This window comes from Bacillus rossius, chromosome 1, assembly GCF_032445375.1.
Source record: "Bacillus rossius redtenbacheri isolate Brsri chromosome 1, Brsri_v3, whole genome shotgun sequence".
Taxonomy (NCBI): Eukaryota; Metazoa; Arthropoda; class Insecta; order Phasmatodea; family Bacillidae; genus Bacillus; species Bacillus rossius.
In genome coordinates, this window is record NC_086330.1 from 288344152 (window position 1) to 288416240 (window position 72089).

General features: G+C 36.1%; 1 long non-coding RNA gene and 1 pseudogene across 3 annotated transcripts; one reads left to right on the forward strand and one right to left on the reverse strand.

The window, feature by feature from the left end:
* Positions 1-5701: 5701 nt before the first annotated feature.
* LOC134527577 (putative nuclease HARBI1) lies at positions 5702-28297 on the forward strand (annotated as a pseudogene).
* Positions 28298-31651: 3354 nt separating this feature from the next.
* Positions 31652-37987, reverse strand: LOC134527705 (uncharacterized). 3 transcript variants are annotated; one of them, XR_010074251.1, is made up of 6 exons: positions 36827-37987; positions 36242-36403; positions 35391-36140; positions 34211-34388; positions 33348-33520; positions 31652-31898 (listed from the first exon to the last, which is right to left on the reverse strand). It is a non-coding gene; the product is annotated as an uncharacterized LOC134527705 (long non-coding RNA). The 3 variants fall into 3 exon arrangements; XR_010074250.1 differs by having other exon boundaries at positions 33352-33520; positions 36242-37987; XR_010074249.1 differs by having other exon boundaries at positions 36242-37987.
* Positions 37988-72089: the final 34102 nt, after the last annotated feature.

Consider the following 72089-nt stretch of genomic DNA (forward strand, 5'->3'; position numbering starts at 1 on the left):
ATTGATTTAACCGTCATCTCTCCTGACCTGGCAGGACTGCTACAATGGAATGTCTTTACAGATAATTGGGGTAGTGATCACTTCCCTATTCACATCCGTACCCAAACCACTTCTTGTGACAGAGCTCCTTTTCTAGAATATTACACTTTTATAACCTCACAAGCCGACTGGAATAAATATACAAAGATAATTAAAGAATTAACTGTTAACACATTATTAGAGGAGATAGGGGTTATTACAGAACTATATAAAAATTTTTATAATAATATAATTACAGCCACCTCAGCATCTATACCACTTAAGATGAAAGGTGTGACTTCTAAAAAGTATAAAGTCCCATGGTGGGATAATCATTGTCAAGAAATTAACACTCAGAGAATAATAGCCCTCACAGAATTTAGACGAGCTGCTACAACAGTAAATTTCATTTAACTTAAAAAAGCTCAAGCCTCTGCTAAATTAATTTGGAAACAACACAAGAGGGCCCACTGGCAGCAATTTTGTTCTATGTTGTCACGTACCACCCCATTGAAATTTATGTGGAAAAAATTTTCTTCCTTCAGAAATAGTATTAGTCAATCCCCTTCCACCAATATACCCAACACACTGTTACCAAACTTCATGAAAATGATTGCCCCAGATCACGCTCTTAATATTAATCCTTTTACACAGGCTGTACAGGTTTCAACCGGACGATTCATTCCTAATCCACATATGCTGTTAAATAAATCCTCTATTTCAGAATTACATAAATGCCTCTATACGGCCAGAGAATCGTCCCCTGGACCAGACCTAATAACTAATAATATAATCAAAAATTTACCATCTAATGCTACATGTCTTCTATTACATATTTTTAATATGATTTTCAACGCCGGTTATATTCCCCCTCCTTGGAAAGAGTTTTATGTCCTTCCGATTCGCAAACCAGGTAAACCGCCTCTCTTACCTTCGTCCTACTGTCCCATAGCCTTACAATCTAATATAGCAAAACTATTTGAGAAACTAATTAAGAATTGATTAGTCTGGTGGTTAGAACATACTCCCTAATCCGACAGAAACAATATGGTTTTAGATCTGGTGTTGGTACTGTGGACGCTATTAGTTATTTCTATTCACGTATTCGTCAAGTGCTCTAACAAAAAGAGATCCTAGGCTCACTCTTTATGGACATATCTTCTGCATTTGACAGTGTACAATTACATATATTACATCAGAAATTAACTATATTAGGCATACCATTTGAACTCAATAACATCATTCATGAATTATTCGTTCATCGCATCTATAAACCTCGAATGACAAATAACGATCCCTATACTCGACACTTTTTTCAAGGTTTAGTACAAGGAAGCACATTAAGTCCTATTCTATTTATTCTTTATACACAAGACTTAATCTTTCATATCGGACCCTATATCTACCTTACAGCATATGCAGATGACGTAGTACTATGGTACCAAAGCCCCACTTTTCAAGATGTCAAAGAAAAATTGACGGTTGCTATCCAATCTACCAGCAAATGGTTAACGGAACATGGAATGTCTTTATCACTATCGAAAACTCATCTTGTATATTTCACCAAGAAACGTTACAGATAACCGCTCCCTACTCCATCATTAGAAGGTTACGATTTTCCGGCAGTCCCTTGTACAAAATATTTAGGAGTATTTTTTGACAAAAAACTCACTGGTATTGAACACATAAATTATGTGATCAATAAATGCTACCGCAGACTTCAACTGCTTAAAGCTTTAACTGCCAAAAGATGGGGAGCGGATGTCCACACTGTAAATATGCCATATTCACAGCACTATGAAACTGAATAATTTTTATTTTGTCTTTGGACTCAAATAAACACTATTAGAAAAAGATTTTATTTTATGTGCTTTGTTTTTGCAAAGAAGTGCAATATCTTTGCTGGCTTGTAACAAAAAGATAAGTTTTAAAATGAAAATGGAAGTTTCGGATTGTTAATAGTGAGTTCTAAATAAAATGTTTTGCTGTATGAAATAATTAAAGAATTGTATGCCAAGAAATAGTTTCATCAAGTATGTGTGTACAAATAGGAATAAATTGCAACTAGATACTATCCCAGTGGTAGAGTACTAAAGAGCTCATGACTCTAACTGAGTGATAAATTAGCCGGCAAAAACTTTTAAATTTGATATTTTAAGAATTTTTGATACATGTTTTGCGCTCAACTATTAAAGGCAACGCTAGATAAGAATATTTAAATATTGCTATAATTAACTTCTGCAGTGATCATTTTTTATTTATTTACAAATCTATGACACTCTAGGTTACACTGGCAATATTTATATTTAAAATAAATATCAATCATACTGTGAGGGTTAGTTTCCCCGCATAACTGACACCATAACGTGGGGCCTTTCGAAAAATCTAGTCGTAATTTTTTTTTGTGATTACTATAATTAGTGTACAATGGAAACTCGTGGACGCAGCCGTACGAGCTCTGTACGTAATTCTAGGGATAACAGTGAAGAATCAGTTACCTATAGGTTGCAACCCATTGTAGCGTCTCCTGTACAAATAGATAGTGACGATGTAGAGGCAAGCCAGCATCTGGAGCGGCCAGAGCCTGCCATGTTAACTGAGCAGTCAGTTCCGTCAGGATCACCGACGGATTTGTCTTCCATGATGCAGATGGTCATGGAAAGTTTATCACAAATGAAAACTGACCTTAAAACTGATCTTAAAACTGAGCTTACGCAACAAACACAACACCTTGCGCAACAAACGCAACAAATGAAAACTGAGCTTACGCAACAAACACAACAAATGAAAACTGAGCTTACGCAAGAATTTAGGCAAGGACTGAATGAAGTAAATAGCAGTGTTGTAACAATCAGTAACAGATTGGAGACACATATAGAAAGTACAAAGCAACAGCTGATAGATGTACGGAAACGATGTGATGATTCAACTTATGCATTATCTCAGGAAATAACTGATCGTCATAACCAATTGGAAGGTCGTGTAGAACAAATAGCTGAACAGGCTGCACGAAATAGTAACAACATTAATGAAATAAACAGTGCATGTCATGCAATAGTTAACGAGGCAATAAACCAACACCATGCGGAAGTAGACGAACGCATTACACTCGTACAGGAAAAACATAATGAAACTAACGCACAGTTAGACGTACGTGTAGTACATCTGGAAGAAAAGGTGCTTCAATTACGTCTAGATAATATTATTGTACCATCAGCAGATGTAACGACCAATGCTGATAAGCACACACCCGTGCGTATTCGCACAGTTAACTACACGCACGACGAGGCACAAGACTCGCCTAGACCTAGGTCATGTAAGAGAGTATTAGACCAGGTAGCGGTTATGCATCACCCTATTCGTCAATGGTCTGAGTCGTTACCACAGTTCTCAGCTGGAGAAAACGAAAATCCAATGCAATTTATTAAAAAATTTGAAGACTATGCGTCCATGTTTAATTTGACAGACGAAGAATGTTTGAGATGCATGAATTCGGCACTTAAAAGATCACGCGTATTATTGGTGGGAGTTGAGCCAAGTCTCAACACACACTTACGCCGTATTCAAAGACAAATTCCGACAACAATTTTGGAATACACGAGTGCAGGGAAATGTGAGGTCACGCCTGCATGCAGAGAAATATTATCCAGGAAAATCCAAATCCTTGGAAAATCATTTCTCACAAATGTATGAGAAAACGAGATATTTAGATCTACAAATGGATCTTGAAGAATTTGTGTCTATGCTTATATCTCAGCTCCCAATTAGGTACCAAATACATTTTACCGGAAGACATTTCGACGGCATCACGGAATTTCGTGAACAGCTAGTAGCATTCGACCAATTGGAACAACTGTCACGGAACTCTACTGAAGTAGAGAAGCCAACACAGCAAAAACCAGCACCCTTGTACCAGCCATGGAAGGGAAATAATGAAACTAGGCACGTGAACCTTAACAGTTGGCAGTACTGTAAAGGTAGCTATCAAAACAAGTCATACAACCATTATAGAGGAGGAAAGAAAAGAAACAACTGGTGGGGAAAACACAACCGAGCTGACAGTGACGACGAAAATTATAGCCAAATACAACTACAAAAACAGCCGCGAAATAATAAGCGGGAGGAACAGTCGAGCAAACACAGCGGCCGCGAGGAGGAATCAGCTTCGCCTCGTCGGAAGTCAGACAGTGGGTCGTCACACCATCAGTACCGTCAGCCACAACAGCAGCTGACATCATCTGCAACGGTTCAGCAACGTCCCGATTTCAGCTGTCCACCACCGATATTCTCATATCCACCTCACGGATATTTTGATAGGCAGGCTCCTATACCGCCTAATGTCAATACATTACAGTCAGATCAACAACTTAGCAACATGACTGTTGACCTCACTGCTGTTATTAACGACAGGCAGCGGTCATCAACAAACTGTTAGTAATGTAACACTACCTACGAGGGAGGAAGTAGAATCACTTGTCCACGATCGTCTGGTGGCAGAAGCGAAAGGTCGCCAGAAGCGAAATAAAACCTCTCGCATTAGCAACTTTAAGGTTGGAGATCTAGTACTAAAAAGGACCGCACCAACAAGCAACAAGTGGTCACAAGTCACACGTAAACTATTCATGTTATACAGCGGACCATATCAGGTGGCAGGCATAATTAGACAAAATTGCTACACGCTACAAGATGTTACGACTGGACAACATATTGGTAATTTCAACATAAATCAATTAAGGCCATATCATACTCCTGTAATATGAAGAAACCAACAGCGCGGTATGAAGCTACTATTACGTTTTAACTACGTCAACCTGTATTATTGTGTCAGTATAAATATAAAAAAAAAAAAGAAGTTGAGGACATTTATATTAACCTCAATTTGTTCAACGGTGTGTATAAGGTCATTTTGTTTGGTTAAAAGGAAAACTGATGAATACAAGTGTCGGGTGAACTGGATTAGTGTACCATGTTTAGTGTTTATTGTTTAATGTTTTGTATTCGTTATCCAGTTTATTTAGTTTGGAGTCATGCGTAAGCTCCCAGGCTATTTTAGGTTCAGTACGAACTTTAATGTTCAAATTCCTAGGCGTTGACCTATTTGGGATGTACTGTTAGCCTAAATATTTATTGTAACATTGACCCGCACTTTGTTAATCAATAGTTTTTTTTTCTGCGATGAGCATTGTATACACACGCATAGAAAATGTATTTATACCCTACTAAGTATAAGTCTACCTATATTTAATGACACAATATTTGAGAATCATATAATAGTAGTGAATACAGCCTTTCTAAGTAGAGTATTGGCATCAGATAAAGTCCTACATCAGCATCACATACATGCGTTGCAGTGCAAACATGTCTAAACTAATCTATATTGATCCCAACAGTGTATTGCTTGATATAATTACGGTGTGATTCCTTAATTTTTTTGTGAGCATACTTCCTCGTCTCGCAGTAAAAAACAAACAAAACTCGTAATTGTAATCCCACAGGGTTACGTGACACTGAAGTGGACATCCCTTTCGTCCACATATCCTAAATACTTACAATTTAGTTTGTAACTAACGATTATAGTATATTATGTATAATTATCCAATATTTAATTTGCTATTGTTTAAGGTTAATGAAAAATGATCACTGAAGAAGTTTTTTTTTATAAATAAGTTTTATTAGGGTCGCAAGTGGTGAAGAGGTTCGATATAATATTTAAGGCGCAAACGAACAGTTCGAGTAATCATGAACGCTGAACGTTAAGTGCGCGAATGATTAAACATAATGACAAATACAGTGTGAGACGTGTGTTATAGAAGAATTTACGACGAGTAACTGTACGGATGTAGAATACATCAACATAGTGTTCATGTTTGACGATAATGGTAACAAAAGTACATACTATTGTTGATCATGCACGCTGGTCTGGTATCCCAAGTCTCCCAGCGATCCCGCAGCGGAACTGCTATCAGCAGTATTCCAGACATGGGATTGTCTGGAAATGCGACGACTCCTCGTTACGGCAACGATGTGTCAGTATTTGACATCGGACGAGGATACTCTCATCTAGGACCGGGGTACAACGATGGCACCATCACAACCGAAGATGAAAAACAAATTTATTTTGAGGCCACGAAAAAGTATTTTCATCAAGTGTTTCCTGACAACAGTGGCAAGGTAAGCTGAGACTTTGTTTACTACGTGCAACTGTGCTTGGAGCGGCGAGGAATCGGAACAGTTTACGACGTCTGCACACTCGGTGTTACCAACCCTCTGCAGTGATTCAGTTCCATAGTTTAATATAAACATACAAACTTTAACAAACTTATGTGTAAATTTAGTATGGAAGCGGCAATCTGTAAATATGCCATATTCACAGCACTATGAAACTGAATAATTTTTATTTTGTTTTTGGACTCAAATGAACACTATGAGAAAAGATTATTTTATTTTATGTGCTTTGTTTTTGCAAAGAATTGCAATATCTTTGCTGGCTTGTAACAAAAAGAGAAGTTTTAAAATGAAAATGGAAGTTTCGGATTGTTAATAGTGAGTTCTATAAAAAATGTTTTGCTGTATGAAATAATTAAAGAATTGTATACCAAGAAATAGTTTCATCAGGTATGTGTGTACAAATAGGAATAAATTGCAACTAGATACTATCCCAGTGGTAGAGTACTAAAGAGCTCATGACTCTAACTGAGTGATAAATTAGCCGGCAAAAACTTTTAAATTTGATATTTTAAGAACTTTTGATACGTGTTTTGCGCTCAACTATTAAAGGCAACTCTAGATACGAATATTCAAATATTGCTATAATTAACTTCTGCAGTGATCATTTTTTTTATTTACAAATCTATGACACTTTAGGTTACACTGGCAATATTTATATTTAAAATAAATATCAATCATACTGTGAGGGTTAGTTTCCCCGCAACACCCTACGTGCTATATTCCTCTCTACTATCAGGACTAATTTATTATATGGTAGTATTATTTTACAAAACGTATCTAAGACGCAAGCGTATCGATTGGAGAAAATACAGAATGAAGCCATGAGAATTATTTTAGGAGCTTTCAAATCTACCCCAATTACATATATATGCAAGTCGAATTAGGCCTTTTACCTTTAACGATGTACAGACAATTAGCTTACTGTAAACTTTGGAATCATCTACATATGTCAAGAATATCAGGCCTAAAAAGAATATTGGATACGATATATGATATTCCACAGTCCATTCAACGCAGTTCTTTGTTGATGTTGCCGGCTCAGATTCAATTAAAATTTTCCTTTGATTATGAATGTCACCATTATTATCCCACTGTACGCATTTTCAGACTCAAAGATCATTTGCCCATTGCTCTACTTAAGATAGCCACAGAAATACTAGCACAATACATGGACTCTACCCATATTTACACCGATGGTTCCAAAACTTATAACAGAACAAGAGCAGCCTGGTTTGATAAAACTAATGGCATAACTGGATTATATCAATTACCTTCTTTTACGTGACTATTTATCTTGCTGAAACATTTGCAATTTATCAAGCATTGAAATACGTGTTAACCTATCAGATCAAATCACCTATAACAATATCAGACTCGGCCAGTGTTTTAAACGCTTTACAATCTTTACATGATCCTTCCGAGATTCTTATTCTTGAAATCAAAAAATTATGCTTGAACATTCGTCAAAGCTCAAAAGAACCAATTTTTATATGGGTTCCCAGTCATATTGGCATACACGGCAACGTAATAGTCGATAGTCTTGCTAATATGGCAATTACACGGGGCGTCTCTATATATCCTCGATCCCCGCAACTTCTACACCCTATTATCAAGGCCCACTACCATAACCTCATGATTTCAGAATGGACAAAATTATCAACATCTCGCTCTACCTTATATCATGAATTACATGGCACCTCATTTAATGTCATATCCCTCTACCCCCATTCATCACATCACAATCGGGCTGTAATCTCTTTTCGTCTTCGCACAGACCATAATAGTTCACCAGCTCATCTTTACAAACTGGGGATTATTGACACAGCTGGTTGTGCTTGTGGAGAAACTTATGGCAACGTGAAACATATACTACTCGAATGTTCTCGGTATGTAGGTAGACAACAGATGTTACAAGAATTGATGAAATTAGGATTGTCGTTCCCCTTGTCGTACCCTTCAATGTTATTCGAACATACACAAGAAGTATGCAAGATATTAGTAGATTTCATTATACATAATAATATTCTAATACAACCCATGTTTAGTAAATATTCCGTGATGGCCGGTTACTAATCCTATCCTAATACTCCTCTCGTCCATGACCTTCAAATCATGTGGTAGATAGTCCTCTACCCAGAAGACTAGGCATCCATACCGTTATCCTTCATGTAGATACTGTATTAATATAAAATTTACGCTGCTTTGAGCCATGGCTGCTGGCTAACGCCGTAGGCCAACAAAGAAGAGAATAAAAAAGTGTTTGGTATTTGATTACGTTTTACAGAAGAATAAATTGTTTTATGTCATGTGTGTGTTGAAGCAGGTTTCAAAAGTATCATTATTATTTGGACCGTATTAAACAGAAATGAACCAAGCTACATAAAGCCCATTTCGAGAAAAATGAAGTGAAAGTTAACAGTAAGCTGTAAATCAAGGAAAATTCATAAATGTTTAATTTTTGTGCATATAATTACATACATTTATTATTTTTTTTTACAAATTAAAATCATTTTGGTACATTAAATATTTATTTAGTTATTGTCAAATATTGTGGGTTGGTTCCTTTATGCTTTAATTCAATAGAAAGTTACCAAGTTGTTGGTTCCTTTCTCTGAATTATTTACTAGCTAAGTAAGTGCCCAATGGGAGCCGAACAGAACATAAAACTCATTAATAAAATATAAGAAAATAATTTAAAAATCACTACAGATGATGTGAATTAAACATTAGTTAAAACACAAAATTTCTCATCATCATGCAAACACAGAAATTTTTCTACTCTATATCAGATTTACATTCGTTTCTAAATACAAAAGTAAACAAACACACATTAATAAGTTTTAAAATTCTATAATCAATTAGTTTCTTGTGTTTTGAAATTCAAATTTTTACAAAATCACACATTATGCAGTTCCGTAATCACAGTTTTAGTTTTTAATGACACATTTTATTCTGTTTTGAAATCCAAAGGTGCGCAGAAACCGTCTATATCGTCTTCCACAGACCTACTTCCAGTTAATGAACGATAAAACTCTTTGGCATCATTTGGGATTAGAGACATGATTGATTTTAAGTCCTTAAGCTTGGAGCAGCAATATCTTTACCACCTACCACATAGGTACAAGGCAACTCCTGTAACTAAACTGTTGAGCTTGTCTTCCTTTTGTTGGTTTCTTCTCGAGATCAACTACAGAATATGAAGACTGGAAATCAGTTTGAGTAAATATTTTCAGAGGCTCTTTCTTCATTATTTTTATTTCTTTGATGTTTAGCCAGTTAATTTCTCTTTCTCTTTGGTAACGACAACCACTGTTTCCACTTTTTCTGTATCAAAGAAATCACGAGACTGCATTTTGTTAACAATGAAAGGTTTCTTCCTTCTACACTTCTTCATGACTTCTATATATTCAGCAGGCAGATACAATCTTTGGACGTGCTTCAGAGCATATTAAATGTCACTGAAGTCTGCATCATTAGGCAAAAAAATTGTGGCCAGAAAGTAAAAATTTCAGAGTAACACTTTGTAATGAGGGATGGTCCTCGAAACAGGCTTTCAACATTAATACGATCTTTATGTTCCGGTTTTGTCCGCCAGCAGAATCGCTCCATAAAACTAGGTGTTTTATATTGTTTCCAACATGATTCTGTATATGTTTTATGAGACAAGATCTGATTTCTTGTGCTCCCCTTCCAGCTTGGTTTTCAATCCACACATAGCAGTATCCAGTTCCTTACTTACAAGAATGAACCCCAGCATTATAAACCCATGACTGTCTTTTATAGAATATAATATTTTCTGGTATTCTTGGAAGTGGTAAAGTTTTCTCTAAGTCAAATGTTAAGCATTCAGAAGAAATGTCTTGTTGTGCTTCTTCTGTGTCCTTTCTTAACTGAAGGCGTGCATTCATCCAAATATCTTTGTGGTTGTTGTGAGCATCTTCAATTTCTTTTTTCTCCTTCCCAGTTACAGTGCTTGATCTGGCAGAAAATGCATCACATGTCTTGCAAGTATCTTTTTTCAAACTCTTAAATTTAAAGTCAAACTTCATTAAGAATATTCTATTATATGTGGAGAAGCTGACTGCATCTATTTCTTTAATAATTTCTTTTTTCTTATCTTCATTAGCTTCATTCCATTCTATAACTTTCTCTTCATCTCCTCCCTCATTCACCCATTGCTCAGTTTTTTCTTGCAAGTAAAGATCGTACATTTTTTGTAATGTCATCTCTGGTGGAAGAAACTCAGCATCAGTATTCACTCTTCTATAATGGGATTTGTATCGAGGTATTTTGTTTAGCTGAGTCATAACCTCTTCCATTTTTTTATCACTGACTGTTTACACCACCTTGTTTTTTTCCTCGCTTGTCCAGCAAGTCATCTGGTCTTAGTTTGCATAATGCAGTGTTCACCCTTTTGCTGGAGATTTGAAATGTTTCTGTGAATGTTTCTCGGAACACAGGTATAGTTCTAGTAGTATACACTCTTGAGAAATTTATTTTGGATGTACTGCTTGTATATTGACGTTTCTTCCCAACTTCTTTTACACAAGCTCCAATGTACATGTTTTGTGAACTATAATCTCCCAGTTTCCAAAACTTGTTGAACTCTTCATTCCTGGTGGCTGTACTTACAAGGCTGTGACATTTCCGGATACATTTACCTTAAAAATCTCTGAAAAGTTTTTTTTGTACAAGTTGTCCCTTGTAGTTATAAAAATCTTCTTTTGTTTGGCAATTTCTTTGGTTTGATGTTAATTTTTTCTTTTTCTTCCTCTTCTTTTCTTCTGTGGTACATTTCCATCCGTATCACCATCTATCACGTCTGTGTTGTTTTGGTTGGTCCATTATTATCAACCATTTCTTCATGGACGATCGGCCAGTCAGGGTCATCGGGGCATTCAGGAGAAAGATTACTATTGGTTTTTTCTCTGTTGCCAATATATGATGCTTGATCAAATTCTATTTCTGCAATGTTAGGCCTACCTGGGCCGGAATTCTCTAACTTTTTGCTGTCTTTATTTAAAGATGGTTAACGTGTAACCCTCTTTACGAGACGAAATGGTATTCTTTACCGCAAAGCGTCACTCTGGCTGTCTTTGAGTGGACTCCTGACTATCTTTATATTAAGACAGGCTTCTGTTGAATCTTTATGAGCAGCAACGTAAATACAATGGCCGCCGTATTTATATTATGTTGTTGAAACACCACCAATAATATATGAAATTGCTGTTAATTAATTGTGTACATTTAATTTTTTTCCAGTGAAGTGTGTATACATAATAAAATGGCAGCGATATTGAGATGGTTGGACTTAATTGACGACATTGAGAGACAAGAGGGGCGTCAAAAGATTAAGCTGCTGCGATGGGGGATTCGGGACGTCCTAAATCCATTCACAGAAATGGAAGAAGAACAATTCAGGGTCACTTACAGGTTACCTCCTGTCTTAGCACTAGAACTAACACAGATTTTGAAGCTGCATTTAAGAAGGCCGATGCGAATAACGTGCATTTCGGAGGAAATAAAAGTAAGTAATTTAAGGTTAGTTTTATGGCAGTATTCAATTATTCGCAGTCGAGAGAAAATATTCTATTTGAACCTTATCCTTCATTGTGTTGTTATTATTTTTGTTGTGTAGCGTCAGATGTGTATGTGACTTTTGTGGACTCCAGCTAATATTAGAACATTATGAAAAAGATTGAATGTGCACTTGTGTATTCGAACAACATTAATGCTGTCAACACATAAAATCCAAATGTGAAGGTGGAGAGAAGAGCAGCAATATGGGTGATTAATGAACTGCAGATGTTATTCTTTTGCTTGTGATGCCGTTAGAAATCCTATTAAAAGTACAGTAACCAATATAATTATTTACAGGTACTCATTGCTCTTCGATTTTATGCAAGTGGCTCGTACCAGAAGTGTGTTGGTGATAGCGTGCTGACGTGTGTAAGCCAACCCTCAGTTAGTCGAGCCATCCGAAATGTCACAAGGGCAATCAATACTGCCATGTTGAACAACTGGGTTTACTTCCCAGAAAATGAAAACGAGTTGCAACTGAACAAACAAAGGTTAGTATTGTTTCATAACAAATCTTTTATGTTTTGGTTTTTCCTAACTTTAATAGCAGTAGTTTTGTTGAAACTGTAACATTTATTGGAACATGTAGCTTAATTTAAAAATTTCATACTTTAATCTTTTACTAACCTGTCTTTACTCTGTGTGTGTGTCCGTATGTGTGTGTGTACAAATAGCACACGGACTTGGCACTAAAATAATGAAATACAACATGAAAAGCTGGTTTACGAGTTAGGTAAAAATCGCCCCTTCCCCCACTTCCCCCTTCCAAAAGAATTGCTAGTGCATTGTACAAAAGGTTATTATAGTGGTAGTCTGCTGGATACACATAATACTTAAGTTTGTTGAGAGGAAAATAGTGACATTTGTTTTCCAAAACAGAATCTTTAGTGATAGATAACATAACAGTTTCGAATTCCAGCGATCATTTTAATATAACTGAAATAGTAGTTTTTACTTATGTATCTCTGGATAAGAAAGGCCTATGTCCTTAGTTACACAGGGCCGAGCTTAAAATATTAGTGACTTGAGCTTGCGCCAAAGAGTATTTGTGTTAATAGTGTTATTATTCTGTAAATCTTTCATTTATGTATTTTGTGGTGTTTTTGAATTGTCTTTTTTAATGTAGTCAAATTTAATATGATAAGCCACTGCACACTCATTGTAATTGCTTAGGTTCATGGAAACAACAGGCTTTCCAGGTGTAATGGGAGCAGTGGACTGCACACATGTTCTCATTATTTCTCCAACTGGCGATGAGGAAGCAGTATACGTGGACAGGAAACACAACCACTCCCTTAATGTTCAGCTTGTGAGTAGAATATTTTCAGTTATGTTTACTTCACGTGCTGTATTTTGTTACAGCTCAGTAAAAGGTCAATAGGTATATACTATTTAGAATTGTAGTTAAAAACATTTGTTTAATTTATATACATTACATTTTTTTTTTACATTTCCTAAATTTTACATGTATTTGTTGTGGTTCAGTTTGCTGTATTTGCATTAATAGTTCATTTTTTTCCTTTAATAAACTGTTTCAATCTTTTATAAAATCAGTTTTTAAATAACACTTCTCACATGTTGCTTGGTAGTAATATTCAGTGTTATAGACATTCATGCCTCAAATTATGATACTAAACTTCATCATTGCAAGGTACTTGTACTTACACACTTTCTATGTTAAATGTAATAAATTAATATGACCAACAGATCTGCAATTACGACATGCTTGTCATGGATGTCAACGCCAGATATCCTGGCAGTACACACGATGCAGCTATCTGGAGGCTGTGCAATGTGAAGAGGACTTTGATGAGGCACTACAGAAATGGAGACACCAATTCATGGATACTGGGTATGCCAACTTGAGGTGCAAATACGGGAATACAGAATGGTGAAAAAGTTAACAGTTTTGTTTTATATTTTGTAGGAACATACATGTCCTAAGTATGCCAGCAGTTTCAAACATTTTGGGGTGGCTGAAAGAAAGTTGTAACCAATTTCTAATAACAAATGCAGAATGATATTTTTAGATAGGGAATTTGCCAGCAGCTGGGGATTCAACTAACTAAACGTAACCAATGACAATCAGATGGTTGTAGGTACCCACAGAATAGTGCTTGTAGACAGAAATCACACAAGGATGGCACATTTTCACGCGGATGCACAACTCACAACGTTTCAATGGTTTAACCCATCTTCTAGTCAAAGTTCGTGTTTTGAAATGTGGCATGGGCAGCATCAGCATCTCATAACAAGAATTTTAACTCCTGCTACACCACAAGAGTAGTTAGGTCTTTACCTCCTTCCTACAATAGTGCAAAGCTAAGGCGCTGGGAAGTGGCCCATCAATACATTACCAAGTCCAGACAGTTACCAGCCTTAGTATTCAATCGTCGTGAATCGCGCACCGGCGTGAAATGTGCCATCCTCGTGTGTGTTTCTGTCTACAAGTGCTATTCTCTAGAGTACATGAAACCACCTGTCTTCTGTCTTATACAGTCAGTAGCGTAGCCGCCTTTAAGATATCTGTTTGTTCGATATCAATCAGGCATGCTATTATGACCATGCAAGCTTGGCAACATCATTTACATACTCAGTTGGCTCCAACTTGTAGGGGGTAACATTACTACATTTTATCTATGTTAGCAATAAAAATATCACACACGCTGAAATGTAACCTAATATTCTGGTATATAATTATATGTTTAACATATATAGTTGTAGTCAATCGTTCTAAATGCTAATTTATTTAGAAACATAATCAGCAAGAAAAGAGGGCTAGTTCAATAGCTTTAAAAATAATTATATTTTTGTTAGCCAATTAATAATTTGTCTAGATCTACCTGTTCTTGATTTTTTTAACATAAGTATGAGATATAAAAGCAAGTTTCATAAGTAGTATTTCTCCTTTGTATTGAATCAATATCTACGTTGTGTATATTATTTACATAAATAACAGTTAAAGTAACTTGGAAATTTATGTGTTGATATTACTGTGATATTAATTTAATTGTAAGTAATGTCTCCTTCAGAATTCCCTTCATGATTATTTATTTTTAGGTTTAAATTTGAAATTAAGGTTTTATATTGAGTGCTATGAAAGCTTACTGTTATATTTGTGACATACCCAAAATTAACAGTGATTTAAACATTTCTGTGGATGGCAAAATTGATTAACAAAAGGGTGAATAATTTTTTTTTAATTTTTTAATAGGTGATTCTGGATATCACTTGAACCGTGGTTACTGACACCAATTCTTCATGCTCCAGATGGAACGCCAGAAGCAAGATACACGACGGGTCATTGTAGTGCTCGATGTGCAATAGAGAGATGTAACAGGTTGCTCAAAAGTAGATTTCGATGTTTATTGAAAGCTAGGCAATTGAATTATGCACCACACACTGCAGCGCTAATAGTCAATGCATGTGTGGTACTGCACAACTTTTGTGTTAGAAACAAATTGCCTCTGTATCTCACTGTTGGTGAACAACCAGTGCCAGACATCGAAGGGATTTACCAGGATCAATATGAGGCAGATCATGAGATTGATATTCAAAATGATGGACGACAGACAGTTGATCTCCTTATCAGGAGATATTTTCAGTAATTTATTAAGTTAGCAAAACTATATAAGATATTTTTCAATAATGTGATTTTTAATGTACATACTAAACAATCCTGGGGGTCAAAATTTTCCATATTACCATTTTTAATAAGAAAAAAAAACAGTTATGTAATGTTTTGTGTGCTATGTACACATTGAATACAAAATGTTGCAATCAAATTTTGAAGGAATGTTCAATACTTTGCTAATTGTTTTAGTATCGGCAGTTTTCATTGTAGATCAAATAGATACAATACTTACCAACTTTTACAATCTCTAGAATAAAAAGTATGTACAGAAGTTTGGGCTTGTGTACACTTTTAAAAACAAGGTTTAATTTACTACTTTTGATAATGTAATGGAAGTTGTTACGGCAGCAGATTGTACATTTCTCATTTACCATGTGTGCACTCCGTAGGGTGTGCGATCACATTGGTCACGTGTCCCCTTAATACTGCAAACTTTTATTTACCTATTTTGTTACTCATTATGTTTGCAAATGTGCTACTAACAGTTTGCTTCACATCAGCAAGTGTTTTCACCATGCATTTATGACTAATTTTGTTACCAGTGAGGTTTATGGGTTTGCGGAAACTGTTTAATTAAATAAAACTACGAAGTTGTACTGTTTTCTTTTCATGTGTTTTGTGTAAGTAAAAGTGCAATAAATTATTTTTTATACTGCAAATGCAGTTCTTTTCAACTGATTGCCAGCACTGTAGTGAAAAGTAATACAGTAAAACTCTGTTAAGAAGTTTTTGGGACTGTAAAATGTAAACTTACTAACAGGAAAAACTTATTAAAATGGTACAATTTCTTGTAATACCAGATATGGTAAAAATTATGCAAACATATAACGTTGCTGTTCACAATATTTCATAATATTTATAGAGAAAGAGGTTTCACTGTATGCAGCACACTATTAATTATATTTGGGCAGTCATTCAACCCCTAATTCACTCAATATGTAGATCCAAGTAATAATCTACTGTCATGCGAGGGAGATTGTATCACAGTCAGATATCAAATTTAATTTAGCCATTAGTATAAGAAAAACTACAGTACTCATGCTAAGCAGTAACAATAAATAGCCACTGGTTTGAAGTATGTTGTAGTTGCTGTTTACGTGAGGCATGTACAATTTTTAGGTACAAATATAAATCAATTGTGATACGTGCTTCTGCGATTGTTCTATGTATGTGTGTATCTTTCAAATACCAACCTGTGAGTACTCATCTTTGGTATATCCTGATAGACTACTTGCATGTGTATTTAAATGAATTATCATTGTATGTGTTCTACATTCCGTTAAAATAATGCACACAGTTCAATTTGGATGCCAGTAGCATACTATGCAGACTGTTCCTTCGAACATCTGTTGCATAGTACTTTTGATAAATACTGATAGAAATACGACAATATACCTTTAATAAAGTACATACATGCATCAAAGTGACTAAATTGATAAACGTTTATAAAGAATTATTTTTATTACCGTATTGGCCCACATGTTAGGGGACCCCAAATATGTGAACTGCAGTTTCAGTAGGCCAAACAAATACAAAAAAATTGTTTGTAGAAATTGTGGAGGTGTAACATAAGATAGGGTGAGTAGAAAACGGTCTGTCTGAAGAATTGTTATATGTAAAATGTTTGGCATAAATAGATATACTTCTTTATGACATTTACCAGTATTATTTTAAGCTAATTTCATCAAAGTACTTTTAGTTGACTATTCTTTGAGTAGAATGTTTCTATTCACCCCGTTTTACAGTAGTAGACATACCTTTTGTGGTAATAAATATTTTCTGTATTTACTGATGTGCAGCAATTAAGGTAGGCCTACATACATTACTTGTTACTAGAAAACCAATTTAAATGACTCCCACTAGCCTTTAACCCAGGCCTCAGCATAGCTCGATATACTTAAAAAAAAATTGGCAAAGTTTAATACAGTATTTGATGGATTAAGTGCATTTCATACTTACGAAGGGAATCAAAATTTCATTTTTGTAGTAAGAAAGAAACTAGACCTCTTTGCATATTCTGCTATAGCTGGACATTTCAATACTCACAGAGTTAACTAACCACATACCATGAAAAATCACAAAATATTTTGCAGAGGAAGTTTTAAAATTTCAAAGTTGAAGGTATAAAAGAGAATGATCAAGCATTTATAACATTTGGCCGTAATGTCCAATACAAAGCCTCACAATGATTCCTGCTTAACTGTAAGTCAACTATGTTGACAAATGAACTATTTACATGTGTATTAAATATTTGCATGCCAGTATTGTAAGGAAAATATCAAGAACTGCAACATTTAGGCAGTGTTTGCTTTTTCATAATTGGGTATATAAATTCATAACATACAAGAAAATTAGTCCAAAGCCATGGGTTAATGATGGTAAATGCCTTACAAGCTATTAATACACCTGTGTATTATGTAGGAAATGTATGTATTGCATATTACAGTATAGGTAGGTGTATGTCACAACCAAGTTTTGAGATCCATGAAAAAAACTTGAATAATTAGATATATGGTGTTGGCAGCACTTATTACCATTACTCATGTAAATTCACCACGTATATTTTAATGATGTCTAAAGTTTGGTGTTACTTGACACAATATTAGGTTTTCCAATTGTTTATGCTTCACTAAGAAAAATATTCATTTTGCCATTATTGCAGAAATTGTGTGTACCTACAGCTACAGGACACGTCAACATTTAATTTTGGCACAATCACATAAGCAAATTTTATGAGCTCAACTATCTGAAGCAACTTTTTTGCTTGTACTGTAGTGTGAAGTATATTAAATTCATCCTCTAACTATATATGTAATATTATTCCTCACATTAGGAAAAATTAACAAACCTAATAATGCAAGTCAATGCTGAACACTTAATGTATGTGGTAATACCAATACTCATACCTGCCAACTTTTTAGTTTGGCCATCAAGAAAACTTTTAAATTGGGAAAATGTATCGTAAATCAAATGCGGCAATTTTTTACATGCTTTATGTGCAATTATTTTCTATTTTTCTATTCCATTTGGTTTCTGCTAATTTACTAATGACATGAAGGGCATATTGATGGCCTAGAATGAAAACCTCGTACAGTCAATATTGTAAATGTACTAGGAAACTAAACCTATCCAGAATGTGCCAATTTACACAGCATGCATATGAAAAGCAAAATGATCTAGTACAAAACAAAAGCAATAGTTTTCACTAAACAAGGTTACTTAAAGACATACCTTGCTATATCACATGTTTGTTACATATTTCAGTCATATCCTGATTATCATCCTTGATGCAATTTTAAGACTTAGAATGTGCAGCAGTTGCCTTCTTTGCTTTACCTAATACATCTGAGGTAAATCTTTGTTCATAACAAACACAATTCCTTGATTTCAACACAGAAATAGACTGCAAAGTTTTAGATGACATGGAGGACCTAAATTGGGTTCTGTTTATTTTACCATACTGAAAATGCGCTCACATTCTGAATTACTGTGGGGGATTGACAGAATTGATAGCATTTGACAGTCTGTTATACTTCAGGAAGCCATCTACTCCACGAACTCTTGATAATTCAGCCCACTTGACATCAACAGTGCCTGCTTTCGTCACTTCCAACCCCGTGTGTTCAGTACTGGTGAAAAAGCTATCAATCCTTTTATTTTCTTCCTCAGAAAGCACGTTTTTCCTATGCTTAGGACACTTAACGTGTGTAGTTATGTCGGACCTACCTCCATGAGTAAAGCTGGAATCACAATGCCCCCACGGCTGGTTATCTCTTATGGCTAAGCTGCTCACGGTAGAAATAGTTCGAGGTACAGCCACACGACCTTGAGCGGTAGTGTCGTTGTTTACACTTTTGAAAAAAATAACCTTACTAGTGTTTGGCAGACGTTATGAATTGTGTTCAGCTTCAACGTAGTGGTCATTTGTATGGATTTGAACAGTGGTTGTTGCTTGGTTTGGTGATCATGTAATTATTTCTTATCGAGTGACTTTTCCCTTGACGTGTACAAGTATGTATACCAAGAATTGCTGTGTGCCGGGATGCGAAAATAGGACTGAAAGTCGCCACAGATTTCCACGTGTTTCCGATGTAGAAAGGTTTGAAGTTTGGAAACGTGTTATTGCAGCACCAAGATTTGCCCAAATAACCAACGAGCATATATACAAAGTATACCGAATTTGTAATTGCCATTTTCGTGATGATTGCTTCAGTCCAGGAACAAAGAGGCTTAACGCCAATTCAATTCCAACACTGCTTTTGCCAGGTAAGAATTTAAAATAGTATTAAGAATGTCAGGTAGTCAAAAACAGTAGCTAGGCTTAGGTTATTTCTAAGACCATATCTTAAGAGGACTTCACTTTTCACTATTTGTACTTATATATCAAGAGCAATAAAGGAGTGAAATAAGTTGGGGAAGGACATGGTTAAGGATATTTTGACAATGGTTAGTAGGGTTGAGGGATTGAGAAGAGGTGGGTTAGGCTAATCGGTACTTTGGGATTAACGCCACCTGAGCCGCTAAACCATAAGTTTCCAATTTAAACAAGTATGTTGTGACTGACCTAACCTAACATAACCCTTCAATTTTTTTAATTTAAATTTTTAACTGTTAACGGGGTTTCAATTTATTTTTTATTTTTATGTATTTTCATCACTGATAATAAAGCCATGTAAATTTACAGTTACCAATGAAGAGATTTGTGAAAGACAAGCATCTTCTAGCATGGATTGTTCATCGCTTCCTGAGCAAGCTGAGGAAAATACTGTGGGCACACAACCTGCTACAGGTATGATTTAAGATAATAATAATAATAATAATAATAATAATAATTGATTCACTTGCAATTGGGCTTTCACCCGGTGGCAAGGTTCTCCCTCTCTTTTGTCTCTCCCTACTCATTTTGTGTTAAAGACACAGGGGTTGGGGGGGGGGGGGTAGTTTTAGTCTATCTCATGAAAAGTTTCCAGGTTTTGACATTTCTCTTCTGAGAAAGATGCCTGACAGTTCCATTGCTTTGGCCTTTAATACCTCACACTTTCCTGGAAAAACAAGACCTCTACAAATCTTTTACACACAATTTTCTCAAAAGAGAAATGCCAAAATCTGGGAACCTTACCCAAGATTGTTACCATGATGAAATTATTCACTTTCAACATTTGACTGAGTTTTTGCCATTCATATTACCAGTTATAGCATATTGTACATAGTTAAGGATATGTACTGAAACAGTGGTGAGTGAATTAATTTTGTTTTTGACCCCAGATAATGTTCTTAACTATCAAATAAATGTATCATACAGTGCATGCTACAAGGCTGTAGAGTATGCAAAAACAGTTAAGAACAAAGTAACAGTAGCTATGGTAACTGCACTTAACATTGTGCTACAACGAAAACTGTCCTTAAGCATGGCACGTTATAGTGGAATAGAAGTAACCTTGCAGCATTGATACATCAAACTACATATTTTACTACTTCTGTATTTATTTCTGACTAGAACTGAAATACATACTCAAAGTAAGCTACATTCCAAATTTTGTCCTTTAATTATAGTTCAATGTGTTGAAGCAGGGCAGTGATGAGCAAATCATTGGGAATGTTTTATTTTATGTTTATATTTTCCTATGTGTCTGTATTTTCACCACTCATAATAAAACAATGTAAATTTACAGTTACCAACGAAGAGATTTGTGAAAGACAAGCATCTTCAAGCATGGATTGTTCATTGCTTCCTGAGCAAGCTGAGGAAAATACTGTCGGCACACAACCTGCTACAGGTATGATTGAAGTTGATATTGTAGACTTAGGTGTTATATTCTCTGTAGATTGGTTTTAGCTTCAAATAGCCTGAAGAACTATAATTTTTATTGGTACTTTGTGATTAACGCCACCGTAGCCGTTGGTTACAGTAGTTGCGGCGGCGGCCATGTTGGTTATTGTTTACGTTCACATTTCTGATTTTTCGGTAAAATATTTCTGTCCTGCAAATATAAAATTGTGTTTTGTTCTGTTTTTGGCAAATCCCAAATTCACATTTTCTTAGTATTCAGAAATGGCATCATAAATCAGCAATATAGTGACTGACCAAAACAAACCTAACCCTTTGTCTCGGAACATAGATCTGTTTGAAATGTTTAATATTTAATGTTAAATCAAAACCCTGTTAACAGTCAAAAATTGAAATTAAAAAGATTGAAGGTTTAATGTTAAATAAAACCCCGTTAACAGTAAAAAATTAAAATTAAAAAAAAAATTGAAGGGTTATGTTAGGTTAGGTCAGTCACAGCATGCTTGTTTACATTGTAAACGTCTGGTTTAGCGGCTGCGGTGGCGTTAATCTCAAAGTACCTTTTTATTATTCAACATTAGGCTATTCCTTACTTACTGGCCACAGATCCTTCATTATCCTTTATTTAGTGTAACTAATTTTTTTCATGTAATGTGTGTGATTTGAAAAGGCATGTTGCCAAGCCCTTATTCTTAATACATATATAAAGGATGATTTTCTGAATGTCAGTTTGAAATGTAATTCCGCAATTCTTTTACCTAATAGGTTTCAGAAGCACACCTTCAGTGGACATCAGCAGAAAGAAAAGAAAATGCCTTTTTCCTTTATTAAAAGCAGTGGGTTCTCGTACTTCTGCTGAGTTGACACCCAAGGCAAAGACATTATATTTCACTGCACAGAAACTAAAAAGATTGGCCCGGTATCATTCGAAGAAAAAGTTAGATTTCAAGAAGTCCTTACAGAGAATGCAAGATTTAACAAGTACCAATCTGTTTGATGAAGTGAATATTAACCCTATTGCCAGGCAATTCATAATCTCTCAGTTGCAGAACAGTGGTTCTAAACCCAAAGGAAGAAGATTTACACTAGAGGATAAAATCTTGGCACTTGCATTGTACAAGAACAGTAGACGAGGTTATAGATTGTGGCGGAAGTTGTTTCATTTACCATCAAGAAGAGTATTACTAAACATTCTGAAAAGATTGCCTTTTCAGCCTGGCATAAATGATTCAGTCTTTTCTCAGTTGAAAAGTTCAGTCCATAAGCTGAAACCTTCAGAGAGAATGTGTGTTCTCATGTTCGACGAAATGGCAATAGAACCTGGCATTCGCTGGAATGAGGCCTCTGACACTATTGTAGGATTTGAAGACTATGGTCGCAGAAGGGAACCCCAATTTGCAGACCATGCGCTAGTCTTCATGGTCCGAGGGATCACAAAGAAGTGGAAGCAACCAGTGTCTTACATGTACTCCAAAGGGACTGTTAGTACTCCTGAACTTGTATTTAACATAAAAGAGGTGATAAGGCAACTGCATAAAGCAGGTCTAGAAGTTGTTGCAACAGTTTGCGATCAGGGGGCAACTAACATGGCTGCTATTAATTCCTTGAAGAATTCTACAAGAGAATCCTTCATTAAAAAAGGGGAAGAATGTCGTTCTGTAGGTTTCTTTGTTGATGGAGAAGAAATCATTCCTTTGTTTGACCCCCCACACTTGCTCAAAGGAATCCGAAACAATCTTCTCAAATACTGCCTGATGTTCATTGAAGACGGAATAAAAAAAGTAGCTAGTTGGAAACATGTTGAGCAGCTATATAATGTTGATTCAAGTCGACCCAGCCGACTCCGTGCGTGCCCGAAGCTAACAGAGCAACATGTCAACAAGGACAAACTGAGAAAAATGAAAGTGAGCACATGTGCTCAAGTTTTCAGTCACTCAGTTTCAACTGCCATGAGATACATTGCAGAAAGACGTGAGTATGGTCAATATTCTCCATATTTACAATATGGGGTGGCTGTCAGCCTTGTAAACATGGGGGAAAAGGGAAATATGCATGAATGGTCCTTGCCAAGGCCAAAAATGGAAATAATATTAGAATAGAATTCTTTAACTTATGGAATTATTTTTGGTTCCATTTCATTTCTTTAAAATAAATATGTACCTTGGAACATCTATCTGTCAGTTTTCAAGTGACTGGGAAAAAATTTAAGACATATGGACATTTCTTACATGCAGACTTGATATGTAGGTAAATGTACAATGGATGCTGTGAATTCACTAGCATTGCCTATTCTAATATTAAATGGGTTGAAAATTTTAGGGTGTTGTTAAATCATGAAAATAAACAGAAACATTCATGGGGAAGCAGTTATGTCAGTTTATACACAAATTAGGGCAGTTTAGCAACTTTATGCTGTAAACATAGCTCAATACATTCATTTATGTTTACAATATTTGTTTGTGCTTACATTTTTAATGAACATATTTTCAATAATTATACACAGCTTTAGTTTGGTTAGTTATTTGTCAACTACATTTCAAAATCCATATTTTATTAAGAGGGATGAACATTTAAGGTATGCATTTGAACTTTAGGAATTGATGTCAAATAAAAAATTGTTGTTATAGTACTTATATGTGTGTGTGCATTTTTTTGTTACCACGAATCTTACACAGATTGTACATTTACAGCTGTTCCAGGAATGCCTGGTGTTGATCCCGAAGCAACACAGACAGCAGATCTACTGCTTTTTTTTGACGAACTGTTTGACAGTCTGAATGGCGTTTCATTGACGAATAAAAGTGGCAAGATCTATAGAACAGCTATGACAAAAAAGTCTCATCATCTTCGTCTGTGGAGGAAATGTTTGCGAGTGTTAAGGACCATGAAGTTCTACGATAAAGAGAACAAACCATGTAACGTTCATTCCATCAAGAACTTCATCGCTACCTTAGAGGGTTTGATAGAATTGTGGAAAAAATTATGCACTACCAAAAATCTGAAACATTTACCAACTAAATGTTTTAACCAAGATCCAATTGAAAACTTTTTTGGTTCAATCAGAGCTCATGGAATTAGGAATGTAAACCCAAGTTGTACTGCATTTGCTAATTCATTCAAGTCACTGTTGATCAACAACTTTAACTCTGCACATTCAGTTTCTTCTAATTGTGAAGAGGATGATTGTGTTGGTGCACTTGACACACTGAAAAGCTTTGTGATGCAGGATGTGGAAACAAGTATGCAGAGTGATTTCATTCCAATTCAAGAAGAGGCTTTGCAGGAAGGTTTACAGCCTTATGACAAAACGGTAGTGATGTATGTTGCCGGATTTGTTGTGAAGAAAATGAAGAGTAAATTCCAATGTCACAAATGCCGCAAAAGTCTTTGTGCTGTAGAAATCATGCCAGAACATGCATTAATAATTTCACGTGAATATTCAACTGAGAAACAATCACTGCAATATCCTTCATCAATCATTTCAGAATTTTTTGAGAAGTCTGTCATGAAGGTATTTTCAATACTTCCAGAAATTTGTCACTATAGAGGATTTGGAAAATTCATCAAAAATATCTTACTTAAAGACATTCCAGAAGAAATATCATCATGTGAAAAGCATAATGCAGAATTCAAGGAAGCATTTGTAAATATAATTTGCAGAATAACAATAAATTTTTGGTGCAAGAGAGTGAATCATATACTGTCTGGTATACAAAAACCCCTGAAAGGTGACATTATCCAGGAAAAGGCGCACAGGAGATTTCTGAAATTCAAGAAAAAGTAAAAGATTGAACTCAACATATTCAGGAAATTATTACCGCTTCTGTCATTCGGAGTACAAATTGTATTACAAGAAATGATCTTACGCAAATGTTGACATTGGATATTTCTACCATGGTACTACCATTATTCTGCTTCACCACCCTGCTGGAGATTTTGCCACACCTGCCCCTGGACGTTTGCCGCTGGGCTTTACCACCAAGCCCTGGACGTTTGCTGCTGGGCTTTACCACCTGGCCCTGGACGTTTGCTGCTGGGCTTTACCACCTGGCCCTGGATGTTTGCTGCTGGGCTTCACCACCTGGCCCTGGACATTTGCCACTGGGCATTACCACCTGCCCCTGGACGTTTGCCGCTGGCCTTTACCACCAAGCCCTGGACGTTTGCTGCTGGGCTTTACCACCTGGCCCTGGACGTTTGCTGCTGGGCTTTACCACCTGGCCCTGGATGTTTGCTGCTGGGCTTCACCACCTGGCCCTGGACATTTGCCACTGGGCATTACCACCTGGCCCTGGACGTTTGCTGTTGGGCTTCACCACCTGGCCCTGGACGTTTGCTGCTGCGCTTTGGTATGAAATACCGGTAGTGAATTTTTAAGTCGGGATGAGGTAGAGATAACCTGAATGAGCTGAGCAGTGGGTAGATGGGAATGTAATCAGCTGCATGACTCAGGCTCTGTTATTATTTAGATCCTATGTATATATTATTTATATCCTATTGTGGTCCCTAGACCTATCCCTCCTTGCATAAGCTACTCCAATGTTGCATGTGATGCATCTCAGGGGGTTCGCGGCCAAGTGGCTAGGGATAGACTGGGTGGAATTACCACGTAAAGGTTGCTGATTACGAAGAATAGAGTTCAGGGTTTATTGCAGAAGGCTTTTATTGTTGAAAACATAGTCCGTTACATGGTGCTGCCGCCTTACGTAGTCTTTGCACGGACAAGGCCGGAAGCTGACCTTAATGACAAGTAACTGAGATATTTTGGGTACTAATTTTGAGGTTAAGCAATTTTTTCAAAATCTAAGAGTGAAGTCCACATCTATTGAATGTCCGCATCTACTGAATTTTTTTGCTGGTCCCCTGAAAAATGATAGATAGAGGTTTTACTGTATTGAGAATGATTTATATTCGCAGTTGTATCCCGTAGGTGGCGATGTGATCGAGTTCTGGGATTTTTATTTTTCGCATATCAAGACATAACCTTACATGGTAACAGTTGTTCAGTTAGGTTGCCCTGGTAACTGTGAAACTGTTTTCATCTTTATTAGTAAACATTATTATTATTGTATCAGAAAGATAATTACAAAATTAATTTAATCTATTATAAGTACTGAGTCACAGCAATGGGTGGCTAGATCAGCTAGTATTTAAATAACATACACATATATTTTCTACATTGATTGGTTACATAATTCTTGTTACTGAAATGTATATAATGTACATACATGTCCGTTAACTGAAGGTGCTGATCATGTACTATTAGGTTGTAGAATTTCTGACATCGGTAGCTGTATTCTTACATTAATGTTGTTTCTCATGGGACTGATGTAAAATATTTAAGTGAATGAGGAATTTATATTAATGCAGCCTTTAAATGCAGTAAAATAATGAAATGAGACCCTGAATGTGTTACATGTGTGCAGTGCTTCAACCTATCAGATTTAATTTTAGGGAATTTCTTGTACTATTCTAAATTAAGTTTTATAGTTCTTGTGAGTTTGCTGTGGTATTAATATTTGAATTATTCATTTGCTAGCAATGAAGCAAATTGAAGTAATTTTTTTGTTTAGACTTCAAATTTGTTATGTTGAAACAACAGTAACCTAGGTATATTCAAGCTTTTCGAGAAGAATTAGACGATTGTTTGTGTTTTGCCTTGTACATTGTCAATGATCTTTACAAAATTCGTTTTTTTAACAGTGGGTTCTTATACATAAATTATATACTACACAAATTACAACTAAAAACAAACATATGAGGTCACAATGCAATACTATTGAACATGGAAGAAAAGTTACAAGGTTAGCATGTTTTACAATATAAGTTCAACTAAAGTTGTTAAATATTGATTTTTTTTGCATTCAGAGAACAAATTCTTTGCATGTGTTTGATGACAGTCTGATTGGGTATTCTGGTCACGCACGTGGCTGGGACAACCTGGATAGCTCTTATCATATTGCATTTCATGAACATTTCATGGAATCCAGACTATTACAGGTGGCTGTATTAAGCAACAAGTTAGATTCGTGTAAGTTATGTCACATTATCAGAATACTGTATCATAGCTTCTTAGCCTGGTTGTTATGGTACACTTGCCAGCAATTATTTCTGTTCACTTTTTGTGTGCAAGCATTTAGGAATCTGATCACAAATGAAGTAATTTGAGTAGGGATGTTACGCTACTTAGCTAACTTAGTATGTCACTTCTTACAAAATGCTACTTTGTCTGCTTGTGTCAAGTGACACAAGTATCAAGTGACACAAGTGTCAAGTGTCAAGAGACACTTCTGATTAGTTGGTGAACTAGTACTAGAAGTTCCCCAACTTGCCTTCCGATAACAAGATTTTGTACATTAATTTTTATTTTTTATATTGATATGATTTTGTCTAAATATGTTCAGTATTTTTAGCTGTATATTGTAGAATGTGTAGGAAGAGTTGTTTTAGCAAAGTTCTGATTGTCACAAGAAGACTGCTGCATTCAGAAAAAATTTTTCTGTGTGCTCATGTATATGTTATATTACACTAATTTATATATACGTGTGTGTGTGTTTCTAACGATACCTCAATCTCACATGTAAAAGTTGTTTGAAACACATGTTTACAATGTTTCAACATTTATATTTTTGTAACACAAAAGTTTTGAGAAATATTGTCATGGTAGTCTTAAGTTGTAGGTAATCTGTAATGTATTATGCAGAAAATTTCTGTAAGTAAAGGATTTAAATTATCTCTGTGATTGTAAATGGTGTCATATAAAACATGACCCAGAATGACAGTACCTTTTTCACAGGGTGTACACCAACATGTAAAACAAGGAAAATTCAGGGAATTTCTAGCTGGTTCAGGGAAAAATTGTACAAATGTTGTAAGAAGAACAGCAAATTGATTTGTAGACACTGATAACACCTGGGAAAACTGGTTATATTTTTCAAATGTGTGCACCTGTTTCTATTAATTATAAATATGATTTTTTTTATTTCATTCACAATTTTGACTGTGACTTGGTGTGTATGGTTCGTAATTAAAATGTTTGAATCAAGTTACGTTAATGTTGTTTCATTACAGCGATTTATCTCATGTGCTAATCTATATTGATTTATGAATAAGGAATAAGGGTACCAATTCAGAGAGACTTTTCAGCCAAACCACACTAAAAAATCAACTCTAATTTTTCCATTTCAGCTTGGTTGTATTCATGCATTGGAGGTGAAAAAAATCATCATGGGCATGCAACAAACACCAATAAGCTGGCATACTATTTTTTTTATTTATTTAACGTTGTATCTAAAGATAAGCCAAGAAATTTAGTTAGTCTTATATTCTTAACATTCGCATGATTACCATCATTTACTGCAATGTGTTCATTTATCTGCTTATTATTATTTCCTAATAAAAACTCTAAATAATTTGTTTTACCATAATTCAAAGTCAATTTATTTATAGCAAACTACTCCAGGGTTCGTACGCCTCCTTAATATCCTTAAAAAGTCCTTAATTTTGTCCTTAATTGCATAAGGGCCCTTAAAAATCCTTAAATGTCACTAATAATCCTTAAAAACTACTTAATAAATACTTTTTTACAAATAATCCAAAAACGTATTTTAATATTCTTTTGTTTCCTTTTTGGCAACGAACAATACATTTACAATTTACAAATTTCGGCCCATGTGATTAGGTTGTTATGTAAAATTATTTTGATATTGTTTTTTCATAATTGGCATTTCACGTTTAAACAGAAATTTGTGTTTTGGTGTCATATTAATTATAAATAAGAAAATGTTAGAGGGCTTTAGATAGACACTATCCTTGGGTTAGATATGTGTTCCAAAGATAATTTTGGGTACTATGGGCTTATCTTTAAAAATTGAACCAACCAACAAAAATTGTTTGCTAACTATCAATTTGTCTTCTCTTAAATATATATTTTTTTAATATAAAAGTGGTTTTCTAGCTCTTGATAGTGGTAATGGGGTCCTTAAAAAGTCCTTAATTTTTGATTTTACAAGAGGGTACGAACCATGTACTCTTTTAAGTTGTAAGAATGTTCTTTATCTATTTTACAATAACTGATTATAAGAATTCATTTTAAATAAGATACTAGTATCATCAGCAAAAAAGGATAGGGCTAGTTCCAGGTCCAAGACTATAAGGAAGATCATTAATAAATACAAGGAACAGCAATTGTCCCAGAATAACAATAATGGGAAAAAAGTTTCGCAGCCAGCTTGATGTACATATTTACATCATCAGCATTCATTTTCCTCTTTTTTGGTAGGATTATTTAATCTGAATATATTTCTATTTTTACTCTAATTTGTTTCATTGTTTACTTGGTGATTAATAACACAACATTGCACTGCATGCCGGTCAAATTGAAGAAATGGTGATGAGTAGCTCGAAGTTTCGGGCTTAAAGATTAGAATATTTCCAGCCGAGCTGAAGATAAGTATTCGGCAGAGCTTGATTTTAGAGTACTTTACAGCCTTTTTAAGGATAGTGTAACATATATTATTTTCAATTTATGGCTAACCTATCAGTGGTCAAAATAAGTGAATTGATAATTAAAATTTAACTATTTAATATGCAATTCTATTTTATAGCTTTTTTAAAAGAATTATGTTTTGACATATATGCAGTAGGTTATGAATAATTACCATTTTGAATTTTATAAAATTTAAAAATTGTCCTATACAATTGTTCCACTAGTCAGTAACTGCCAGAACAGTTCAGTAATATTGCCTACTGTTTATAGTTTCAATAATTAACTCCAACAAAAGTTGTAAAAATAGTCCATTCCGAAGTGGTATAGGTCACATTTGAATTTCCCGCCTTGTCTTAGTTCAAATCTCCCGCCATCGCCGCCATTTTGAATTTAGTACGAGGTCCAGCCACCAGGAGCGCTGTATACTGTCAATGATTAATGTGAAAGAGATATCCATCTAAACTATCCTTTATCTATGAATGCCCCGACGGCCACGACACGACAGGCCCGACAAGTTCAACAGCCAATGAAATACAAGCTCGCCGTGACGTCAGCCCGACAAAATACGCACCCCGACGGCCTGCAAGGAATAAATTCTATTTCTAATTCCGTCGTGTCGGGGCCCGACAGAAAAGAAAATAGAAACGGAAAGGAAACAGCACAGAACTAAATTTCAAAAATATTTACCTACTTGGTAAATCTTTTTGCTGAAAAGTGAAATTTCGTTTTAAGTGTGGGTGAAATGAAAAATTTGTAGCTTGCCTTAGTCTGTTTGTATGAACATTAACAGATATCATCGTGTTTATGGTTAAAGACGTTATTTTAGAATCCATCTTTTAATTTTTCGTTTCTTTTTAATTCTTCGCACAGCTAACATCAGGAGTATTTTTCTGTCCCTCACTGACATATCTTTATCTTGTTTCCTTGTAACTATAATAAACTACTCTTTATTTTACAAATCAAATTAACCTTACTTCGTATCGCAGACGACTAATTTTTTTTTTTGCACTTCAACTGTCAATAATAAATAAAAGAGCTTACTTTGTTTTTAGCGCTTTCTATAATGCATTTTAATTGAAGTATTTAGCTTGGCACGATTTGCCGAAGGTCAAATTGAAAATCGTCGGGTTATTTTTGTCGTGGTATTGTGACCCTACGCTTTTAAATCTGTCGTGCTGAGATGCTGCACGACAGTTTGTCGGGCCTGTCGTGTCGGGGCCGTCGGGGCATTGTGATTCCAGCTTAATACTAAAATCACACCGGCACACTGTGCAAAACACAAAAGTTTCTCCTTTTTGCGATTTCAGAATACACGAGAATTTGTTGTTATACGCAGCACGGTAAGTCTGAATATATTTCTTGTTGGCTAGCTTACTCGTGGTTCCCATCACGTAAATACAAACGAAAAAAAACACGGTTGCGCAGCACTCCATTGGCACTACGAACAAAAACAATAGTCAGCCATTTTGAAAATAATATAAGGAACAAGGAACAGACCAAGGAGGTAGGGCTGACGTCACAATTGTGGTCCGTTCCTCCGTTTAAGGAAGCACTTTTTCGTTGCGTTAAGTGGAAAACAAACGTAGACAGTCCAAACCATATACAAGTAACTAACTATTTCTTGTTTTGTTTTCATTCCGCCTTCCGTCGGTGCGTCGGTAACATGGCCGGTACAGTAAAAGTTGGCAGGTATACATGGCCGGTACAGTGAACGGTAATAAACCACCACGCAAAAATAAATCCGTAAGATATTAAAGACGTCCGTAAAACCGTAAAATAGTATTAAAATCCGTAAAACTTACGGACAATCCGTAAAAGTTGGCAGGTATGAATACTGCATTACTTGCTATTAATTTCTTATGTTGTAGGCAGCACAAAGGAATGTCTGAAGCAAAGTATAAAAGAAAACCAACCATACTGGAGTGTTAATTTTATTAAATAAAATTATGAGTATAAACTTTCTTGCAAGGCAAGTTTCTTTTCTGCAACTTCTGCCCTGCGAAGTTGGGCATCAGCAATCTTCTCCTGTGCTGCTGCCAACCTTTCTAAAGCAACTCTCATTTGTCTTCTCTCTTCCAGGTTTGCCTTTTCAAGATTAACTATTTCCTCCCTAGCCAAATCTGATGCAGATTTATACATTGTTTTCTTGTCCTTTTGTTTACCTGAAATGTTATTTTGTTTATTAAACCACAAAACATTACAACTATAAAACAAATAATTTGAAAAACATTTATTCCCAAGTTGTTACATCAACAATGTCCTTAATTTCTTTCGAGAGAAGTTAGTGCTTCACAGCAAGGTTTTAGCAGTAATGGCTGACATGATAGGATTCAGTAACAAAAGATTGGTGAGCTGAGAGATGAATAAGAAAATTATGATTCAGCAAAATCTTGAATACCAAAATAATCACCAATGCAGTACTAATACACTAGAACCCAGATTTTGTGGATCCGGACAGGTGAGTCAATAATATTCGTAAAACAAAATTAATACCAACTAATTTTGACATTTCTGCCAGACAAAAAAAAAATAGCAAAAAAATTGAAGTTCTTTTCATTTATAAAAAAGTATAAAGTTTCATGTTTATAATAAAGAACACTCATGCAATATTCATGATATTCTTACATCACAAAAATTACTGTGGTGAAAGATTTCTTTCACCTCTGCCTATACAGTTCTGCAGCAGTGATCATCTGTGTTGTAGGTGAAAAAAATTAAACATCGTTACCATTATTCAATGTGCATTCCTTACAGACAAAATTACGTACTATAATTATAGGTTTATATGATGTCTTCTTGCCTAAATACATTTTACGTACGCTTTTTGTGACATGCAAAAAGTTGTACAAAATATTACAACAGTGCTTTCTATCTGTCACAGTATGATATAGAGTAAACTTCTTCACAGTACTCCAGTATTTATTCTTTCAAGGAGGGGGTACATAAATGTGAGTTTCACCAAACACGTCAAGGAGCACACATTTCATTTACTGACTGGTTAAAAGCACAAAATGCAAATTCTGACATAACTTGAAACCTGACTAAGAAAGTACCACTGTTAAAAACCATGCTAGAGTGGGATAATACATTTCATGAACAATTTCACAGATTACTTTCTTTCTCAATATGTTTATCAAAATGGGTACACATTTACACTAAAACTGTTGTCTTCAACAATTACATATTAAAAATTTATGATTTTGGAACTTTGTGAGGCAGTGGTATTTTAAATGCTAAGTGATAAATCATATACTGTATCTACTGCAACCAAATTTATTATGATGAATTAAAATTTTGGACAATAAAAACAAGTTTTATCAATTTTGAGGTCTGTCTCAGAGTTCGTGTCAAATATGACTGCAGAAAAATAGTTCCACGACTGAAGATAGTGCAGCTAAATATGTATTGACTGTTTACAAATAAAATTAAAACATGTCCAAGCATAAAATTATGATTGTTTGGACTTGTATATAGTGTTTGTGAAATCGAATTTGAACTTCCTGCGCTACGTCCTGCAGCTTCCAGGGACAGAGTGACTGTGATCGTTCGAGCATCATGCACCAGGAAGACCCCTTAATCATACAGCTGTTGAAACACAAGACAAAACTTACCTACCAGAAACATGCTTAGACCTTGTCGTCTGAGATGTGGATGACTCAAGTGTTTCCAACTGACGCGATTCATCTTCTACAGGACGAGACACACCAGAAGACAAACAATCTGTATCATTGTCCAATACATCCATTTGTAGAGGGTCCTCCATGGATACATGTTCGTAACTGAACTGTGGTAATTCCGCACAAAGACGATGGCATGAAACAAAGTTTTCCACCAGAAATTTAATTGAAATTTGTACACAATATATACATACTTAACAATATAACCTTCTGAATCCTATTGAAGTTAGTTTAATACAAAATCTTGAGAAATAACACAAATCTTGTTCTTAAACCTTATATTAGGTACTATCACATTACTGTACAATATGGCTGGCAAAGAAGAAACTATAAATTAACAATACGGTGCATAACTTTAAGGTTGTAAATATCTGACGTACTGCTAAGTACAGTGCATTTAGGTTAATGTTACGAATTACATCATGCAACTGTCAGTGGCAGAATAACTATCAACATTTACATATTTTATACATTATTCACAATGCTAGACAAAAATAAATTCCTTACAAACAAAAGCCTGAAACATTGCCCTGTTATGAATTTTAAAATCAGCCACCCCCCTTGGATATGAGAAAATTTTAATTGGGTGCCTTGTAAAATTTTGATGAAAATATCAAGTGTTAGTTCAAATGATGTAATGGAACATCACTGCAATTCGAAATGCATACTTATAAACATTTAACTATTATATTAACCAATGCACTTACATAATATTATGTAGTTTCATATTACACTACTGTAAACCATATACAGCACAGACGTGGCTATATCTCAATGCTTCATTAATTTGTACTTACATCACCAGAAGCAGGAACACCACTGATTCCATCCACACTCCTTGCCAATAAGTTCCAGGAGCTGCTCTTCCTGTGGGTTTAGGATTTCTTTCAAAGGACCTCCCCCTCCTGTGCCCATAGCATGTGCCTTAATATTCCTGGCCTTCTTTTTTGTTGCAGCTTTCCACAGTGTCCATGACTGAAATGTGCAGAAACCTAACTATATATATTTTACTAATAATTTTATAAAATTTTATATTGTGATCATTGTAATATTTATTATTAAAATTTACTACTGATTTGACCATTTTTAACCATATTTTGTAATTTAAATTGGTTTATTACAATTTTATGTTTATTATCTATAATGTAGATTTGTAATTTGTTTGTTAAAATGATTAGTAATTGTTGATTGTATGTAATCTTTTGATAATACTACTTGACAAATCCAATACGGTGATGTTTTTTCATCACTATACTGTATCTAACTGGATAACATAAATGAAATGAAATGAAAAATAACTGAACAAAGTCAAACCCCTGACTAGTTATTTTTTTGTAGATGTAAGTTATCTTTATTTACATGGATTATCCTCACTTAAATAAAATATATATATATTATTTATCTACCAAGACTTAAATACCTGAATAACATATTTCAGACAAGTAGGCATACAACCTTTTAACATAAGGTACATTTATTTTTTAACTTGCAATGTAGGGTACATGTGCTACGACTGGATGCATAGGAAACTAACCATTTATGTACCAGACTCATGACTCGAGCTTGTCTTTTCTGTTTTAAATAAGTTATACTCTCTGCAATAGAATGTTAATTTGAGTACGGTACTACATAAACACGTAAATGTTTCAATCTAGTGCCGAATTTCAATGCTACATTACATTAATTGCTTTGAGGTTAACTGCTGCACATGTTTAGATGAATGCTATCATTTTTACTGATGTCCTCTAAGTTTAGTTTTAATAATTTAATAACTTGTTACGCTAGGCAGCATGTACATCAAATAGCAATTAAAATTGACAAATCCTACTCTTGTGAATAAAGCAATTAGGTAGATGAGATTCAAATTTAAAAAAAAATGAGCTTAAAGAAGTGAAGCGTGAATAACTTGCCCATTATAAACATTTCTGTATTGGGGTAGAGTGTTCGTCTAACAGTATTAGACAAATTAGTACCTACCTTTCGTAACTGGGAAATTGATTTTGGCGGACCACATGCCAGGCAATTCACCTTCTCTGTTAATTCGGCCCACATTCTCTCTTCTTTAATTTTTGTGAAAGTCGCCGAAAACTTCCCTCTCAAAAATTCTGGATGCATTCGCATAAAATCCAGCATTACTTCAAATTGCTTCAAAGTGGTCTTTCTAGCGCGAAACTTCTTTTCCATGTTTACAGTTTATACATACTACCTTGCTCCGCCGAAAAGGAAGGATGCAAGCAAGATAGAAGGAAACAGCCAGAAATATTGTTTCGGTTAGTCAATTTTCGTGTTTTCGGAGCGGTGCCTGCGGTGTTGCCAAGCATTCATTACTAAACAAAGATATCAATAAAGATACTACTTACAGAATATGACATAAAGATAGTTACAAGTAAGTATCTTTGTAGCTCTCTTTATCATAAAGACAATCATTGTGACTGTCTTTATGAAACGTCGATATAAAGAATACACTCCCTGAGGTGTTTACTAATGAGAATAGTCAAATGAATCATTCTTGCACGGGGTTTCACATATTGAGATGGGTTCTTGGTAAAGCACAATAGGAACATCAGGTAATTCAGGTAGAATCTCTGTGGAAAAATCTATTGTATCTCTTTGAAGTTCTGATACTGGTAATATCATTTCCCAATAATGATGAAAAGTGATCCCTTTGTAGAACATCCGGAAGATGGTCACTCCAAGATGCGGCTAGCTATTCATTATTCTGTTTATCTGAAACATTTATGGAAAATGTTAACATGAAACAAATGTAAGGAAATTTTCAAGTATGATTGTAGTGCGTCTGTAAATAAACCAAAATATTGTATTCTTACCTTCACTATCAGAATTTAATAATGGTGTTGGGCAAATGTCTACAGCATCTGTTTCTGTTCCTTGAGGCATGTCTGAGGATGGAGTTGCTACCAGGTCTGGTGGTTTTGGTGTTATATCAATATTAGGCAGTAGGTCTGCTGTGATTTCAAAATCAATTTTGTCTGTAAATATTAGATGGTTTTAACACAGCAAGAAGAATTTTCTCTGAAAAACCAAATTTTTCTGCTCAAAAAGAAACAGTGAACAGGCAGTATTTTTAATATTGTTAAAAATGAAAAAAAATACATTGATATTTCTTTTGAACAATTCAACATGTCTGAAATGGTACAGCCGTTAGGATTAAATTAATTCACATTATGTTTTAACTTACTCTAATAACTAATATTATCTCTATACTTACTGCAATATTGTTAGCATTTAAATGTTTAATTTTTTATTAAATTATTTTAATCTGTCATGCATAAAACAATTAATTACAGCTGTTTTATACTACAATAAACAGTACCTTAACTTTAATATGAGCATTTTCTAGAAAGTTATAATGTCGATATGGATGTAAATGTTATAACTTTTTAGAACCTTACCTTCAATTAATTTCTTGGCCAATTCTTTCATTAATTTTCCTCTTGACATTACAAATGTAGCACTATGAAGTAATTATAATAATATATTGGTGCATAAAATAATACTGTAACAATAACTAAGTATAAATACTATTCACACAAAGGAACAAACTTCACTTGGTACAAACATCTGAACACAGGTAGTACCAACATTTATTCAACAAAACAGAACCAACTAATCCTAATTCCTTTTGCTGAAAAATATAAATAAATTTTTTGCATTAAGTTAAACAGAACCAAACATGGTTCCATTCGGCTGAATGTTGTAAGAGCAGGTACATTTCAGTATAATATTCAAGGTAGAATAAAAATATTATCCAGCAGGTTGGTTCCTTTTAATAAAATGTGTAAGGTGATGTTCTAAATATTTCACTTTTGAGGGTTGGTTCCTTTCTGCTTAATGCTGTCCATTTATTGAATTTTTTGTCACCTGTCCCCTCGAATTAATGTTATTAAATTTGTTCGGTTATGCAGTAACAACCCAGTAAATTAAGGCATTATTTGAAGTACAGTAGCACAGTCATAGATACGAAGTAGAGTTTTTTATTAATTTATGTTAATATTTAATTTCCGTGCGCAATAGTACTTGTGTACCATTAAATTTAATTCAACGTATTTATAATGTGATGATTCAATAAAAGATATTATGCTTTCCTTAATAACTATTCTGTTCCTTTAGGGAGTATTTACTTAAGCCCATTTAATAGATTTCAGTGGTTTATATTACATTTAAATATCCCCGATGCGCGAGTATTTAGCCAGTGTTTATATTATGCCATCCTGCATGTTAGCAATAGGCCAACAGCTGTAGTGGGAAACAACAGAAGCTTTCAGGCTGACTAGGATGCGGTAGTGGCAAATAACGCATCTATGCATTTAGTAAACTACAGTCAGGGATAACATCAACAGATTAAATTATCTTTTTAATAATAGAAAATGTTACGTTAATGTTTTGTTAAAACTTATTAGAACTTAAATACAACAGCCCCTCGAAATAACGCGGTTCTATTAGCGCTGTTTTGAAGTAACGACGCCAATAAATAATGATTTAAAGTAGCACTGTTTTCTTTTACAATAATTTTTATTTCCGTGCACGCAGAATACAAATATACTTGTTTAGCATTAAATATAATGCAACAAATTAATGTGACGAACAAAAAACAATATTTTACTCTGTACTTATAGCTTTCGCTTCCTTCATTTCGTATTTATCTCAGACGACGTCCGAGTATTCGGTGTATGTTTACATTACGTCATAATCCCACTTATGAACAACAGCCAGGGTCTCCAGATTAAGTTTTAAAAATTTCTCCATAGCAGACAAAAAATTTCCCCAAAATGATACAGATTTCCCCAAAAATCTTTAACCTACCTTATCTACCTATTCATTTAAAATCTTATTTATTATGAGTGTTGGCCGCTTAAAGGTGTGGTATTATATGTTCAGAGCTGTAAAATTATCGCACATATCAAGAATCAAAGTATATAAATTATTATTTTTTATATATAAATAAAAAAATATAGTCTAACCAGAAAAAAAAATGAAACCTGCTGCACGGGCGTCACTTTATATTTTTTTATGATTTTGTTTTTACATTGTTCTATTGATTTACCACATCACAATGTTTTATTTTTTTATTTTTATAATTAGGCTATAGATATTTTTAAGTTATACAATACATTGACTACCCTATTATATGGTATATTAACTTCAGAAATATACAAGAGAGCTAATTTGTGGTTTAATGACTGACTAAAGTACAATTACAGAAGCATAATTTTATATTTTTTTTATAATATAAATATATACCAACACAAAATATACATTTTCTCTGTCATAAATATTACAGTAGATTGAACTATTATAATAAAAAGATTGTGTTACATAGTACAATTAACGAGTGAAATTAAGTGACATCTACTGTAACTATTTTACTAATGCAAACACTATATATAATTTATACTGGAATAAAACAACAATAATGTCAGTACAACCATACTTATTCCAAAAGCAACATGACATCGACATCGTTATCATTACTATATACATCCTGGGTCATATCATGTCAAATCACCAAGAGCCATGTGCTCCAAGGTTACAGATTTTGTTCAAAATTTTTTTATGCATACATACTTATAACATGAGAAACTGTGAATTATTTTAGAATTTTTAAATTAAAACTGGAAGAATGAGAAATTTTCGAAACTTTCAGTTTTTGAGCGAATAATGTGCTCCGACGATCTTCACCACTACACTTAAATTACTATAAAACCCACAATTTTCATGCTATCTAGCACATTTAAATTGAAAATAAAAGCTAATATTCCATACTTTGTAGATGTGGACAGAGAAGTAACAAACTCCATCACAAAAATTTTACACTGAGCATGGAATACAATTTTAAGCTATTTTGCACCTTTGCTCGCTCAGTACCATAACTCAACAACCACAATGAGCACTAGCTTGAAAATTTATTTTTACATACACATTAGCATTAGGTAACTATATTTGAAAAATGAAAAGGGTGTTTTTTGTGGTTTTATAATTATTAAATTTTTATTACTGAGGTATGTAATAATGCCCAAATCCAAAGTAATTACCACATAAAAAAATTAAAAATAATTGGATTTAAATTGGGTTTACCAAATAATATGCTAAATACAAATCTCGCTATTTTTGGCAAAGAAACTTACCAAAGTAACTTCATGCTTGGTCCAGATAATGTTACTTAGGGCAGAATTCATAGTGGTGATATAAGCAATACTTGAAAAAAGTACTGCTTATATGCATGCTTAAGTATGGCATTAAATTCATAGCGAACGAAAAAATTACTGCTTATTAGGACTACTTCAAGTAATACTTCACGAAGCACTGCGTAAAATAAGTACTGCTCAATATGAATTCACAGTAATAAGCTTGCCTTGTTTCGCAAGTATTCATAATCAAATAAGCAACGCTTATTCATTGATATAAGTAATACTTCATGAAGTCGGCTATCTAGGTGACTCAAGTACCAGTATGGATTTGTTTGTTGTAAGGAATAGGTTATGTAAGGTGTTAATTCCCGTTAATTATTCCATGTATTAAATTAAAATTGAGAGAGTAAACAAATTCAATTTGGGGAAAAGAAACTAAACAAATCATTGCCGCTTTAGTTTTGTAAACAATACAGGCTACGTACATAACCTCTTCTGCAGCTAGCGTGATGGATTTTGGTGAGTGGGATGATTTTGAACAACTTGCGGATGAAGTTTACGAGGACCATGTCAATTTACGGACACAAAGCGCTACATACGAGATGCATTAAACCCTTTCGAATGGTATAGTGATTCTGAGTTCAAGCGACATTTCAGATTCAGCAAAAACACAGTCATCCAAATCATCATGCCGCTAATTGAACCTGTACTGAGGAAAGAAACCAATCGGGGCCTTCCTATTACGCCCGTCTGCCAAGTTTTGATTGCTCTGCGATATTATGCTACGGGAACGTTTTAGGTAAGTGGCAGTGTTTGTGTAATTTAAGTACATAATGCTTAGGCCTAATCTATATAAGGCACATAGCAGTATAATTACTGGACTAGGGAGAGGGAACAACTGTGAGAAAATACAGGGAATATGTAGGATGGAGAGGGGTAGGCAGTCAGTGATAGTAAGGTAGGTGAGGGAGTGAAACATACTGAGGGACGAGCTGGTGAAAGTTGTTCAGAAGAGATCTGGAGGGAGAGCGAGGGATGTAAACTTGCCACTGGGCAAGGCCCAACTGCAAGAAGGTAGTGTTATTATTATTATTAATAAACATAAGCATTGTTTTTAGCACAGATCATGCTTCGTTGTATGGGCTAAATAGTCTTTCAAAATTTATTTAGTGCAAGTGTTAACATAATTATGATTAGACTGTACATATGAAACCTTACTTTTTGTATTCACAGGATAGCTTTATTTCCCCAGTGATAGACAAAATTTGATTTTTTTTTAATTTACTTGATATGGTTATTTCCCAAGTCAATAATTTTACGAAAGTCTATGTATGTATCGTCGAAATTTGCTTTAAAATTGATAGATTGCTATGACCAATTACAATACATTTAACGTAGTTTGAAATTGGTTGCATTGCTAACTGTTTATACTTAATTATTGAGGGTACCAACTGTCTTAAAAATGGTTTACAGAAGAAAAAATTAATATTATGTAGTATTGTATAATGAAGACTATATAATTTTGTATGTTATCCATACAAGTGTGAGAGTAGGTAGATAGGTTGTGCCACAGTTTTTGAGTACGTCTCATCAGATTTAATCCTTAATACTGATTACAACTATGTATGCTAGGTTATTATCTGGCCACAATTGTTCATAATACAGTATTCCATTCTACTGAAGTGAGGTTTAATAAAATCTTGTGTCTACATGTTTTTATAGGTGGTAATTGGAGACTTGTCATCAGTGTCGCAACCCAAAGTGTCAAGAATAGTGTGTAGGATTACAAGACTCCTAGCAGTTCAGATGAGGACCTACATAAAAATGCCACAGTCACACATGAAACAGGAAGAGAATAGAAGGCTGTTCTTGAATATGAGCCAGGGACTTAACCCAAATAATGTAGGTCTACCCTGTATTGATGGTGCAATTGATTGTGTGCACGTGCGTCTATCCTTCACTAAGTTCCAGGAATTTCCTGAGGCATTCAGAAACAGGAAGACTTTCTTATCCCTTAATGTCCAGGTAAGCATAATGGTTGTTGGACAGGGACAATATTTCATACTAGTCTCAAAGTTTTTACTATTGGATTATCAGAGATTACTCTCACCCGTTTTAATAATTGATTATTAAACATTAACATGAGAACAGAATGGCTTGAAAATTTGTGACCAAATTTGCACAGCTCACCTTTCATAAGCACCTATGTATGTATTACTAAAACGGACCATTTTAACAAATTCCAATGGTAAACTTTAATGGGCCCGCCTGCATAGCGCCTCACATCTCGGGAAGCCTTCAATGTGCTACAACACTGGCTGCATATTTGCCTAGTACACACATTACAAGAACAAGATTTCTTCAAAATTTTCAGTTGTAACAAGGTGCAAACAGTCACGGGATTGAAAGATAAAGGATAGATCTACTAAGGTTAAATGGCTTTAAGTAAAATTAACAAAAAATAACAGCATAACACAAACCGGAAAAGGCGCTACTTTGCAATGTTAAGCACTATTTTCTAATTACTAAAGAAACTGATATAGCTGAAACCATTTACCCTAATCTATTTTATATGTCAAACACACAATCTCAAACCCCACTTGCATAGGAGACATGATTACTGAACATTTTAAAATATAATTTTCACAACCCATTGTGTTATGGCCACTTCAAGTTTGTTTTTAGTATCATAAATGAGCACTTGTCCATCGATGTCTTTATCTGTATTTGAACAATGTCTTGAGAATTTGGGTGTGGTTTTCTATTGCATTCCAGATGTTGACACAAAAATCACGACACTGTTATTGTGTACGGTATCATCGGTCTAGATAATCATGTGGTATTACATTAACTTAAAATACTTGAAAAAAAATACAAGAAAAAAAATTGCATTTAACCTCAAACAAATGATATAGAAATAAAAAATAATAATATACCTATATACAATACACTAGCATATTATAATAGAAAATTCCTACTTGTATGTTGCACAGGAAACAGGTATTAACATAATGAACAGCCATGAGACTTGACCTGTGCTCGTATTGTGATGTACTTTTCTCCTTATTTAATGCTATAGTATATATGGCTGGTGCTTGTGATTTGGACATTTGCAAGAAAAAAATGTTTGCTTGAAAACCCTCAAAAGACATGTAACAATTTTATGTTATAATTAATGTCTTTTTCTTCTGAAACACTCATATACTAATTTACAGAGGGTCTAAATATGAAACAATGCAGTCTTAATACAAATTAATCATATATCTTTATAATCGGCATATTGTTTTCCATTTCACACAAGCTCAACATAAATGAGACTGGAGTGGAATCGGCTGTCCACTTTAAACGAAAAACTTGTATGACCAGCCTAAATGAAGAGAGATGGTGGTGTAGTAGTGGAATATAAATGGGAATGAAACAAATGTGCAATGAGAAATACTCTATACCATTACAATGTCACTTTCCCTAATTGAATCAGACAAGAGCTCAAATTGATCCAACTTCCCTAACGTTGAGATGCCAGTGACAGACCATAAAAAATCTGGTTTCCTTAATTTTTTCTATAGATAGCATGTTAATCTACCTAAAGTTAATGGATTGTGCTAGGTTTTATATTTGTATTGTAATACTACCAAATTGACTAAATAAGGATAAAACAACAAATACAATATGGAAATAGTGTATAGGGGCTCTAAAATCCAAATTTTCAAAGTAAATGCACAAAATAATATTAACACAACAGAACTTCCACACAAACTAGATTCAAATGAGATCACAAATTTATTGTAAACAAATAATATAAATAATTTTGTAATATGCAGTACAAAATTTTAAAATAATATGCATGGCGAGTTATACTTTGTACAAAATAGAAGGTAGCTAGTTTGGCCTAACTCGTTAACAATGAAGTTATTAGAGATAGAGAAACTTATTCAAACAGACAATAGGGTTTTGGATTGTAACTTCTATGATCTATGTTATGAAACCAGCCAAGAATGCACCTGAAGTAAGTTAAGAACCATGTATAACCATAATCAGAAAGCCACACCAGGTCAAACCAGGTTCTTTCCATTTGAATACTAACAATAGAGGCAAAGATGAAAAGGGGTATTTTCAATAACAAATAACAACGTAGTCTGAGAAGTAGACTTTATTAAAAAAAAACTATACAATGCATGAAATTTTTAACTGACTCTCTATGCAGGTGTTCTTGAGATTTTTCTGAAAAAATAGAAAAGGAAAAAAAAAAATATATTTTTAACTTGTTTCAGGTCAATAATGACATGTATGTGAGATTTTTAAACATGTAGACACTGAGTTGTTACATTATTTATTTTTAAATTAACATGCAAACAGAAAATTAAAAAGTTTCTGAAGCCAATGATAAATTTCAAAACTGAAAGCATCTTAAAAGGGACAAATTGGTATTGCAACCTATGCATTTTTTTTTTCAAACTTATTAAGCAGGAATACTTCTTCACTGGGAATTTCTTAACATGCTATTTACATTCCTAATAATAAATTTAATGGTGTCTGGTTAATGCATAGAGGCCCATGACATTGTATAATAACACATTTTAAGCAAAGTTTTAAAAGAAAACTTAAATTTATCATTAAAATCCTAATGATTTCCTAATAAATGTCTGTGTGACTGTGCCTGTGATGTTACATCAATTACAATTCAGCCCATGTTTTTGTGCAAAGATTACTCTAAAATTTCTAGTAATTTTTTGAGCCGATTCTCAATACTATCCTTTGTAGTGCACTTTTATGTTTATTTTCATTATTTAAATTGCTACCACTACATAACTATACACATGCAATCTAATAAATCATCATTAAATGTGTTTCCTATATTGTCATATAATGGATGGAATTAGGTTTTGTCAAACTCTCCAAATCAAACATAATTTGTTACTTCTATAATTTAGCATAAGAAAAACTAATTTAAATAGAAATACCAATGATGCTTATGCTTAGTACAACACAACTCGAAGACTTGTACCTTCTCTGCGGGAAAGGATAAAATTTATTTCAATTATTTTGCGCTGTAATCCCAGCCCACAAATAACATGATGGCCAGATTGCAGAAATAACTTTGTTAAACGAAATGACAATTAATGAAACAACGCTGTCTAATTATATGTGTAGGCCTAGTGCATTCACTTACAATAAATTACATTTATGACAAGCCAGATATAATAGCAGGCTTTATTAAATTTCCATTAATAGTTGTACGTAGGCCTACAACATACAATGTAGGTAAGTACTACAGAGTGCAGAAAATAATAAAAATACTTACTTATCCAGCAGAATTGTAAATTATTTCAAATTAAACACTTCAATATTTATATTAAAATAAATACAACATGATTAATTTATGTGTTGTGCACAGTAAATAAACATAAATTACCCTTAACTACATATAGGTTATGAAATATATTTAATTAAGTATATTATAAAAGCCCGAAGGTGATAACTGAATAAAATAAATTGGTTTAAGCAAATGCTATTAAAACCAAAATATTTAGGAACCTATTAGCCTAAATTTGTGTGATTTTTAACTATAGATAACATTAAAGGGACTAACCCATACATTAGCATTCATGTTCTACAGACAACGACCATATAGCGGCATAGCTACAGTAAATAGAAAACTTTTTAGATGCTTTAGCAATTTTATTAAATCGCGAATATCCTGTTAATGCATCACATAAATTAAAAATCAGACTGAAAACAGCGCACATATAAATATGGCACGGGAATGTTTGAGCATAATAAGCCTACACGAGACAAAAAAAGAGATTCCACAATATTCTTATCTTTTAACCTACAGCTTTACACATTTCGAAGACGCATAAAAGATTGTTTTTATACTTGCTAAAGCGTGAAAGTAAAAACAAAAAATAGTAAACTAACATGAAATAAATAATGTTCAAATTTACAATTAATTCACCACATATAAAAATCCAAGTACCAAAATACTGCGCCAAAACAAAAAATAATACACAAAGACATCAAAGATCTCTAAACTTCAGTGACAACAAGCATGATGGGAAGTTTCAATATAATGTCACAGATACATTTCAGAATCAACCACAATGTAATATTGCCAAATGAATCTTGCTGAAATATTACTGAAACTTCATTTACAGACATGAGTACTATGTGTTCACTGAAATGTTTATGAAATATTCCAGAAACATGACAGTTGAAATGTAATCTATACAAAACATAGTAATGTTACTGCAATATCACAAACATGTTACTGAAACATTGTGTGCTGTATGGGAAGTATTTATTCTCTGGCACCTCTGTTGTTTAACTATGTGCAAGGTGAATAGGGACATGCAGCCAAATGGCACTTGAACTAATCATAAATAATTCATTAAATAAAATAATTACATAAAAATGCATTAATAACACAAATTAATTTGTAGGAGAACTGCAGTGTGCTTCTTGTGCCCTTAATGTGGCAGCTCTTAAATCTGCCTCTAATATAGCTTTTCTTAAGTTAAAAAGGTCATTTTCATTTTTCATCTTCAAAATACATTTTTTGGTTATGTAATTCTTCATCCTGCTTAAGTAAGCGGGCATGACGTTCTTCATCCATTCGCAGTAGGTTCTCCTGTCTGATTTTTCTCACTTCAGCATCTTGCTGAAGTAGTGCTGTTTTGTTACAGCAGCCATGATCTAAATGCACCTTTTTAGCTGCTTTTGGTGAGTAGGACTTCATAGAACATGACCCCTGCAAAGCAGATGACCTCCATTTAGATGTTGGCTCATGAACAGCTGAAAGCCCCTGAACTGGCGTTGCCTCCTGGACAGCTGACGGCCCCTGAAGAGAAGTTGGCTCCTGGACAGCCCCTGAACCGGGATGGCTCCTGGACAGCAGATGACCCCTGAACAGGAGATAAACAATTTCCATGGTGTAGTTCCTCAACACGTTCCTGTGCACATGTTGGCTGCTGCATGTCGGAAGTTCTCACCTCTCTGTTGAAAAAATCTGCAGCAACAAAATATCATCATCTGTAGAGTGAATTTTACTATTGGGGTAATTCATCTGAGACTAGTAATATGAAATCCTCAGCATATTTGCTTGGCCTCCATATTTAAAATGAATAACTACAGGAACTTTCTCAGCAAAGCACACACGTGCTGCATAAATGTAAGCCACAAATCAGTGGACTTTGACTCACTATCTGATGAACCTGATTTGAGCCATGGAAATATCATGCATCCCCATTACAAACGTGTTCGTTTACTTATAATTAATGTTCTCGTTTTGAAGTACCATTCTGTGAGCACTTCATCATCATATCTACTTAATTAACAAATCTAACATCTCTCTAATGTATGTATTTTATTATATGCCCCTTGTGTCTCACTTTTAACTCCAACAAAACTGATATCATGTTGTCAAAAAATATGGCAGGATTCACAAGCGCTGCAACAAATTCTTACGAATATAAAAATTTTTTCTACAAAATAACAAAATACATATTATGAATAAAAAATATTTTTCTACAAAATAACAAACTGCATAGTCCTACCTTCCATTTTTTCTGAAGACAAATTTGAATCAATTATACATGGCACTTGTACCATTAGGTGTGGCACAATCATTGCAATGTCTTCATCAACTTCGATGTCTTTTGGTGGTGGACCTCCTCCTGTTTTAAGTTTTTCTGGCTGCTCTTTGTTAGTGCTGTTCTTTGCACTGCCTTCATGTTATTCCAAAGCTTTTTCAGCTGTGTGACATTTCTCTGAAACAAAATGGAATAACAATCACCAACTATTATTATGAATACACACAATCCTACAAACATAATACATTACAACAGTAACAGATTATTAATTTCTGAACACGGAGATTGCCATAACCATACTTAAAAATACAAATAAACATTTTCAGTGTCTCCATGATTTGTGTGTTTGTAGCAATACTAGCTCTTTATATGTTAATAATTGTCTCGTGGTTTGGTTAGGTTTGGTAACCTAACATTACCCAACTGACATATGTTCCGTTACGCTGGCCTAGCATAACTGACATAAGTATGTAAACTAAACTTATGTAATTTGTATATATCTCGAATATACCCTAATTCTAATACAGATTTCCTTAATTATTGCACTAGTAGGGCCTACACTGATTTTTAAAACGAACTGCGCAGTTTGCTTTGGTTATATATTACAAGTAATAACACATGTATTATCCATGTGCCATCACAATTAAAATAATTTAAAAAAAAAACATATTTTGCGGTCATGGAGAACACGGCTACATCATTCACTGATTTTAGGTTAAGTTTAAAGTCTACAAACGGAGTTCATGAACACAAACTTCGCAGTGCAAGGCTCAATAGCAATAAATTATCTTACAAGAACAGATTGCAATGTATATTTTATTTTTATAACAAACTTTACTTACCTGCATCGATATACACAGCGAACTATTATATTTGCGTGCGATGTTAATCCACGCCGCATTCTTCTCTTGTGTACCCATCGCATCCGTGGTTTTATTTTCAACTACTGCTTTGTATTTAACACTAACTGCTTAAATAAAATTCTTTCCGAATCAGTATAATGTTTTCCCCTCTTTTCTTTTCCACTAGCCATCACGAATCACGAAAGTTGTTTCGCTACCACGTGGTTAACTTCACCCGCTTATAGATCACAGACACAAGATGGCCAACATAATTTAACAACACAAACATTCAAAACATATTTATGTAGTTGTAAATTCGTTTTTAATACATGTTCATATTTATGTTATTCAAGTTCACTATCAAATAAAGTATAAACATCATCTTACGTATTAATTTCTTTATTTTATTGGCATATATGGTTTGAAATGTGGGCATTTTTATTTTCAAACAGGTAAACTATGTATTTACAGCGGTATATTTGCTTGCGTTACATTGACACAAAATTCGTCCTTTACTTTTTGAGATACTTCATCAAGTACAGCATGGCCAATATAAGTAGTGCTTGTTCAAATATTACTTCGTCAAGTATAGGTTTATGAATTCATTGCTGGAATAAGTACTACTTGAAGAATAAGCACTACTTTATAAAGTATTACTTATTCGCCAAACAAGCCTTTGACTATGAATCCCGCCCTTAGTGTTTATAGACTATATGCACATCTCACTACTCTGTCATATTGTATGCCAATTCTTCAATAATTTTCTGTTCATATGGTTGTAGTGCATATGTCCTGCCTGATGATGATGATGATGTTGAAGGAACTTGAATTTCTTTAATACAGTTTTCATAAGGTACCCATCAGCAGTCATCCTTAAATGGCCAGTGAAATGTTGACGAAGGACCGCAAGGATGCATGAACTGAACTTTAGCATCTCTTTCAACATCTGACACTTCAAGTATTTACCTACCCACCACTTTTGTTCATATTTAACCGCAAAATATTTTTCTGGAAGAATATTCATCACTTCTGCATGTTTTTGTTCACCAACTACTGCTGTAAAACAGAAACAGAAACTCGTTTAACAATCAAAGTTTTTTCATCAGTAGGTTTGAAATAATGATTTTCTCTATTGCCTATAATGGATGTTGCATTTGCATATCGTTCGATAATAAATTTCTCATTATACTCTATTTCAACCACAGATGTGTACAAAAACTTCAATTCCTTTTATATTTTCTTTAGAAAATTTGAATAAATCTTTAAAGTTTAAAATTTGTCTGTCAACAGTTCTCTGAAGACTGGCTCTTGTAGCCAATCGTTTGATTGTACCACCCACTCCATCACATGCATTTTTGCCATGGCTGGTGGCAAAGAAGCTTCACTCAGCAGATAGACCATGGTCTTGATGGAAACACAAGTTAATAAAATTTTTATAGGTTTTGTGCTGTGCAGCACTACCATCACTGAAGTAAAATACATGACTCAAATGTGGTAGTTCTCTTTGTAAGTGCTGTAATAATGACTTTTGGAAAGTGAAAAATGCTATGGTGTCATGCTTAAGGCAGTCACTTATGAAGCAGAATGATTTTGACTTCAAGACATCATCACTATCAGTATAATAAACAACAAATAGATGTAAGGTAACTTGAATGTTTTGCCAATGGAAACCTTGTGCAGCATCTTGCAAAATACAGGTGTAATTTTCTACAAAGTCAGCTATAATGAGGCAAGAGTTTCTATCTAATTTAATTTTTATTTGCTTTAGGTACCGACTTTGCGACTTGGCTGTGAAATGATGTTTAGTCAAAACTACCAATTTATCTATTAGCAGATCAACAAAATCATCAGCAGACTTTGTCAGTGTTTCAAGCGATTCACGGTCAGTGTGAATCCATTGTTTAAAAACAATGTCTTTTGTTTCAAAAATTTCTAATTCCATAAGGTACTCATGATGTACTGACACATTTGGACAGTTAGGACATGTGTGAAGCATGCATTCTTCTGAATGAAGGTCACATACCAATTTATGCAGGAGCTCTTGATATGGTATGTTTAAATGAATACTCTGCATCCTTAATTTCACATTTTGGTGATGGGTACACATGCACACTGAATGAATACCACGACTGCTTACAGTTACACATTCTTTTGGACGCAATTCACAAAACTTAGGAAAACATATTTTATCATTAGGGTTTTGTTTTTTAAAAGACAAATAAACATCTTTTAAATTATGCAAAATTAGCCTTTTTGTTTTCAATTCTCTTTTTTCATGTTCACTTGGTACAGACACGCAGTCTTTTATGTTGGAAGAAACTCTACTTATCTCATCATCATATAAATATTTTACCTTCTTTACTAACTTTTCACTTAGACGATGACCTTTCCTTTTGTCTATACTACCTAAAACTCCATAATTCTATAGAACATTTCTAGCCTTTTTTACCATATATTCAGTTGTGTCAAAAAAATGAACAGTTTGTTGAATACTCCAAGATTGCGGGACAAGTGTCAGTATTTGAAGTTTTATATAATTTCACTTGTTTTAAATTTTTCTCTTAATCTATCCATGAGGCAACTGCAATCTCTACACTGTATGCTTGAATCACTTGAATCACTGGCAGTGTTTACAGAGTCTTCTATGGGAAAAGCTTTACTTGCTATTTCTGTTAAACTAGCTGATAAACGCTGAGCCTTACTTTTCAAGTATGCACTTCTTTCCTCCTGCTTTATTTTAGTAACTTTTACTGGAGAAGAACCAATTAGTTTACAACTTTCATTCAGTTTTTCCAGGACCTGAGAAGGGGTATCTGGTTCAAAGTCACTGTCTGAAACACTGTTATCACTGTTGCTAGTTGCAGACACTACTAATTTTCTACAGTTTATACAAAGTTTGGTGCCTGGTAAAAATTTCACCGTGGTCCGATATTTTTTTGAAAATGAAACTGAAACACCCCCGAGACAGTTTCTAACTTTTTTTTTGTGTTTTTTAAATGGGTCACAACAAATTCTCTGACGATCTTCAAATGTTGTAAGAAATGTACACCTATGTTGGTAACATATGTTTTCAATATTGTGACAATTAGTTCTTAACCTTAAAAGTTCCTGTTCTCTTTTACTAAATTCAGAAAAGCACATAAAACATTTTCGTTTACACTCTGTGTGAGGTGAGCAGTCTTCTTGGAGATGCAGGCCAACTGAGCACTTGTTCATTATTATAAACTACTGTGTGCAGCAACTAGAAAACTGTGAAATACTCCGTTAAGACTCTGAAACTCATAACTTCTGGACATACAACCTATTCACATTAGAAGCCAGTGAGAGACTAGCTAGTATTGGGCAAGAAGGCAGCAGTTTACTTATCAGCACAGTTATATGTCTTCTGCTTAGCCAGCAAGAGAGAGCCAGCACAGCTAGAGATAAAAGTGAAGGATCACTGGGTGACTCAAATGTATGGAAACACATCATTCACTCTCACATATTACTGAATTGTGATGTAGTAGCAGCTCATTCACAAATTAATGCTAGACCAACATGTTCAAAAAAATATTTTTTAGAATAAACCAGGTTTTACTGATTGCATATGAGATTGGAAGTCACAAAGTTGATTAAAAAATACTTTATAATAGTGCATTAGCTAGTTAAATAAACAGAATAAAAGCTTAATACAGTTTATGCATGGAAAAGTATTAAAGGCGTGAAATGTGCATCAACATAATGAAATTAAAAGTCTAAGGAAAGCTTGATAAAAAAAATATAATAAATTGCTTGTATTTACAAGATTAAGGAAGTTTTAACTCTTAAAATTTGGGCCATATGTATTTTAAAGCAACACAACAGTGTTTCATATACTGTATTACCTTGGTAAGATACATTGAAAAAAACATTATTTAAAAACCACAAAAAAACACCCTTTTCATTTTTCAAATATAGTTACCTAATGTTAATGTGTATGTAAAAATAAATTTTCAAGCTAGTGCTCACTGTGGTTGTTGAGTTATGGTACTTAGCAAGCAAAGGTGCAAAATAGCTTAATATTGTATTCCATGCTCAGTGTAAAATTTTTGTGATGGAGTTTGTTACTTCTCTGTCCACATCTACAAAGTATAGAATATTAGCTTTTATTTTCAATTTAAATGAGCTAGATACCATGAAAATTGTGGGTTTTATAGTAATTTAAATGTACTTGTGAAGATCATTGGAGCACATTATTCGCTCAAAAACTGAAAGTTTCGAAAATTTCTCATTCTTCCAGTTTTAATTTAAAAATTCTAAAATAATTCACAGTTACTCATGTTATAGATATGTATGCATTAAAAAAAATTTGAACAAAATCTGTGACATTGAAGCAGGATAGTGTATTTTAATTAGGTGATTTGACATGCATTTTAGTGCTTGGCTCAAATTTATTACAGCCTTCGTATCTCAAACTGTACCGCACTCTAATTATGTGATCTGCTGTACTTGTGTGCATTCTATTTCTCAATTTGTTTTTCACCGCATTCATTATGGAGAATGCTCTCTCCACACTAGCATTCGAGAACGGCAAGCTCAGAACACCTGTCACCAACTTGCTGATAGTCGAGAATTTTCTCTCACCAGCAGCATCTTCAAAGGCAGCCACTTCACCCCAAAATGCTTCTGCTGTTGAATTAACTTTGTTCCATTGTTGAAACGGAAGAACCCGTCATTCATCCGAAGCGCTGTCAACATTGTCGGCTCCAAGCAATTCTTTGAAATTGGCCATTATATCCTCCACGTCAGGCTGGACTTGGCTAGTAGCAGAGTCGGGTGAGAAACAGGAAGTTTTTTCCAAGAGCTTCATATTTTTTGGAATTTTCTTCTGAATTTATTGGCATAATTGACAAAGAAATGATACACACCATTCTTTTATGACCCTCAAATCGTTCTGGTCAATACTACCTGTTGCTTCATTGAAACTAAATCCCAAGTTGATACATTTAACATTCATCACTTGATCTCTGAAATTGAAATCTGTCAAATCTTGTCTCCTGACATAATTTAATCGCTCTGGGGGAACTAAAATTGACAGATAGTTCAGCAGCAGACTATGTAGTTCTGATAATAGCTTTAGAGGTTCAACATTATCAGCCTGAAACATGCGATTACAATCAGTGATGGTTTTTAGGGCATGTTTCAAAAATAGAAGGTACAATTTATTCGGTTTTGATGAAAACATGAGATACAACTGTCCTGCAGTATAGCATCTTTCTTTATCCTTAGCCAATTTAAAATGTAGCTCTAATGCATCCCATTGTTCTAAAATTTTGGTAATGGCTCCTATGCGAGCCAGCCAGCGCGTTCCTGACAACTTGTCTATTTTGAGGGGGGTTTCCATCCAATGTTTAATGCAGCAGAGCATATTCAATTTGCCGCTTGGTACTGCACGAAAACCAGTTGTAGACTTCCCTAATGATATACTATAAATTTGAAGGTAATAATTTGCAAGCATTTTCTGCTGCAAGTTGCAATGAATGTGACACACATTTCACAACTGTTAGATGAGGCACAGATTCTTTCAAAATTGAAGAGAATGAATGATCCTCTCCTACCATAACATTTGCACCATCCACACCAATACCTATCAACTTATTCAAATCAAGGCCATCTGTAGCTAGCTGCTTTTTAAATGCATTCAATAAAGTGTCAGCATCACCATCTTCTATTTCTAGCAGTCTATAAAACGTAGTTATGATCTTCTTCGTGTTTTGGCTAAAATAACGCACTATAATGCACAGCATTTTCTTGGTGTCAATGGATATACTCTCATCTATTATCATCGAATAAGGACTATCGCCAATGTCTTCAAGAAGGTCCTCAAGCACACATGGCGAAATCACATTAGTGACCAACCCACATTTAGTGTGATGCAGCTTCATTCCACTAAGTACAATTGATTTCTTGTCCAAAGTTGGCAACATATTTCCTAAATGGTCTACTGCTGATACCGAACAATGCTGTGCAACGAATGATGCCACTTTCAGCTCTGCTATTTTTCTTTCTCTAGGTATATTTGCACCATAAAATGTTGTTAATTTTGAGTTGCTGCAACCAACTTGTGAAAATTTGAACGCCTGTGAATGCTTCTTACAACTTGCATTGATAGACAAATCTTTTTTGTGTGTTTGTAATGTGCATTTGCACAATTTGCAAAACGCTTTGCTTCCATCGCCTTTTGAACATGTGAGCCACTCTGAAACAAATATCGAAATTAACATTATAATAATTTCCCACAAACTGGACATTTTATTTAATGGTCACACCAAGCAAGCAAAAAGGGTCAACAGACGATATTAACGCAGTCTGGACCACAAACTAAACTAAGGACCGCACTGCTCCACTAATTTCTGATCAATAAGAGTGAAAAAGATTAATTTGTTTTTCTTCGGTCAGTCTGTGGTGCGAGGTTTGGTCCGTCGGTTGTCGTCAGGTCCTATTGTCTATAAAAGATTTAACGATCCAAATAAATTAGTCCTCTACAATGACTACCAGAAATGCTTCTATCATTAATAGATAGGGTTACTTCATAATGGTATGAACTCGTTAGGCATGATTTCACCATAAATGTATTAGTTCTTAAAAAGAAAATTAAATGTGTTTATTTGCAGCTTCTTGGCTTTACTTTAGACAATATTGAATCTCTAGGTTGTATAAAATACAGTAACTAGACACCATTGAAATTTATAAACTTACCAGAAAATTGTGGCTGGGCTTCCTATGCAGGCTTATATCTTCGCATAACAATAGGTAATAGAAACTTACTTTATCACATTCAGTTAACACACCGTAAAAATAGCAAAAACACGCAGAAACAACAACAGACACAGACCAGAAACGAAAAATCAAAAAGGTGTATCGATTAATCGATTGATTCGGTGAAAGAGAGAGACATCTAGTGAGTGTTAAAAAAACTAAACATGTGTTGTTTGAAAAAAGGATCAGAGATGGCATTAGAAGTAATACTAGGCAGGCAGATTAAATACTTTCCCATTTTTCCCCGTTACCCAAATATTTTTCCCCAATCTGGAGACACTGACAACAGCTCTGGTGAGGAGTACCAGAAGCTTTCCGTGCTAGTTTACTTCGCGGTCTCCAGGTTGCGCTGGTGGCGTCATGCCAGACACGCATTTAGAAAACTGACGCGGGAATTACGTTAACAGGTTCAATAATATTTTTTAGTATATAAGTTTAAGTTTTTTTTAAATCTTATTAGAAATTACATGTAACTCCTATATAAATAATATTTTTGTGTAACTCAGGAATTTTGCTAGCATCTACTTATGAATTAATACTGAAGTCCTATTATGTAAACTATGTGACACTGGAATTTTTTTTATTTTAGGTTATTTGTTATTTAAATATTATTCAAATTTTAATTTAATGTCCTTAAATGTTTTAATACATATATGAGTATTGTAAATTGATTTTAATGGAAGTAGTGCCTTGATTAAAATGGTAAGTCACCTATCACATAATTGAGAGGAAAACGATTAATTTGATTAGCATGTATTCTTATGAGAAAAACAGATTTAATTAGCTCTCTGTTTTCCTGGAATGGATTAGAGCGTAACTTCGAGGGACTGGGGTATATCCTAAATGATATCCTAGGAAATTTATGCCCAAGCCAGTTTATGTGAACAATGCGGTTCGTGAACATTTTACTCTAATTAAATTTTAGGTTGTTTGATCTCAGAATGTTATCGTATTTAGACAGGATTTTAACGGGAGGAATGTCTTGATTAAAATTGCAGATTTACCTGATTGGAAAACAATTAATTTTAATAAATATATGCTTATGGGGGGGGGGGGAGGGGACATTTTTGATTAGCACTCTGTTTTCCTGGAACCAATAATGTTACTTTCAAGGGCGAGTGTACTTTAAATATTAGTGTTTTACAAAGCATTCGGTATATGGCCTGTATAATTTCTTACATTTTAATGTTACTTGCATTTTCGGTGTTTTTGCATTTTGCAGATACTACGTGGATTCCTCCCTATTTTACACAATTACAAGGTTTATTCGGGGAAGAAACTCATTTCAACCACAATGGAAGGAAGAATTTCCATGGCTGCTAGAAGTCGATGGAAACAATCACTCCGCCAAATGTTCAGTCTGTAGAACTGTTTTCTCAGTTGAGTCCATGGGAAGAACAGCTGTAGTCAGCCACTCAAAAGGCAACAAACACAAACTAAAATTAAATAGCTTTGAGAAGTCCACCTCTCTTGACATGTGGACTACAAAAGCCGGTTCAAATTGTCTAGCAACTGCTGTGGTTGAAGCTTCCTCAGTGTGTTCACTATCTAAACTCCCTTTATTAGGTTTGGACTCCGCTGTTGCTAGCAGTAGTGACATTTCAAAGGCAGGGCACCAAGTAACCCATCATACCATGTCTGCCAATCGTGGCATAAGTAGTTAGGGCCTACCTTTAAAAAAGATGAAGTCACGTGTGCTGAAACATTGTGGTGCCTTTAAACAGTTATGAACCATGATTCCCTCAGAGGAGCTGCTAATAGTTGTACGGTTACATGGTACCGCGTACAGCAACATAAGACTACTTATTAATTGTTTTATTATCATATATGTATTTCTTTATTATTCATAATACTATGATGTTGTTTAACACTTATATAATATATCTGACCTTCAAACTACAGAACTGTCATGCTACAGTTTAGCATTCATAAACATTGAACTGACTATACTACCATCAAACCTAACCTGATTTAATATTTAACTCATTGTTATAACTTCACTTCTGTTATTTATTGTATTTTTTTGTCTCACCACAGATATTTTATATTTAATAATGTTTCCACTTTGTTTTGATGTGATTAGTAATTACCTGTTCCTGGCTGCAATGTTTACAGCCGCAGGCTATCTTGTATAATAGCATACCGCCGTGGGCGGAAGTGCGTCCCTGAATTATGATAGAAAAAATAAGACAGCAAACAGCCAGCCAGCTACACAGTATGCAGTCTAACCTGAGCAACAGAGTCAGTCAGCAGCAAGATGTGCAGTCTAACCTGAACAACATAGCCAGTCAGCAGCAAGAGGTGCAGTCTAACCTGAACAACATAGCCAGTCAGCAGCAAGAGATGCAGTCCAACCTGAGCAATTTAGCCAGCCAACAGCAAGACTTGCAGGCTAACCTAACCAGCCAAATAAACAGCCAGAATGTAGAGATGCGTCAACACATTGACAGCAAGATGGATCTGCTCAACTCCAGGTTGCAAGAGGGACTGACTGAATTGGAAGAGAGGATAGAGACCAGATTGCAGGACCAGTCTCAATCAATGACCCAACTGTCAGAGCAAGTTCAGACTCAGGCATCCAGAGTTGACAATTTGGAAACTCATACTACCACCTTGGTGAGGGCAGTAGACAGGGCCAGTTTGGAGCAGCAAGGACATGCCCAGGTATTGAGAGAGAGGTTGGAGGAAGTGGAGACCACAACAGCCCTACTAAAATCAAGATGGGACAGCGTGGAAGCAGAGTTCAGAGCTGTGGCAGAGAAGAATACACAGAGTTGTGATGCAGCCATGCCGCTACAGGCCACCCAGCAGAAAGGTGGGCTGCCTAGCCAGGTGACTTCTGTCACATCATTCACCACTGCCATGCCTGCCGCTACGACAGCAACACTACCTGCACCCAGCCACCCTCCACAACAACGTTCATGCCCACCTGCACACTTGGACCAGGTCACACTTATGCACCACCCCGCCAAACACTGGTCGGAGTCTATTCCAACATTCTCTGGCAAGTCTCAAGAAAATCCAATCCGCTTCCTGAAGAAGTTTGAGGATTATGCCAAAACTTTTGCCTTGACAGACCTAGAAAAATTAAAGTGTCTGAATTTTGCCCTCAAGAGCACTGCATTTTATTGGTGGGAGCTTCAAAGCACTCAGACTACGTCATTTGACCATTTCAAGGACCAGTTCAAGAGCCAGTACTGGAGCTTTAAAATACAAGGCAACCTGCGTGCTCAGCTACATGCTGACCGTTTTGACAGTAAGAGAGGTGGTTCACTGGAGGCACACATAGCCACCATATATGAACGCACCAGGTATTTGGACATCGACATGTCAGATGAAGAGTTCATTGCCACCATGCTAACACAGTTGCCTGTCGTCTACCAAATGCAAATGTCTGGTCATGCCTACAAAGATGTCACAGAGTTTCGTGATCACGTGTTGGCAGTGGACAAGTTACAACGATTGCAGAAGGGTCAAGCCAGCAAGGAGGAGTCTGAGAAGCCATCTCAGACTGCTTACCAAAAGCAAGGACTAGTTAACACATACTGGCAAGGCAGAAACAAAGACGACAGACAAGCAAATGTGCATCTCATTAATTGTGAGAAGAGTACTCGATACTCTGAGTCAGAGCCGAGTAACAACCACAGCTTCAAGTATGGGTACAAGAAGGGTAGGAAATCACAACAAAACAAGCCCTATCCGAAGAAGAAGTGGTGGAGCCAGCGACCCAGGAGTAACAGTGAAGGTGAGGAAGAGGACCAGCGGCAACAGAACAGGAAGGTGATGGAATGGCCTCCCAGGAAGTCAAGCTATAGGTATAGAGCTACCGAATCAGATGGAGAAGCGCAGCTACCCAATCAACAGCTTACTACCAGCATGACTACCGAATGCCACACACCAGAGTCCCGACTGAACAGGAAGATGGCTGCGGAACCAGAAGGAGTACCGGCCCACCTGCCAGTCATCAATTTTCATTTCCATATCCACCGCCATCACATCATTCACCCAGTCAGCAGAGCGTGGGATATTTCCAGCGCAACACGCCCATCAACCCCATTGCTGCTGAGTTCCGGACTGCTGTGGCCAATGCAGCCCATGGCCCATCGAACAGCTGGACAACTCAGAATGGAAACCACCCTGCCACATAATCAAGTAGCCACAACCAACGGGACAGCCCGTTAAACTAGAGTGGGTCCAGGTTAAATCGCCCCGAACCACAACCCATAATCCAGACGAGGGGGAATATGCACGCACGCCAGTAACCATTGACACACGACATGGTTACATTAGCTATCACAAGTTTATTTGCACTGTATTAATGAGAGAGAATGAGAGAGAGTTTCTCTTTAGAGAGATACATGTGGATGATCTACCTCAGATCAAAACTGTCTGTTCTGAGATACCGCTAGAGGTAAACAGCATCAGTGTACCAGCACTAATTGATAGTGGTACTGAGGTCACTTGTGTGAGTGAGGAGCTGGTGAGACAGCTCGAGCAAACAGGTGTAAGGGTACCTGTCATGCCTGTGCCAGCATTGAAAATACTGGAAGTAACTTCAAGAGCCAGCCCAGTTATCAATCGACAAGTGTTGCTGCACATTGAAGGTCTGGGACAGCCAAAACAAGTTTCAGCCTTAGTGGTAAAAGGCCTCGCTAAACAACTGATTTTAGGTACAGATTTCCTAACACAATTTGGAATAATTATTAATTTTCAATTATGGACTATAACTGCCAGTGACAGTCAGCACTCCATCCCACTGTCAGATCAGTGGAGTGTAAAAGAAAATTTGGTAGGACTGTTATCTAACACACCTATGCTTAAGCATATTAACAGTTGTAATGTCAACTCTAGTCTAACAGCCTCATTGGAAGACATTTCTACTGCCATCCGTGGTGTAAACACAGTACCACATGAGCAGATGAATGTGTTATATCACTTGCTAGCCAGTTATCAAGAGATTTTCTCTGATAAACCAGGTCTCAATAACATGTATCAAGCCAAGATCTGTATTAAAGAGGATGAACCGTTTCACCATAAGTCCTATCCAATACCAGCAAAGTACCTACTGGAGGCTACAGAGTATCTGAAGCTTATGATAGAATGGAAGGTCATCAAGAGAGAGGCTAGCCCATATGCTAATCCAATATTATGTGTTGGCAAGAAAGATGGTACAGTAAGGCTTTGCCTTGACGCCAGAGAATTGAATCGTATTACCATCAAAGATCGAGAGAGCCCCGTGCAAACCAGTGAGATACTAAGGTTGTATCAGGGTGTAAAATATCTCACCACCCTAGATTTGTCATCTGGATATTGGCAAATTCCCCTAGAACCACGGTCTCAACAGTATACTGCATTCCTGTTTAGGAATCAGCAGTACATGTTCCAGGTCATGCCCTTTGGACTGTGTAATGCAGTTGCAGAATTCACCAGGTGCCTAGCAGCCACCTTAGGTCCTGAGTGCAGTGGTTTTGCACGAGCGTATGTTGATGACATTCTGATTACGTCAACTACGTTTGAAGAGCATGTACAGCACATAGGAACTGTGCTACAGAAGTTGCAATCTGCTGGGATGACTGTGAAACTAAAAAAGTCAGTGTTTTGTAAGGATGAACTGCCATTTCTGGGACATATACTAACACCAGAAGGCATCAAAACAGCCCCTGACAAGCTTCAGGCAATTCAGGATTTCTCTACACCCAGAAATGTCAAACAACTCAGAGCGTTTCTTGGGATTATTGGCTTCTACAGAAACTACTCAGACCAAGTAGCACAACTGGCATCACCTCTGTTTGAGTTATTGAAAAAGAACAAGATCTGGGAATGGACAAGCAAGCATACAGAAGCTTTTAAAAATTTGAAACAATTATTTTTGGCTGAACACGTGATTTATCATCCGGTACAGAACAAGGAATTTTTCCTGTACACCGATGCTTCAGACATTGCATTAGGGTGCCAGTTAGCCCAGTGTGATGATGCAGGACAAGAGAGAACTGTTGCTATGGCCAGCCGCACACTCAACAAGGCTGAGCGTAATTACACAGTTACAGAGAGGGAAGCCTTAGCAATAGTATGGTCCCTGTAGAAATTCAGAGACTTGTTAATAGGTGAGAAAGTCAACCTATTGACAGATCATCAAGCTCTTACTTGTCTGAAAGCAGGAAAATTATTTGGCAGTCGTTTGACAAGATGGTGTCTATTACTTCAAGAATATGACATCCATATTCAACACATCAAAGGCACAGCTAATGTCACAGCTGATTGCTTAAGTAGACTGGCAGAATTAAATTCAGACACCCATCCAGCTGCAAGCAGACCAAAGGAATTTCTTGTGGCAGTCAATCAGCCTAGTCTATTTCAAAAGAATCCTAATTTGAAATTAATATTACAAGATTTAAAGGAGAAGCAAAACACAGATGAGTTCTACTGCAAGATGAAGCAAGGACTAACTGAGAAGCCTGCTGATCATCGAATACATCAACATTTCAGCATGTCAGCTGAAGGTGTTTTGTTTGCTCATCCTAAACAAAAACATATATTTTCTGAAAACTGGAAACCCGTAGTGCCCAGTTGCATGATTTTTCCTATAGTGAAGGAAATACATGAAACCCTAGGTCACATGGGAGGTAAGAAAGTGTTGGAAGCTGTCAGCAGACAGTTGTACTGGCCGAACATGCCACGTACAATTACCGCTTATACTAAATCCTGTAACCTGTGTCAGAAATCCAAGGCACTCACTGAGAACCTGCATGGAACTCTAGAGCCAATTCTACCCAGCCAACCTATGCAGCTAGTGTCAGTGGATTTGTTTGGTCCACTGCCACCATCAAAAGCAGGTGTCCAGTATATTTTTGTAATAATGGATGTGTATACTAAGTATACCAGATTGTATCCAATTAAGCACGCAACTGCTAAAACAGTTTTGAGGTACCTACAAAAATTTTGTAAAGAAGTGCAAACACCTAGGATGGTACTGTCAGACCATGGTACCCAGTTCCAGAGTGAACTGTGGCAGACAGGCCTAAGGAAAATGAATGTGATACCTACTATGTCATCTATAAGGCACCCTCAAAGTAACCCTGTTGAGAGGGTTATGAAGTCCTTGGGTAATACTCTACGTGTTATGTGCCATGGTGCACAACAGTCATGGCGTGATCGCATACCTGCGATTGAGTGCATACTAAACCATACAGTGCATAGTTCCACCGGTTTTACCCCTCATGAAGCCCTAAGTCTGGATCGGTCGGTGGCGATTAACCCACTCTATTTACCTGAAAGAGATATTGATACGGATGTGACGGAATGGCCAACCGGTCAAGAGGTTGAGCACCTCATCAGTAAGCGACTACAAGCAGAAGCTTTAGACAGGAGGAAACGCAAGAGTTCATCTAGAGTAAAGCAGTTCCAAGTTGGAGACCGAGTGCTTCTAAGAACAGCTCCGGTGAGCAAGAAGTGGGAACGAGTGACGAAGAAGCTGTTTCTGCTCTTCGAAGGCCCATATGTGGTAAGCAAGATCATACGTGTAAAACGGTTATTACGTTTTAAACGGCCGCGCCGCTGTGACGTCAGGTGGGCTCAAGTTACACGGTGGTTGGTAGTCGCGCATGCGCAAGGTGATGGCAGGGCCACTGGTGATGGCAGCGCCACTAGCGGTGGTGAGCGGCGAGGACTGTTAAGGTGGCAGAAGAGAGACCGTGTGGTCAGGCGGTAGACGTTACGCGACGTGCTGGAAGTCTCGGCGAGCACACAGTGAAGTGCTAAGAGACTTAGAGGGGACAGCAATCGAGGGTCCCTCGGGCAGCAGAAACGTAACCGTACGACAAGGAAACTTGCAAAGGGGTGACCGGCTCTTCAGTGACCCGGGCTATGAATATTGTAGTAGAACGAGATGCTGCCGATTGGGCTGCGCTGGCGCCGTCCATCCATGGTGGTGGTCAGATTGGGGTGACCAAGAGGATGACGTCTCCATCAGCTGCAACGGCCGCAACGTTCCGCAACGCTTCGCAGGAAAACTAAACGGACGCGTCGGACAATAAGGTGGGAGAAAACTATCTAATAAAACTTTTAGGACGGATCATTTCCCAGAGGCTTTTCAAAAGAGTAAACTATTGTTAACTTGTTGTACCAGTGTAATCGCGTACTATCAGTTCCATCAACGTAACTATAATAAAATTCTGGAGGATAAATGAAATTATTTTTTTTATTAAGTCGTTAAGTTCACCTAGGGGGCTTAACGTAGGTGCGCCACTCTGCTCCTTCAGAGCGGAGGTGGAGCTGAATGGGGCGGTTAAACCGGTTAGGTGCCACGTGTCTCAACAGGGTAAGAAGTAATCGACCTTTTTATGGGACCTTGGTTACGAGTGTGGCACTAGCGTGTGTAGTAATAATCGTAATCATAATGTTCTCCGCCACTTCTTGGGCTCAGAAGCTCAGTAAAGCGTCGCTGATCGCGATGCTGAGCGAGGCGGGCGTGGAGCATAACCCCGATGAAGGCATTGAGGCATTAAGGGTCAAGGTGCGAGAGCTTATTCGCCGGGATGGCGATAAAGATCCGGGGACGGCAGGCAGCGTGGGAGAGTTTATTCCGATTGGTTTAAAGGTACAAAGTAGAGTCACGACTTTAATTGATAAAATACCTGATTTAAAAAGTTTGGAAATAGATCATGTTATTCGTTTCTTAATTGAGCTGAATAAAATGTTAAAATTAGGTATAGGCACTCGCGACATGTGGTATGGTGGAATGATCGCGAAGGTTCCGGAAAAATTCAGGGAAATTTTTGCGGAAGCCACGTTAGAAGTCTGGACCGCTGATAAATTATTTAAGGTATGTTTGAGTAAAGTTTGTTCCAGTTGGTCATTAACGAAAATACGGCTACGGTATTTGGAGCGAACACAGAAAGAGGGGGAAAATTTGCCAGATTATGTCACTGACATAATACGTCATGTCGAAATTCTCGGTATGCCTGATGAGGAAGAGAAATTGACAGCGATTATAATGAATAACTTTCGTGAGGAATACGTGAGGTATTTTATAGGCGCGACACGTCCGGCTACGTTAGCGAGTTTGCTACAGCTAGCGGAAGTAAAGGAGATGGAGAAATTGGATAGCGCTAAGTTATTTATGCCGTCTACGGTAGCAGCAGGCATGGAAAAAACCAGACAACCGTGTAGTATTTGTCGGCGAGTTAATCACACCGACTCGCAATGTTATTACCGTAGTAAAGATGATAGGCCCCGAAAACGGGACGTAGCTGTTGCTGGGAGACGCGACCACACTAAAATTGAGTGTTGGAATTGCGGGAAATTAGGTCACCTGAAGGTGGAGTGTAAGACAAAAGGGAAATATTCAGAGGAAAAGAAACAGACTTTACAGGCCGTAGAAAGGGAGGGGAGTCACGATAGTAGTCATGAGGAACAAAGAACGCAAACTACCGGAAACGAAAACAAATGTATAAAAAAAAAATGTTGGGAATGCGGGTCCAATAATCATTTACGTGCTGACTGCACGACGACGACGTCAGAGAATATAGGCGAAAATGGGACCGAGTGTTGGGAGTGCGGTAACAAAGGGCACCGACGAGGAAACTGTTTTTTGAAAAAGTTTGAGGTACAAAAGGGACCGGAACCATTACGTAAGCAGAAACCGCTTAGTTCTATTACTGTGCCTATTATGATTGGAAAAATCCCCGTGCATTGTCTGGTGGATACGGGATCTTCCAGTACATTGATAGGAAAAAAAATGTTGTAATCAGTTACTCCGGGAAAATGAAATTGGGGTTATAAAGGTGAAGAAAATACCACAAGTGAAATTCACCACAGCTAACGGGGGGTTTTTGTTGTCAGAATGCGTCGTACGGGTACCTATTAGAATGGGCGAGTTTACCTGGAAATACGAGTGCTATGTACTCGATGATATAAATTATCCTGTAATTTTAGGGATAGATTTTTTGTCTCATACACAGGCGATAGTTGATTTTCGTCGAGGTAAACTGCGTTTCGGATTTAGTAACAAAAAAGGGCAGGAGGTCGACCTAGAAATAAGTAAAGGAGAGAAACAATTGTACCGGGTTGCGGAGAATAAAGAAAGAAAGGACATGATTGAATATTTTCAAGAAAAATATGCCGATGTTTTGACTGACAAACTGGGACATTGTACGGTTTTACCGTATCGTTTTCATCTTAAGGACGCCGAGCCAGTTGTTTGTTTACCGTATAAGGTGGCTGCTGCCAAGGTCAAGCCGTTTCGTGCGATAATCGCAAAAATGTTGGATGAAGGAGTAATTGTAAAGTCAAACAGTAAATATGCTAGTCCGGCATTTTTGGTGCCGAAAGGCAAAGGGAAACCATCGGCGTATCGCTTAGTTACGGATTTGAGGAAGGTAAACTTGAAGTTATGCGCAGACCCCTTTCCGGCCCCGAGTGTGGATATGGCGTTATTACAGCTCGGAAAAGCGAAGTATTTTACTATATTAGATTTAAACCAAGCGTTCCTCCAAATCGAGTTACATCCGGACTCGAGAGAACCCTTATCCTTTGTTACGCCGTGGGGGCACTATAGCTGGTGCCGCGTGCCGTTCGGATGTAATAATGGTGTACAGGCGCTATCACGAGTACTAGAGCAGGTGTTAGGTAAATATCAGTATGACTTTGTTTTTAATTATATTGATGATGTCTGTATATTCAGCAAAGATTGGGAAGAACATAAGGAGCACATTGAAAAGGTATTGAAAGCATTGAGCGCGGCGGGTTTAACGGTAAACCCAAATAAAGTAACGTGGGCTCAGGAACACACGAAATTTCTAGGATTTATCATATCAGAAGGTCAGTTAAGATTAGATCCTGATAAGGTAGCCGCGGTCGTAAATTTTCCCCGGCCAACAAATTTAAAAGCCGTTCGCAGATTTTTGGGGATGTGTGGGTACTATGCTAAGTTCATTCCGGACTACGCGAATAAGACTGACGCTTTAAATTTGCTGAAAAGAAAAGGAATTGATTTCGTCTGGGCAGACGAACAAGAAAAATCGTTTAAATTTTTGAAACGCGCTTTGACCACGCCGCCGGTACTGACGCTACCGGATTTTGAAAAAGAATTGGTTTTACAGACTGATGCCAGTGGTATTGCGGTAGGTGCAGTATTAAATCAGCGGGTCGAAGGGGCTTTAAAACCGGTAGCTTATGCTAGCCGCTTACTAAATGCCAACGAAAGGAAATATTCGACGTATGAAAAAGAGTGCTTGGCATGCGTGTTTGGCATGGAAAAATTCAGTGAATACTTAGAACCGGTACAATTTCAAGTAGAAACGGATAATCAGGCACTTACTTGGTTATTAAAATCACAGAAGGCATTAGGACGACTTAGCCGGTGGGTGATGAGGTTAATGCGTTTTAATTTTACAATCAGCCATATCAAAGGTACCGATAATAAGGTCGCGGATTGTTTGTCGCGTATGTTTTCTGAGGAGCGCCCCGACGCGGAGGACGACGTCACGAGTAGTAGTGACGAGAAGGACTACGATAGAGGTACATTATGTATCTTAAATCAAGTACCAGCTATCTTTGTAGATCTAAAGACGAAGCAAACGAACGACCCAGAGTGTGAGAAAATAAAAAAGAAAATCGAGGAAGGGAGTAAAGAGTATGTAGTTAGAAGCGGATTGATAGGGAAAATTGATAAAAGGGGCCAGTTTGGAGTGTTTTTACCACTGGAATTGCGGAGGCTCGCATTTCAGTATTATCACGACACGTTTTTCGGGGCTCACCAAGGGCGAGAACGAACCTTGCAGCGGATTAAGCGTGAATTTTTTTGGCCCGAGGTGAATAAAGAGGTACAAGCATGGGTGAAGGAATGCGATATTTGTCAGAAAACGAAACCAAGGAATAAAAAACCGCAAGGAAAACATCAGGCGTCAGTGGCGAGAAAACCCTGGGAAAGAGTATATATGGATGTTTTCGGTCCTTTACCGCGGAGTAAAACCGGATTTAAGTATATTCTATTGCTTATTGACAGCTGTAGCAATATGTAAATAATTGTATACTTTTTGTAATTACGTTTGTATCATGTAAGTCAGGAATATGTGTGAGTTAGTTGTATTAGTTTCATAGCTAATAGTTACAAAAATATTGTAATTAAAACCATTGATAACAAAAGTTTAAAAGCCTCTGGTAGGTAGGGAGTGCAACTTGTAAAAAAAAAAAAAAAAAAAAAAAAAAAAAAGCCTCTGGTAGGTAGGGAGTGCGATTTGTGGGGCTTCGAAAAAAAAAGGCAGTTTTTTTTATAAGTGGAGGGAGGATAAAACGGTTATTACGTTTTAAACGGCCGCGCCGCTGTGACGTCAGGTGGGCTCAAGTTACACGGTGGTTGGTAGTCGCGCATGCGCAAGGTGATGGCAGGGCCACTGGTGATGGCAGCGCCACTAGCGGTGGTGAGCGGCGAGGACTGTTAAGGTGGCAGAAGAGAGACCGTGTGGTCAGGCGGTAGACGTTACGCGACGTGCTGGAAGTCTCGGCGAGCACACAGTGAAGTGCTAAGAGACTTAGAGGGGACAGCAATCGAGGGTCCCTCGGGCAGCAGAAACGTAACCGTACGACAAGGAAACTTGCAAAGGGGTGACCGGCTCTTCAGTGACCCGGGCTATGAATATTGTAGTAGAACGAGATGCTGCCGATTGGGCTGCGCTGGCGCCGTCCATCCATGGTGGTGGTCAGATTGGGGTGACCAAGAGGATGACGTCTCCATCAGCTGCAACGGCCGCAACGTTCCGCAACGCTTCGCAGGAAAACTAAACGGACGCGTCGGACAATAAGGTGGGAGAAAACTATCTAATAAAACTTTTAGGACGGATCATTTCCCAGAGGCTTTTCAAAAGAGTAAACTATTGTTAACTTGTTGTACCAGTGTAATCGCGTACTATCAGTTCCATCAACGTAACTATAATAAAATTCTGGAGGATAAATGAAATTATTTTTTTTATTAAGTCGTTAAGTTCACCTAGGGGGCTTACGTGGAAATTGCTACGAGCTGCAAGACCCTGTTACCAACCAAGTTGTGGGAAGGTATAATCTAACACATTTAAGGGCCTACAACCAGCTCAGTAATCTGTAAAAATGTGTTTTGTCAGAGATCCTTAGAACTCATCATGTATACTACGGTGGAAGATAGCATGAATGTACAGTTGTTGTATAGAATACATTGGATGGTCCTATGTAAATAGAGGACAGGACATCCTATAGTGCAAATGTGTGATGTTTCACCTGTTATGCCAGCCATGGTAGTGCCAGCCATGAGATGTTATTTTTGCTGTTATTGTGTTTTGTAGTGTCTATTGATACACTACACTGGCAGCCTACGAGTGTAAGGCCAGTTTATCCAGTGATGAGGCATGGTGAAATAGTCCACCCACACTAGGATTTTATTGTGTGTAACAGTGTATAGCCAGAGAGCTATTTATACAGCATTGCATGGCGCTAGCACCACAGAGTTGGTGTCAACATTACAACATGTACACACGAGCATGACCAGGAGTCAGCTGTGGAATTAAAAACAACTGTGTATCCTGTATGAATACCCACTGACATGTGTGAGAACAACTATCATGACCAAGTGTAACAGAATGTGTTAGAATTCGCTGACCAGCTGATTGTCCACATAAGCAAGCATGCACACAGCATATCAAATAAGCCACATATCACTCTTGCAACTACAAAGCCATGTAAAACCCTCTAGAAACTAATTACCTTGTTTGCGTTATCCATATGATGAATTATTGTCGCACTTACTGATTTTTAAGCTCACTCCAGAAGAATCAAATAAAATAAAAATTGCCATGAATTTGACTGTGTAATAAATTGCACAAATTTTGGGATATAGTGTTTATTATGTTTGGCATTGTATCTTATATATTTATAGTGAGCCAGTTAAAAACACTTTGCTTTGAATGAATAAAAACACTTGAATTTAAATTTGAATATTAAGCAGTAGCTTAATTTATTTTAAATTTGCCACTGAAAAGAAATACAACATGGTTGTATATACTTCACACAATAATTTTGTTGTTGTCACTTGAAAGTTATAAGCTCTTGAAGTTTCAACCGACCTACTTGTTGGGGTCTAGTCTTCTGGCTGTGATACAGAACATGGAACACTGGTGTCGCGAGCAAGAGGAAATGATTTTCTGTGCTACCCAGTTGTTGCCTGTGGCCAAAGTGTGTAACAAGTGTCAACAAAGTGTGATGAAATCAGTCAGACAAATATCCTGAAATTATAATTTCACATCAACAGTGAAATGAAAAAGAAACTTATTGAACACTGCAAGCTATGTGTTATGTGAAAACACAGTATGTACTGATGGTACCAAAAACATATTAATACACTATTATTGTCTGCAAGTCTGCAGCATTTGACTTTAATTATGTTATAAGATGAAATAACATGATATGAATTTTATGAAATGGGCTATTATTATTGTAATAATAAGTCATTTAATTGCCTTGCAACTATTCATGTGGTCATAACGACATGAAATGTGTAAATGATAATGATATATGATGTGTTAGAATATTCTTGTATATAATTTCTAAGCCCAAGAGCAAAATGTAAATATGCCTTTGCTTTAGTAAATTACCATTAGTAACTAAATAGTTGGAGAATTAATCTCAAGGCAACTTGTTATACTTGAGATAAAATAATATCAATTATTGTTGATTTTTGGTGCAATATGAACTGTAATCACACTATTACTGAAATTAGTTGTAATCAAATTAATTATGTTACCAGAAAATAACTGAAAATAATTGCTATGTCTATGAGCAAATATGTAAACAAAAGAAATATTATCTAATATTTATAGCATGAATCTACTGTATGTTAGTACCAATACAATAACAATGGTACAAGATTACCCCGTGAGTCATGGTAAATTAAATATTAATAGTTTTAAGCTATAAACAAAACACATTAAACTCTCCTAATAATAATATATTTTTTTGTTTATTGTTGTAATTAGGTACGTTTCCTAGTATTTTAAATGTTTATTTGTGTTCGAATGGCTATGGTCGAGGTGACCCGAGGCTACGACTGGAAAGCACAGATAGGACATTGTTGTTTTGAAGAGGTGAAATTTGAGAGTTAAGCCCGAGCTATAATTAAGGACGCCCGTGTGAGTGCGCCTTAAAAATGTGTTTGAACTAACCGCATACGCAACGACTGTGTAAGGACCCAACTCCGACGTCCCACGCTAGTCGTGGAACGTCCCGATGTCGGACAGGAACACCGACGTCACCGTCAGCAAGCACTGTCTCGCCGAGAAGCTGCCTTCCGCCAGCTGGGCTGATGTGGATTACGCCGTCCTGGTAGCAGTGCAGTAGACAGCTGGGACCTCGCGGCAGGTGGCCGTGAGATGATTCGCCCGTCTCCGCCACCATGTCCCCTCCGGTGGTGCTATCAAGGTCGCCCCGACTCGTTCCAGGGTGATGTGCAGTCGCGCCGGATGCCGTGCTGGACCTGTACACAACAATACAGGGCTTGCAATTGTTTGTTTTTATTGCATATTTTCGCCGTCTTCACAATCGTAAGTACACTTACCTGTGTCTGTGCTGTGCCCGTGCCTCGTAAGCCCTTCCAGACTGCCTTCAACGACGGAGCAACGGAGAAAACGCGGGAGTTTCACGGAGCTGTTCGACGCAGGACTTGACTGTACGAATGTTCAGCGAGAAGTGATCGTGCGACCCAGTGCCGTCGTGAATTGTTTGTCGCTTTGGCGCAAAATTTTCCCTCCCTCCACTCCTGCTCCTAGTTCAACCGCCGTGCGCTTGTTTTTTTTTTATCTCACACCTGCTGTGGAGGAATAAAATAAAAGAGACGTTTGCTCGCCAACCGCCGAGCTATCGCGTGACCAGAATTGAGACTGAAAGAAAGGGTTAAGATGAACTTTTGAAAACCCCCTAGACTTATTAGAAGGATCTTTCACAAAACTTCATCTGGGACAGCATTCTGTACGGTTACATGGTACCGCGTACAGCAACATAAGACTACTTATTAATTGTTTTATTATCATATATGTATTTCTTTATTATTCATAATACTATGATGTTGTTTAACACTTATATAATATATCTGACCTTCAAACTACAGAACTGTCATGCTACAGCTTAGCATTCATAAACATTGAACTGACTATACTACCATCAAACCTAACCTGATTTAATATTTAACTCATTGTTGTAACTTCACTTCTGTTATTTATTGTATTTTTTTGTCTCACCACAGATATTTTATATTTAATAATGTTTCCACTTTGTTTTGATGTGATTAGTAATTACCTGTTCCTGGCTGCAATGTTTACAGCCGCAGGCTATCCTGTATAATAGCATACCGCCGTGGGCGGAAGTGCGTCCGTGAATTATGATAGAAAAAAAAAGAGTAAGAAAAGGCGTCTTTTCGTCTGGGCCTATCCCGACGCCGGCCTTTATAGAAATTGATGAAATTGATATAATTAACATAATCTTGTAAAATAATATAAATTCAGTGATTGTAAACTAATTTGTGTTTTGGTGACTAATACCGTGAGTATTTACAACGGGATCCGGCGGCAAATAGATAAATTATCTGCAAATTAGTTAGAGGCTTAGAGCCTAAGCTAAAAGTTGCCATGTTTTTTGCTGGATAGTGTCACTAGCACGGAATTTTACAAGTTAATACTATTGAACATTATTTTTTTAATTTGTTTGAACTTTATTACAGATTTGAATGCTTATTTCAGAATGATTTATATTGAATATTCTACTCAGTGGTCTGAAAGCAGAACTTATGCTAACCCTGAGCTCTAGCCGAGGTGACAATATTATTTATTGAAGGAATTTAATAATAATTCTTTAGTGTTTGTATATTTTACTGAAACTGATGGACATTAAATTACAGAAATTTGAATACATTAACTATTAAACTGTTTCTCGTATAAGAACTTTTGACAAATGATAATTTCAATGTAACGAACTTTAGTATAAATCTGTGCCTACGTATCTCCTGCATTTTTAACCAGTCAACCTAACCAGGAAAGCCACAATTAACCTGATTAATTAATAATTTTTTTCTCACTAATAATCTACACAATTTATCACTATTCATAACAACACCATTAAATTCCCACTGTGTGGCAATAGAAGTGTTAATGTTGTTGTGTAATTGTTTGTTTAGATTTAATATGGTTCAGTGTATTTGTTATAGTTGTTTGCATGTCTTTTATCATTAAACTGTGTGTTGTTTACATTGTCATACCCATTCACTCTACACAATTACAGATTTTACTTTAATTATTTTAATTTCAT